Source organism: Gossypium hirsutum, chromosome D12, assembly GCF_007990345.1.
Source record: "Gossypium hirsutum isolate 1008001.06 chromosome D12, Gossypium_hirsutum_v2.1, whole genome shotgun sequence".
Lineage (NCBI taxonomy): Eukaryota > Viridiplantae > Streptophyta > Magnoliopsida > Malvales > Malvaceae > Gossypium > Gossypium hirsutum.
This window is the reverse complement of record NC_053448.1, coordinates 56,188,157-56,260,245: the sequence shown is the minus strand read 5'-3', so window position 1 is coordinate 56,260,245 and position 72,089 is coordinate 56,188,157. Positions and strand designations below refer to the sequence as shown.

Genomic DNA, 72,089 nt, shown 5'->3' with positions numbered 1-72,089 from the left:
TTCCCACATTACTCAAGTTTGTGGCTGGTATGATCAAGTACGGCGAGCGGACATGTGCTTTGTATAAGGCGAGCTTGGAAAAATTTTGAGATTCCATACTCAAAAAGCTGGATCCTGGGCCCGATTATGGTAAACTTATGGAGGAATATGACTTCAAGAAAAAGAACAAACTCCCAACACAAATCAGTTTAACACTGGAGCCTGATAAAGAAGCCAAGGCTTCTGATGTTCCACCTAAGACGAACAGCTTGAAGGACTTAGAGATGGTGCATTATGCTTATAAATACTTCCAAACATTCAAGGGACTTGTTGTTGATCTCATCTTCGGCTTTCATAAGCGCGGCGAGAGTCGTGATTTCTTCAAAATTAGGGACCCTAAAGATGCTCTAAGGGTAATTGAGGTTGAACTCAACTTCCTGTATGGAACTCTTTATACCAAGGTGGAAGTTCTACACTTGAGGATGCAGAAGATCTATGTTGGCTATATTTTGCGATTCCTAGCTCTTGCGTGTGTTTTGGCTACTTTTGGAATCTTTAATTTCAAAGTAAACAAACATGAATTCCGTGGAGTTGATATTGGAATCATCTACACCTTGCTTCTTGGTGTTATTGCCCTGGATGTAATAGACATCTTCATACTCATTTTTTCAGATCGAAGTATTGCTTCTATAAAGGACCTTGAACGTCCACCCTAGTGGGCACCCATCTACAAAGCTTTCCTTGTCCTAATGAGGCCGTGGTGGAAGACTTGTACATGTAACTGTAAATACGAGCATAGTCCCGAACATGAACTACTTGCCACTCCCCTTGTAGTTCGACGGTGGTCTGGATCCATCTCATCACACAACTTAATAAGATACTGTCTGAAAAGTAATAGGACAAGCATCCATGAATTCCCTAGTTGGTGGCAGATCATGTTTGAAAGCATACTTCGTTTCTTGAAACTCTATGAATGTTTTGATAAATGTGCTACCTGCATTTGCAACGTCATTGAAGAATGTTTAAGCCCTATTAGAAAAGGTCTGTGTAAAATTTTCTGGCCCTGTTTCGAAAAAATCTTTTCCTTTTGTGCGAAAGATTTAATGGATGAGATGGTGTATGCGTCCCTCAAGCCATTCAGCTTGGACCTATGGATATTCATCTTTGAGGAGTTAAAAACAAAATCTATGTTTGTAGATACTCCAGAAACCGCAAAGAGAATATCCTTAGCCAGAGGTGAATAGGCTTTGACGGATGCTTGTGAAGAAGCAGAACGTGGTAAGCTACTGAGGTATTTAATTGATGTTCCGTATGATGAGAGCATTCTCTTGTGGCAGATTGCCACAGATCTATGTTACCACCCTGATGATGATAAGGTTCGGAAGAATACAAATCGGCAGGACACGAAGAATCCAACAGATCGGTAGGATCATGAGAAGGAGGAATTGACATATCGGCAGTTCAGTAAAACCCTGTCGGATTACATGCTATATCTTCTCGAATTTAGGCCAACCATGATGTCTGCCGTGACGGGTATTGGGAAAATAAAATTTCGTGACATATGTGCTGAGGTTGAAAGGTTCTTTAAGTTGGTGGATTTACGTCCAAATCAGGATAAGAAGGCTTGCGAAGAATTATTGGGTGTGAAGACGAATGTTGGCTCTCTGGAAGTGAAAGGAGACCCCAAGTAAATCAATGTATTGGTGGACAGATGATGGCCTTCAGAAAGTGAAGGGAGGCCCAAGTAAATCAGTGTTGTTTGAAGCATGTATGTTGGCCAAAGAGCTAAATAAGATGAACAATAAGTGGAAAATATGAGCAAAGTGTGGGTGGAATTAGTGTCATATGCAGCAAGTCATTTCCGAGCAAGTACACATGTAGCATATGTAAGCCAAGGTGGAGAGCTTATTACCTTCTTTTGGTTGTTGATGGCTCACTTTGGTCTGGGGGAGCGTTTCCATATCAACGAAGGTCATAATGTAAGAGCGAAATTAATCATGGGAAAGTAATTAAAAAAACAACTTTTTCCATTTTCATGCTTTGTTTTATCTTTTATTGTTATTGCACAAATCCTCAGCTCGAAATAAGTGTCATGTACTGTAGTTGCTTGCTTAGTCAATTACTGTGTTGTAAGCTCTCCCCTTTACGGAGTAAAGTTTATCTTAACTGAAATAAATTAAAGAGATGAGTTGGTATTAATTCTTATTTATAATTTTCGCGTTTATCATTTATTTAAAGGTTGAGAAGAGAAAATGTTCTAATATCTCAAACAGGAGCTTAGTAGAGAACTTGGAGGGCCATCGCCTCCCTAAAATGATAAAATTTTAATTTAGGTCTTTTATAATTTATAAAATTTTAAATTAGTAATGATAAATTACACTTTAACCCTCAAAAATAATAAAAATTTGATTTAACACTTTATAAATTATAAAAATATAGGTTATTAAAATGATGAAATTATATTTTTATTATCTTAAAAATATACAATTTAATTCTACCTCAAAATTTTATTTCTAACTCTACCATTGATATCAAAGGAGACATCTTATTATATATATATATAATAAAATTATTGACTAAATTCGGTATCGATTTAATAAACACTTTCAAGTTACCAACTGAATATAATCATTAATTTTTTTAAAATAATTTCATGTACTCATATTTATTTTAATATTTAAATATTGTAACTTTTAATATTTTTTAGTAAATTTTAAAACCATAATTTGGCAAGTGTTAATTGACATAAATGCCTACCGAATATCACATCTTAATTACAGATAAGATAGTATTTAAAATATGTTAATTAGATAACTTTATTTAATAATTTATTTAAATTTAAAATTAAAATCTATTCAAAAGTGATTGCATAAATTTTAAATTGGGATAATTTTCCATTTGGTACTTATACTTTCATAAAATGTCCAATGTATTGTACTTCAAAAATATCTAATGCGGTACCTAAACTATCAATATTTATTTTATTTTGGTGCATATATTTTTATAAAATGTTCAATATGGTATCTCTACTTTGAAAATGTCTAATGTGGTACATGAACTATTAATATATGTATTATTATGGTACCTGAGTTTAACATAGTCAGTGAATTGTTAAACCAGCCAATGAAAAATAGACACAAATTATTTTTCCAAATGATCAAGTCTACATAGATAATATAATATTATAGGAAAAACTAAATGAAACAAAAATATTAAATTGAATTAAATTAAAAAGACAAATAACTAAACATGTTATTAATAAAAAGGAACTAAATATTAGACTTACATGAAAATAACTTGGAACTTTGAAACCCTAAGGCCTTCGTCTCCTTCTTTCTCCCTTTTCTTTTTCTTTTTTTCTTTCTTTTTCCTTCTTTTTAATTCTTTTATTTTATTATACATTAATATATTATTATATAATATAATATATATACTTTTAAGGTTTATTCTAGAATATATATTTAATAAATTCAAAAAAATCTACCTTATGCGGCCTCATTAAGAAACAATAGCATACTTGCTTCTTTAGTCCCTTTAATTTTTCTTTAATCAATAACTCAACTTTCACCCTTTATGCAATTTAGTCCTTATACCTAATTACTCTTAATTCACTATCAAAACATTAAAATTTTTCAACAAAACTTTAATACCACCTTAATGACACTCCGTAAATATTTATAAAAATATTTACGGCTTGGTTTATAAAAATGAGGTCCCGATACCTCATTTTCCAAAACTACTTGAACTAGAATTTTATCACTCGAATCTAATAATTCATTATAAGATATAAATTATTAATTCAAAAATCTTTTTAAATCCATATTTGACTCATAAATATTAAATAATAAAATTTATTAGCTTATTTGTCGGATTTGGTGGTCTCGAACCACTGTTTCCGGCACAATTGAAAATTGGGCTATTACAATTAATTCCATCCATTAACGATTTCCATCATTGACGACATTGATCGTTAAAATACATTGCCGAGCCAATTAAATTGTGACACGTGGTAGCTTTTGGTTTTTTTTAATATTTTTCTATAGAAAAAGATTAAAAAATTATAAAAAATAAAAATTTCAAATATTAAAAAATATTACAAATATTAAAATTGATATAAACTTATTAAAGCCATAAAAACTTATAAATATTAAAAAAATATTAAAAAATCTAATATACTATAAAAGATTATAAAATTAATAAAAAAAATATTTAGGATTTTATAAAGACATATTAAAAATATATAAAATCATAAAAAAATATTAAAGGTATTAGAATTGATATAAGCTTATAAAAATTATAAAAAAAATCATAAAAACTTAACTGGATTTGAACCGACTAGACCCAAATCAGCAAGCGTATTGGTTCGAAGGAAGTTATTAGACCGATTGACATGAGAACTGGACGGTTGAATTGATTTTTTTAAATGTTTTTAAATGTTTTATTTAATTGAACTGGATGGATCAGTTGAACTAGCAAACCGATGGCATGACTGGTTCGACCACCAGTCTGATTTTGAAAACCTTGGTCAGAATATTTCATTATGATATAAGCTAATAGTTGGATAATAAAATTTTAATTTGATATTTTTTTAAAAAAAAATCGGTTCAACCACCCGGTTCCCAAGTTAACCGGTCTAATAGCTTTCCTTGGATTGGTACCCCTGCCTATTTTGGGCTAATCAATCCAATTTAAGTATTTATGATTTTTTTAAAATTTTTATAAGTTTATATCAATTTTATTATTTTTAAGAAGTCTAATACATTCTTTAATATTATATAAGTTTTATTAATTTATAATTTTTTTACAATTTATTAGATTTTTTATTTTTATAATACTTTTAAGTTTTTATCATTTTAATAAGTTTATATCAATTTTAATATTTTTAGTATTTTTAATAATTTTGTTGACACTATTTTTTGATAAAACGGGGTCGACTTGGATTTCAAAAATGAAAACGAAAAATGGGAGTCGCCACCAATCCTTTTTTGATGAGGTGTGATCGAGTCACCTCGTAAAACGATTGTTTTTAATAAACGATTTAGATTTTATTAAAACAACGATTTTGGTCCACGAAATTCAGAAAAACAGGTTCGGGAGTCGATTACGCACGAGGAAGGGTTAGCACCCTCGATACGCCCAAAATTGGTACCTAGCCGATTACTTAATGTCTTGGTGTCGAAAATTAAAAACTCGAAAAGAATTTAAAAATACGATCCCTCTTTATATTGCGTTACTTTAAAATTACTCGAATAAATCAAAATGGAAAATGCCTCCTTATCTCGAAGTAACAAGATGTCACGTCCAGTAAGTTAGGACACAACACATCGTATTTTCGAGAGTAAGCTTGCCTTTATTTTTTGTTTAAACCTCATTTATTTTAATTTTTAAGGGATATTCGGTTATTTAGGATCAACGCTAAAAAAATCGAAGCTCAGTAAGTTAGGGCATGATTTTCTCAAATTTTCTAAATACGGAATATGGCCTTTATTTTCGAAAAATCCTCGTATCGAGAAAACAACGTGTCATATCCAATGCGTTAGGACACAACGTATTGAAATCCCGATAATGAGCTTTTATTTATGTTTTTTATTAAAGAGCATTCTCGATTATTTAGATTCAACGAAAAAAATAGAATCCAGCATGTTAGGGCCCAATTCTCTCGAAGATCCCAAGTATCGAGTATTGCCTTTATTTCCAAAATTTTCCTTTTTTATGAATTTGGGTAAAAATTAATGTAATGTTAAAAACAATATGCAGATGAAGGGTTATATCGATGGATTGATAATATACAACATGGAGAAATTGTTTACGACCAAAATATTAAATGAATGAATCACTATAGCATGTAAATACGAGTAAACGAAATAATACACATGACGGTAATAATTACACAACACATCAAATACAAATATTAATAATCAAAGCAAACGAGACAAAATAATATATAAATCAATTTAAAGAAAATAATAACTCAAAATAAATAATTTATAGAGACAATTAAAAATAAATAATAAATGATCCGAAATAACAGAATAAAAAAACTAAAATAACAATGAAGCTAATTAAAATAAAATTATATATAAACATAGAAAACAATTTTTTTTAAATATATATATATATATATAACAATTTGAAAAATATATACATAAGCTTACAATAAACAATATATAAAAGAAATTTAAATAAATCATATGTAAAACAGTTTCAAATAAATAGTAAATATAAAAACTTAAAATAAATAATGATGAAAGAGCATTTTTAATAAATAAATAAATTAAAAGGACTGATGATGAAATTGAAATGGAATTAAAAATTGAGGGTTTAATTGCAAAATTATAAACAGTTCGCAAGGGGACTGAAATAAGATGCGCTGATGACATGAGGGACCTTCAGGAAAATATTCCCCACCCCTAAACGCAGTCAGAGTTTGTGCATGGTCTAAGGACCATATTGAAATGAAGGTCAAAATTCTCGGCCCAAATTAAAAAAAAAACCAAAAGGAGCAGATTGTACTATACTACAAAAGCGGATGGGCTGAAACTGCAAATAGCCCCTCCAAGCCAAAACACGCGGATCTCCCCCCAGGCGGGTCGGGTCGCGAGCGGGTTAGCCAAAACGGTGCCGTTTTGAGACCTATGCGCACAGGCCAAAACGACTCCATTTGGCATTGCTATATAAATCAAATTTTTTTTAAAACCCCTATTTTTACTTTCCCTTTCAAAAAAAAAAACAGAGAAAACCTCTCAACCCCCTCTCTCCCTCTCTCTGCTTTCGGGCAAAGGGCCGGCCGTTGGCCACCGTGGCGGTCGCCGATCGCCGGTGACACCGCCGCCGCCCACGGTGGTCGAAAAACCCCAAATTTCTAATTTTTAGCCCTTTTTAAGCCTAGATTTTAGATCAATGAGAAAAATGCCTAAAAATAGAAAAAAAAAATGAAAAAAATTCAACCTTTGCCCTTCTCTGTCGACTTCGATGCCGAGGAAAGCGTCCGACGACGAGCCACGAAGCAGCACAGGTGAGTCTTCTTCTTTTTCCTTTCCTTTTTATTATTTAGAATGCGAAAACACAAAACAAAAATACAATAAAGATGAAAATAAAAAAGGAATAAAAAATAGAAGTTTCACCTCTGAAGTTGGTTTTTTGTTTCAGTTTTCTTTTTTATTAATGATCGTAAAGAAACCAAGAAGAGAAAATACATCGATATTTCATGGCTTTTATAGCCGATTTACAGAACTGTTAATCTCTTCTTTTTTGTCTTTTGCTATTTGTTTCCTCTATTGGTTGCATTGATTTCTCTCTGCAAGTGTCAGGTGCGCGTGGGGCGTGGCTGGCGTACGGCGGCTAGGAGCAGGCCTAAGGACGGTAGCTGGGAGCAAGGCATGCAGCTAGGGTTTCTGCCTTTCTTTTTGTTTGGGTGAAATTGTTTTAGATTTTGGACCATTTGGGCTTTAGGGTTTTGGTTTATTTGGGCATTGTAATTTGGGTATTGGGTTTATTTTTGTTTTGGGTTTGTTGGTTATTTATTTGGGCTTTGTTTTTATTTGGGTTTTATTGTCTGGGCCCGGGTAGAATTTGGGTCTTACAGCTGCCCCTCTTTTCTTGTTGTCGTGTAACGAAAACAGAGCAAAGACTTTAAAAAAGACCAATTTTGCCCAGCCTCACCGGATCTTGACTTCTTTTGGTGCTTCTCTTCTTCAAGTAGCCTCATTCTAGTCCACTGCGTCTTATTGCCTTGATCCACTTCACAACATCTTTAGAGAGATATGACTTCAATCTACTCTGCTGCAACTCCATGAGAATGAGATTTGGTTTTAGTTTGTTCCACTGCAACTTCAGGGAGGTAAGACTGGATGCGATCTGCTCTACTGCAACTTGAGAGAGATAATATCTGTGGTTTTAATCCGCTCCACTGCAACTTCAGGGAGATAAGACTTGATATGATGTGCTTCACTAATGCTTAGGGAGATAAGATCTGGTTTCTTTCGTCTACTCCACTACTGCTTAGGGAGATAAGACTTGATGTGATCTGCTCCACTACTGCTTAGTGAGATAAGATCTGGTTTCTTTCGTCTGCTCCACTACTGCTTAGGGAGATAAGACTTGATGTGATCTGCTCCACTACTGCTTAGGGAGATGAGACTTGATGCGATCTGCTCCACTACTGCTTAGGGAGATAAGATCTGTGGTTCTGTCTACTCCACTACTGCTTAGGGAGATAAGACTTGATGCGATCTGCTCTACTACTGCTTAGGGAGATAAGATCTATGATTTTAATCCACTCCACTGCAACTTCAGGGAGATAGGATTGGTTTTTTCGTCTGCTCCACTACTGCTTAGGGAGATAAGACTTGATGCGATCTGCTCCACTACTGCTTAGGGAGATAAGATCTGTGGTTTTAATCCACTCCACTGCAACTTCAGGGAGATAAGATTGGTTTTTTTCGTCTGCTCCACTACTGCTTAGGGAGATAAGACTTGATGCGATCTGCTCCACTACTGCTTAGGGAGATAAGATCTATGGTTTTAATTCGATTAATTGCAATGTCGGGGAAGCAAGATTCACTGTTGTAGCTTTAATGTGCTCCACTGTATCGCCAGGGAAGTAAGATTCGCCGTTGCGGCTTCAATATTTTAAATTGCAATGTCAGGGAAGCAAGATTCGCCGTTGTAACTTTAATCTGCCCCACTATATCACCAGGGAAGTAAGATTCACCGTGGCGGCTTCAATATTTTTAATTGCAAACAAGATTCACCGTTGTAGCTTCAATCTGATCCACTGCATCGCCAGAAAAGTAAGATTCACCGTTGCGACTTCAATCTTTTAAATTGTAATATCAGGGAAGCAAGATTCGCCGTCGTAGCTTTAATCTGCTCCACTGCACCGCCAGGGAAGTAAGATTCGCCGTTGCGACTTCAATCTTTTAAATTGCAATGTCGGGGAAGCAAGATTTGTCGTTGTAGCTTTAATCTGCTCCACTGCATCACCATGAAAGTAAGATTCACCGTTGCGGCTTTAATCTTTTAAATTGCAATGTCAGGGAAGCAAGATTCACCGTCGTAGCTTTAATCTGCTCTTCTACACCGCCAGGGAAGTAAGATTTGATATGATCTGCTCTACTGCAACTTCAGAGAGATAAGATCTGTTTTTTTCGATCTACTTCGCCACCAGTATGGGAAGACAAGATCTGCATCTTCGATCCACTTCCTACCAATATAGGAAGATAGGACCTGCTATCTTCGATCTACTTCACTGCCAATATAGGAAGACAAGATCTGCGTTCTTCGATCTACTTCGCCACTAGTATGGGAAGACAAGATCTGCATCTTTGATCCACTTCCTACCAATATAGGAAGACAGGACCTGCTATATTCGATCTACTTCACGCCAATACATGAAGACAAGATCTGCTTTAATGACTTCAATCCATCCCACTGCAACTTCAAAGGTATAAGATCTGTTTCTTTGATCTATTCTCTGGAGAACATGACCTGTAAAATGTATTTTATGGACCTATTATGCCTAGTGTTTAGGATGACATGATCAGAATGAATCAAATGCTCCTAACTAGATGTGTATGAATGATATTTGCATTGAATGATATTTGTATGAATGTAGAATGCCATGAGAATGATCCCTTTTTAATGTTTGAGTTGTCATACCTCGTTGCTCATCAAGGTTCCATCGCTGATGCCTTCTTGTTCAGTCGGTATCTTTGACAGAAAAACCAAAGAAATAGTCGCAATTTAGACTATTCTTTCCCTAATGCTTCTAACCCTTAAGTTGGTTAGTTCTAAACAATAGCTCTGTTTCAGGTCCTCGTACTATTTAGAAGTTTTCAGAGTAATATGTGGAACTCCTTCTACTTGAATATTATCAGTCCAGTAATCGTTATTTCAATGAAAAATGCTTGAAAAAGATTATCAAAATGGACAAGATGAAATTTTGTTGAGAGCAAATGCTCGAAATGAATGAATCAATCAAGATAGCAAATTTTGCTAGAATAAAAAATGAGAATAAATTAATCAAGATGGTGTATTTTGCCAAAATACAAAAATGGAAATAGGTGCCCAAGATATCGCAGCATGAGTTTCTCTGCCCCAAACACCCTGAGGTCCCTTTTGAACTTGATATGTGTTTAGAAGTCCTAGAAGACTTTGTTGATGCCCCAAGATGTAGCATCTCTCCTTCTCATTAATTCGGAAAGGACAAGACTACCGTATGCCCCACCTTCGATCAAAAGTTGAACTGCCCATTCCTGTGTTTTCAATTCAAAACCCCTTTGGTTTCAAGGTGCCCTTTGCGGGTTTTCACGTTGGCCTCTCATTTTATTTTTTCGTTCTTCTTTTCTTTTTCTTTTCTTTTCTTTTTTTATTTTTTTTTCAAGTGAAGTATTCATTGCTTGAATCAGAATTCTCAAGATTAGGCAGGTTCTTGCCATCCATCTTGGTTAATATCGACGCTTTTTCAGATAAGGCCTTCCACGTAAGGTCCTTCCCAGTTTGCCTCGACTTTCTTTTGAAGTCTTTTTGTATGGGAAGGATATTTTTCGATATCGGTCCCTCTCATGGAATTTTCTGGGGTGAACCATTTTGTTGATCTCACATCATTCACTTTTGGTACATTTGACCATGACAGATAGACTCGAAGGGAAGGAATATCAACTGAAATGGGTAAAATTGCCTCTATTCCATATACTAGACCTGTCCATGGGCCGGGCCGGGTCCACAAAAATTTTTAGTCCGTTTACTAGGCCCGGGCCCGGCCTGGCCCGAAATATAAGCCTGAGATTTTGCCTAGGCCCGGCCCGAAGAAAAAATATGAGGCCCGAGCCCGGCCCAGCCCGTTTTTAATTAAAATTAAAATTACTTTTTTAATAAAATTAAAACTAATTGTTAGTAAAATTATCAAATTATTAATTGTTAATTGTATTAATTGTTGTAATAAAATCTAACATTTGATTAGTAAATTTATCAAATTATTAATTGTTGAAATAAAATCTAACATTTGATTAGTAAATTTATCAAATTATTAATTGTATTAATTGTTGTAACAAAATCTAACATTTGATTAGTAAAACAAACTTGATGTTTTATTATTATTTTGTAACCCTAGTCAAGGAAATGAAAGTAAATAAACTTAAAATAAAAAACTATTATATTTTAAAAATAAAATATATATATTTAATATTTTTCGAGTCGGGCCGGGCCCGGGCCAAAAAAATCTTTCCCGAGGCCTGACCCATTTTTTAAACGGGCCTAAAATTTTGCCCAAGCCCATATTTCGGGCCTATATTTTTACCCAAACCCTTCCATATTTCGGGCGGGCCGTCGGGCCTGGCCGAGCCGTCCGGCCCATGGACAGGTTTACCATATAGCAATGAGAAATGATTTGCCCCGGTAGAGGTTTTTTTCTTTTATTTTTGGTTTTTTTTTATTTTTTGCCTCCACTGAATCGTTTATTTTGGGGCGACATGGTGTTAATCTTGAACAGACTGCAAAATTCTGATGTCGTGCGGTTGTTTAAATTCAATGCATTGTCTAATATGATCCTTTTTTAGCATTCCATATTGACATATGATTCTTCAAGAAATCTGTTGATTGTCAGCTTTGTGATATTGGCATATGAAACAATCTCTACCCACTTTATGAAGTAATCGACGACCACAAAGATGAATCGATAACCGCCTGAAGCTTTTGGTGAGGTCGGCCCAATGACATCCATGCCCCTCATAGAGAAAGTCCATGGAAAAGTCATAACATGAAGAGATAAAGGAAGCACATAAATCTTGTATCCATAAATTTGACCCTTGTGGCATTTCTTAGAATAATTGATGCAATCCCCTTCCATGGTGAACCAGCAATACCTAAATCTCATGATTGACTTGGCCATTGCAAAATCAATGCATGTGTTCCTCAAACACCCTTATGGACATTTTCTAATACTTTCTTAGCCTCAACAGCATCCATACGTCTTGGTAGCTCAGGCATATCTTGATCATGCGAAAACATCTTTGAATTCTCAAAGTAACTCAATGACATCTCGCTTTATCTCTATGGTGATACAAGCTCCGATTTTCACCTCTTTCTCTTCTCCTAAGCTCACAATTTCCAATTGATTTTTTTGTAAGGTAGGATCTGTTTTTCGACTTGCTCTACCATCTTTAACAAATCAGGAGATAAGCAACAGTCTCGATCATCTTCAAAGTCCTGAGGTTCCTCTAAACACATATCTTGCTCAAAAGAAAGTTCTGAGTCAATAGTAGTGTTGCTCATATCATTGATATCTAGAGACCTGTTCTAGGGATGGAGGAAGACTCAAAGAGCTAATGAATCAAAGGGGAATTATTTGTGTGGTATGAGTATGAATGAAATGGAAGGAACAAAAGAATGTTTGCCAAAACAAGACACAAAGATGTATTTCGTTGAAATAAAGAATAGTGGACATGTGCCTTTTTCACAAAATGATTTTCTATTGCTCCCAGACTTAGAGCAATAAGAGCGTTCCAAATATTATTCTGAAATGGTCCTAAAAATTATAAGAATCTCCTTCACAGTCCAGTTGTTTAGAATGCCTCTAGGGATATAGAAACAAATTCCTGATAGGTTTTTTTTAGTACCTTCTTCAAAGGCACAAACATCTTTACCTCCTGAACCATCGATATCTTCAAAGAATTCTAATTCTCTATCATCCATCTGGCTCTGTACTAGAGTTCTGAACTCAATGCACTTTTAGATTTTAGGAAAATTATTGTATGAATGAAATATAATGTTAATGAATGAAAAGATGCATGCAATGAAATGTAATGCACATGCATAAATGCAAAAAGAGACGTTGATTTTGGTTCAATTCCATTAGAACAACTTTACTAGAAAATAGATCTCTTTACATAAAGCAGATATATGTACGGCTTTCTCTCATATGCAGGTATATTCGATCCTCTTCTTCATTCGAGCGTTAAGATAAATCTCACGAACTTTTTAAAAGGGATGTCTCTTCTATCTCCTTTTGCTTGATCCGGACCGCGACTCGTTGCTCACTCATCCTCGTGATACTCGTTGGCTTCTCTTTACGAAAGTTCAGCTGCTCTCGAATAATCTTTGTCATCTTGAATCCTCGGACAACGGAGCAATAGTCATGTAGTCCTCCATTAAACTATCATCCTTCTCTTATCACGTTTTCTTCAACTATATTCGGACAACCGTATTGTCATCCACTTTATAAAAAAAAACCATTTTCTTAAGACAAGCTCTCTATTTAGCAACTGAACGTGAATCAACACCTCTTTTTTATGATGAAAATGCAATGCAATCATAACCAAAAAGACAACAGGTTAGTACAAAGCAAAAGCAATCAAGAATAAATAGAACAACTACTCGGGTGACCATTAGGGGCTTGAAGTGGTTCTTCCTAAGGTAGGCTCTTAGGTTCACTACATGTGGTTCGGCTGTAAAGCGAAGGTACCCGAACCAGCAGATTCCTCGACCCTCACCCATTATAGGCTCATACGGATCGAGTTCGATTCAGGGGAATACATTTCCCTATGGTTGCACGAAGATGAAAATCTCACGAAGACATAGGTACGGATGTATCCCGAAAGCGATCTGCTATCCTGCATGGAGGTGAAGACCTCACGAAGGAAATAGCTTCTCACTCCTACCTCAAAGGTGTGACCAACGGTCATGCAATGCGATGTGCATAAATATATCAAGACTTAAACCAACACAACAACTATAAAACGACAATGATGAAGATCGTAATAAAGACAAATGAAATGCAATGAACGGATCGTAAATTTAAATTAAATTCTCAATTTTTGACAAAAAGACAAAAAGTAATCAACACGTGGCTTGACTCACAAATTTACTCCCCAGTGGAGTCGCCAAGTTGTTGACACCATTTTTTGATAAAACGGGGTCGACTTGGATTTCAAAAATGAAAACGAAAAATGAGAGTCACCACCAATCCTTTTTTTATGAGGTGTGATCGGGTCACCTCATAAAACGGTTATTTTTAATAAACGATTTAGATTTTATTAAAACAACGATTTTGGTCCACGAAATTCAGAAAAACAGGTTCGGGAGTCGATTACGCACGAGGAAGGGTTAGCACCCTCGATACGCCCACAATTGGTACCTAGTCGATTACTTAATGTCTTGGTGCCGAAAATTAAAAACTCGAAAAGAATTTAAAAATACGATCCCTCTTTATATTGCGTTACTTTAAAATTACTCGAATAAATCAAAATAGAAAATGCCTCCTTATCTCGAAGTAACAAGATGTCACGTCCAGTAAGTTAGGACACAACACATCGTATTTTCGAGAGTAAGCTTGCCTTTATTTTTTGTTTAAACCTCATTTATTTTAATTTTTAAAGGATATTCGGTTATTTAGGATCAACGCTAGAAAAATCGAAGCTCAGTAAGTTAGGGCATGATTTTCTCGAATTTTCTAAATACGGAATATGACCTTTATTTTCGAAAAATCCTCGTATCGGGAAAACAATGTGTCATATCCAATGCATTAGGACACAACGCATTGAAATCCCGATAATGAGCTTTTATTTATGTTTTTTATTAAAGAACATTCTCGATTATTTAGATTCAACGAAAAAAATTAGAACCCAGCACGTTAGGGCCCAATTCTCTCGAAGATCCCAAGTATCGAGTATTGCCTTTATTTCCAAAATTTTTCTTTTTTACGAATTTGGGTAAAAATTAATGTAATGTTAAAAACAATATGCAGATGAAGGGTTATATCGATGGAATGATAATATACAACATGGAGAAATTGTTTACGACCAAAATATTAAACGAATGAATCACTATAGCATGTAAATACGAGTAAACGAAATAATACACATGACGGTAATAATTATACAACACATCAAATACAAATATTAATAATCAAAGCAAACGAGACAAAATAATATATAAATCAATTTAAAGAAAATAATAACTCAAAATAAATAATTTATTTAGACAATTAAAAATAAATAATAAATGATCCGAAATAACAGAATAAAAAAACTAAAATAACAATGAAGCTAATTAAAATAAAATTATATATAAACATAGAAAACAATTTTTTTAAATATATATATATAACAATTTGAAAAATATATACAAAAGCTTACAATAAACAATATATAAAAGAAATTTAAATAAATCATACGTAAAACAGTTTCAAATAAATAGTAAATATAAAAACTTAAAATAAATAATGATGAAAGAGCATTTTTTAATAAATAAATAAATTAAAAGGACTGATGATGAAATTGAAATGGAATTAAAAATTGAGGCTTTAATCGCAAAATTATAAACAATTCGCAAGGGGACTGAAATAAGATGCGTTGATGACATGAGGGACCTTCAGGGAAATATTCCCCACCCCTAAACGCAGTCAGAGTTTGCGCATGGTCTAAGGACCAAATTGAAATGAAGGTCAAAATTCTCGGCCCAAATTAAAAAAAACCAAAAGGTGCAGATTGTAATATACTACAAAAGCGGAGGGGCTCAAACTGAAAATAGCCCCTCCAAGCCAAAACACGCGGATCTCCCCCCAGGCGGGTCGGGTTGCGAGCGGGTTGGCCAAAACGGCGGCGTTTTGAGACCTATGCGCACAGGCCAAAACGACGCCGTTTGGCATTGCTATATAAATCAAAAAAAATTTTAAAACCCTTATTTTTACTTTCCCTTTCAAAAAAAAAAAAACAGAGAAAACCTCTCAACCCCCTCTCTCCCTCTCTCTGCTTTCGGGCAAAGGGCCGACCGTTGGCCACCGTGGCGGCCGTCGGTCGCCAGTGACACCGCCGCCGCCCACGGTGGCCGAAAAACCCCAAATTTCTAATTTTTAGCCCTTTTAAGCCTAGATTTTAGATCAAGGAGGAAAATGCCTAAAATAGAAAAAATTTGAAAAAGATTCAACATTTGCCCTTCTCTGTCGACTTCGACGTCAGGGAAAGCGTCCGACGACGAGCCACGAAGCGGCACAGGTGAGTCTTCTTCTTTTTCCTTTCCTTTTTATTATTTAGTATGCGAAAAAACAAAATAAAAAACCAATAAAGATGAAAATAAAAAAAGGAATAAAAAAAAGAAGTGTCACCTTTGAAGTTGGTTTTTTGTTTCAATTTTCTTTTTTATTAATGATCGTAAAAAAACCAAGAAGAGAAAATACATCGATATTTCATGGCTTTTATAGCCGATTTACAGAACTGTTAATCTCTTCTTTTTTGCCTTTTGCTATTTGTTTCCTCTATTGGTTGCATTGATTTCTCTCTGCAGGTGTCAGGTTCGCGTGGGCGTGGCTGGCGTGCGGCGGCCAGGAGCAGGCCTAAGGACGGGGCTGGGAGCAAGGCATGCTGCTAGGGTTTCTGCCTTTCTTTTTGTTTGGGTGAAATTGTTTTAGATTTTGGGCCATTTGGGCTTTAGGGTTTTAGTTTATTTGGGCATTGTAATTTGGGTAGTGGGTTTATTTTTGTTTTGGGTTTGTTGGTTATTTATTTGGGCTTTGTTTTTATTTGAGGTTTATTGTCTGGGCCCGGGTAGAATTTGGGTCTTACAAATTTTATAATTTTTTTTATTTTTTGTTTTTTAATCATTTTATGGGAAAATATTAGATTAAACCAGAAGTTGCACGTGTGACGATTTGTTTGGTCCAATTATTTTAATGGTCAACGTGGTCAATGATGAAAACCGTTAACAGAGCAGATTAATTGATTATTTTAGTTAACGATAGGAGCTTAGGGTTTAATTGATTTTTTTGTTTTGCATTTCTTTAAAGGGATTTTTTTAACATATAAGCCTTAAAATTATATTTATTAAAAATCAATGGCAAATCCTGGACTAAATTGTGGGGAGTCTAGTAAAATTTTTAAAAATTTTAGGAGTTCAATGAGAATATTTTTAAAAAAAACTAGGGGTCTGATTAAAATTATAGTAAACTATACAAAATGGTCACCCAACTATGCATGCATTCCTGTTTTGGTCACCTAACTTTAAAAATTTTAAATTTAGGCACTAATGTTTGAATTTGTTCTTGTTCTGGTCACCCGCTGTTAAATTGATAACATAAAGTATTTTCTAACTGGTATAATAACACATTTAGTCATCTATACTTAAAGATTTTTTTAAAGGTTTTTCCATTTTATGTACTGAATTGAATAATTTCAATCATAAATAAACCAATTAATAGATGTGGAATGCCTATGTTTTAAAAGCTGAAAGCTTTGATTAAGAAGTTTCAAGATCAAATTGATACAATTTTTAAATGTGAAGGGTTAAACTTATTGAATTGTTTAAAAGTAAGATCAAATTAATAGAATATGTAAGTATTGAGGACTAAATGTGCTATTATACTAGTTAGAAAAAAGGTTTTTCATTATCAGTTTAATGACGAGTGACTAAAATAGGAACGAATTCAAACATTAGTGCCTAAATTGAGAATTTTTAAAGTTGGGTGATAGAAACAGGAACGCGAGCTTAGTTGTGCGACCATTTGTATAGTTTATACTAAAATTTTTGTGAGATTAATGAGAATTTTCAAAAAAATTTAAGAGAGCTTAATTAAAATTTTCAAAAATAAGAAGAAGGTATAATGAGAATTTTTAAAATTTTGAAAGGGCTTAATTAAAATTTTCTAAAAACTTCAAGAGAGAAATATAAATTTCCAAAAAATTTGGGAGTCTAATTAAAACTTTCTAAAAATTTCAAGGTAGAAATCAAAATTTCTCAAAATTTTTGGAGACCAAGTCCCCTTACGCCCCCACAAGGATCCACCCTTGTAAAAAATAATCAACAACCGAGTTATAGGTGAAATAGTAAAGTAGTTATAGATAAGCATTCTTTAGGCTTTGAGTTTATATATATTGGTATTTTTCATGAAAATTTCACAGTACATATTCAATATTGCTCCCAAAGTTCAAACCTGAGTTCTTCTTAAGATTGTAATGTGTCTTAGCATTCTATTCGTCACTTGTTGGTTATATATATATACCTTTATTGCTGTTTTAGTTAAATATGTCATTATAAAAATAGTAAAAAGACGAGAACACCTTTATATCAATACTAAATTCTTTATTAAAAGAGGACTTTTTAAATAATTTGTTGACTGAATCAATGTCGATTTTACTCGTGACACTTGAGTATAACTATTTTAAAATTAAAGTTTTAAAACTCAATACCAAAATAGGAAAATTTTTAAGAAGTTCAGAAAACTAATAATTAAGCAAGACATGATTCATGAGGCCTTCATTACTAATCGATCCAAAACTTTATGGTAGCTATGGAAGAGGGTGGAGAATAAAGTGAGTTACTTGTGGGAAGAAGCAATAAAGTGCAAAATTAAAATGGGGAATGGAGCTTGTGTTTCACTCACTTCCATCATCAAATGAATGAATTGCCTTTTCTTGGAATAAGAATGGCTTGCATTTAAACCATGTCCATGTCGGATAAAAGTGCAAAAAGAAAAAAAAGTGTAATATTTTAACAACTCCTTACTTAAGAATCACAGCCAAGTATAAACGTGTGATGAACTTGGGTTATTCCAAAATTGGAGGAATATAAATATATCATACTTTACTGAATATGTAAGCATAAATAATGGACAAATTAGTTTCATGGTTACTTTGGTTTTTTTTTTCTTAGCTCTCTTTAAAGTTTTGTTGGTATCTATTCTATCACAAGCTTTAGCTTTAATGTCGAAGAAGATGAATGACGAAAGATTGGCTTTTGTAAGAGCTACGAAAGCACCAGTGTTTAATCTTGAAACACAACTCAACATGTTAAGAAAATTAGCTCCTCGCCATTTGTGAGGCAAGAATGAGGTGCATTCTGAATTTTACTTGTATTCTTCCGGTTTAAAGAAGATTGTATAAGTGTTGTGCTTGCCTTGTTACTTAATTAAATAAGGATTAGTTGTTGTAATTTTTATTCTCTTTTGTATTATATATATACATATATATATCAATTTAATGATATCAGTGAAATTTGCTTCATATTTGATTCTCCCAGACTGCATTGTTGCGAGAGGTGAGAGGTTGGTTCCTAATGAGCTTTTTCAGATTTCGTTGTAGTTGTCGCTTGTGCCACGGGCCTGGATTGCCTAGCAGGCACATCATTTTATTGTCTTTTAAATGTTACTTTATTGTACGGTTATTATATTTTGGCATAGAATAGGTGTAAGAATTTACTTTTTGAGGAAAAGAATATTTTAAATGTTTCTATGGGTATGCATTTCGGTTCAGAAGATTCAAATTTATAATGACTAGAACTATTCAATCTTTTTTTAACTTATAAATAGGAGGATAATGTGCTTTAAAGCATTCAAATTTACGTCTTCTTGCATTAGTAATAATGTCTATATCAATTAATCATAAAATTCAATCGGCTAGATAATTTGGATTTTATATATTAAAAGTTAAATAAACTAAATTAATCATAAAAATTGATTAAATCAAACCAACTGAATCGAAAATTTTTGATTTTTCAAATTATTACGTCAAAATCAATAGTTACTGCAGTATTGCTCAACTGAAATCTAAAGTCCTGGAAGTATGTTTAACAAAATTGTCTAACTAAAATTACTTTATCAATTAAAATTCTCCCATACTTTCTCGGACTTGAAACCAAAGATGAAATGTATATTTAGTGTTTGATAAATCAGTTGGGTTGGGGTTTTACTGAGTATTGGGTATATATATTGAGTGTTTATTGTATTTTGAATTTAGGTATGTAATTGGGTTTTGGGTCTAATAAATTTGATTTATTCAATGTAAAATATCAAAATTGAACACTAAGTATTATAACAAAGAAAATAACAGCCAAACCTCTTGTCCAGCACCAGTTGAAATGATTGAAGTCGGTGAGAAATCTTCCAATTCAGCAGCCTTTTCTCTTGCAAGAGCAACAACACTTTCAGGAAAATTGGCAAATTCTACCACATGAATACCAAAACTTTCAGGATAAACAGGTATATTTCAGAAGCTATAAATCATGAATAAAGCCTTAGTGCAACACATAAAGCAAATAACCTATCAAATAATTACAGTTCTTCACAGCTTGCAGACCTTAGCAGCAATAAGTCCACTGATTTGAGCCATATCACAAAGCAAAACAGCACCACACTTATCTGCAATCTGTCGAAACCTTCCGTAATCCCATTCCCTCGAATACGAACTACCACCACAAATCAATATCTTAGGCCTAAAATCAAGCGCCCTCTATTCCAACTTCTCATAATTTATATACCCAGTTTGTGGATTCACTTTATATGGCAAACTCTCAAAGAAAATTGAAGCAGAAGATACTTTTCTACCATGTGGGGTATAATACCCATGACTGGTATTCCCTCCTGATGGAGTATCCAATCCCATGATCCTATCTCCGGGCAATAGTAACCCAGTATAAACTGCGGCGAAGATGAAACTAACCCTAAAGAGAGCGTTGATGAAGTGTCAGCCGATTGAGATAACAAATCCATGGAACAAAAGCTTGCATTCAAACAAAACCCAAACGAAAAAAACGAATAAATGAGAGAAAAATTAAAACAGAGAAAGCCGAAGACAATGTTGAAGCAAAGATTCATACCTGAAATCGGCCCCCGATGAAACAATGTTGAGGATTTGTTATGAAAGCAGAAGAAATGAGGATAGATCTGCAATGCCGATGGAAGAAGAAGCAGAACTCTATGAGGGCAGAAAAAGGAAACGAAAATAAGAAATGGGGTAAGGATTCTCTAATCGGCGCTGGATGGGGGGAATAGCTATTACGAGACCGGGTGTATTAGGGAAGGAATAGATTTGGGACGTAATGGTAATACAACCAACCAAACAACAGATTAAATGGGGATTAAGAACCAAACATGCTGTTAGTGTTTGATAAATCAGTTGGGTTGGGGTTTTACTGAGCATTGGGAATATATATTGAGTGTTTATTTTATTTTGAATTTAGGTATGTAAATGGGTTTGGGGTCTAATAATTAATTTTTTATTTGATTTATTTAATTTAAAATATTAAAATTGAACACTGAGTGAATAAATCAATTAAACTAAACTTTGAAATCGACTAAACCTTAAAAAAAAAAAGAAGAAAATTTTCGGTTCCATTCATTTTGGGTTTGTGAAACTTTTGCACACCCCTAATTACTATTATGATATTGTCCAAGCTTTGCATTGGATTAACTTACTTGAGACCTAATTAGAATTTTTATTTCTTTTCTACAAACATTAATCTCCATTTACTAATTCAGTCTTAATTTAATTGGCATGTTATTGTTGCCAATATAGAAGGATTTGGATTCAAGTACGCTGAAAAATATTATCCTTCTATTTATGGGTTAGAGAAGGACTATGGGTAGTTTTATGCAGTGTGTCTATGACCAGAACCTATATTATAATAGACTTGAATTTAATGGAGAATTTTAACGATATTAACGATCTTTAGAAATTCAAGTCAAGATTTTAATCAGAGTAAGATATTTAGATTAACCAAAAATATTATAAAAGTTGAAAAACTAAAATTAAAATTCAAGGTTGAATTTTTTTTCAAACTTCAACATTGTATAAAGATAAAAAGTGAAATTTAAAATTTAAAGAGATATAATCCGAATCTATAATAAGATGGTATATTTACCACTTATACATAGACTCTTCAACTTAAATTGTTGCACTTTGATAATAATAGTTTAGTCTTTCTTTTTCCTTTATTCCCTTTTCCCTTTTATTTACTTGATATTCACTTATTCTTTTCTATTTCTAAAAAAAAAAAAAAGTCTCCATCCTTCTTTCTTTTATAATTATTTAATTTTATATAATTTATATTCCTACTTTTTTTTCCTTTCCACTTCTTCCTTCCTTCATTCTTTTTGTTAGTTTTGTTTTCCTAAATCATTTTTATTTGCAATATTTTGGATAAAAGTATAAACCATGTCTGTGTTAGATAAAAGTGCAAAAAGAAAAAAAGTGTTATATTTTAACAATTCCTTACTTAAGAATCACAGCCAAGTATAAACGTGTGATGACCTTGGGTTATTCCAAAATTGGAGGAAAATAAATATATCATACTTTACTGAACACATTAGTATAAACAATGGACATATTAGTTTTATGATTACTTTGGCTTTAATTTTTTAGCTTTCTCTTTAAAGTTTTGTTGGTATCTATTCTATCACAAGCTTTAGCTTTAATGTCGAGGAAGATGAATGACGAAAGATTGGATTTTGTAAGAGCTAAGAAAGCACTAGTGTTTAAAACTCTGTAGTATTTAACTCCTACTCAAACCTCTACCCAACCAAACCATAACAAGAGCCAAGTGAGAAGAGTGAAAAGAGCGTAGAAGGGGGGACATGCCTCCTTACATCCCTCTACACATCACTAAAGCAGTGAAAAGTATTTGGGATCGATGGAACATTCGAGGGGCCATTTTGTTCAGTCTCTGGTTGCAGGTCCTATTGATTATGGTGGCTCCACTCAGAAAATCTGCCAGAGGAAAATTCAATATCATCCTCATTTGGTTTGCATATTTGCTGGCTGACGCAGCTGCCAATTTTGCTGTTGGTCTCATCTCCAATAGCCAACGCAATCAATATGACATGGTCGGCCACAAGGCCAACCAGAATCCCGAGGAGAATAGTGATCTGTTAGCATTTTGGGCGCCCTTCCTTCTATTACACCTCGGAGGCCCTGATACCATCACAGCTTTTGCTCTCGAAGATAATGAGCTTTGGCTACGACACTTTCTGGGCCTTGGCTTTCAAGCAGGGGCTGTTATTTATGTCTTCATCCAGTCACTTCCCAATAAGAACCTATGGATTCCCACATTACTCATGTTTGTGGCTGGTATGATCAAGTACGGTGAGCGGACAAGTGCTTTGTATAACGCGAGCTTGGACAAATTTCGAGATTCCATGCTCAAAGAGCCAGATCCTGGGCCCAACTATGCTAAACTTATGGAGGAATATGACTTCAAGAAAAAGAATAAACTCCCAACACAAATCAGTTCGACACTGGAGCCTGATAAAGAAGCCAAGGCTTCTGATATTCCACCTAAGACGGACCGCTTGAAGGACTTGGAGGTGGTGCATTATGCTTATAAATACTTCCAAACATTCAAGGGACTTGTTGTTGATCTCATCTTCAGCTTTCGTGAGCGCGACGAGAGTCGTGATTTCTTCAAAATTAGGGACCCTGAAGATGCTCTAAGGGTAATTGAGGTTGAACTCAACTTCCTGTATGGAACTCTCTATACCAAGGTGGAAGTTCTACACTTGAAGACGAAGAAGATCTATGTTGGCTATATTTTGCGATTCCTAGCTCTTGCGTGTGTTTTGGCTACTCTTGGAATCTTTTATTTCAAAGTAAACAAACATGAATTCCGTGGAGTTGATATTGGAATCACCTACACCTTGCTTCTTGGTGCCATTGCCCTGGATGTAATAGCCATCTTTATGCTCATTTTCTCAGATCGGAGTATTGCTTCTATAAAGGACCCTGAATGTCCACCCTGGTGGGCACCCATCTATAAAGCTTTTCTTGTCCTCATGAGGCCATGGTGGAAGAATTGTACATGTAACTATAAGTACAAGCACAATTCCGAACACAAACTACTTGCCACTCCCCTTGTAGTTCGAAGGTGGTCTGGATCCATCTCGTCACACAACTTAATAAGGTACTGTCTGAAAAGCAATAGGAAAAGCATCCATGAATTCCCTAGTTGGTGGCAGATCATGTTTGAAAGCATACTTCGTTTCTTGAAACTCTATGAATGTTTTAATAAATGTGCTACCTGCATTTGCCACGTCATTGAAAAATGTTTAAACCCTATTAGAAAAGGTCTAGGTAAAATTTTTTGGCCCTGTTTCGAAAAAATCTTTTTCTTTTGTGCGAAAGATTTTATGGATGAGATGGTGTATGTGTCCCTCGAGCCATTCAGCCTGGACCTATGGAAATTCATCTTTGAGGAGCTAAAAACAAAATCTGAGTTTGCAGATACTCCAGAAACCGCAAAGAGAATATCCTCAGCCAGAGGTGAATGGGCTTTGACTGATGCTTGTGAAGAACCAGAACGTGGCAAGTTAGTGAAGTATCTAATTGATGTTCCCTATGATGAGAGCATTCTCTTGTGGCACATTGCCACAGATCTGTGCTACCACCGTGATAATGAGAAGGATCAGAAGAATAACCGGCAGGATGATGACACGGAGAATCCGACAGATCAACAAGATAATAAGCATGAGGAATTGACATATCGACAGTTCAGTAAAACCCTGTCGGATTACATGCTGTATCTTCTAGTATTTCGGCCAACCATGATGTCTGCTGTGGCGGGTATTGGGAAAATAAGATTTCGTGACACATGTGCTGAGGCTGAAAGGTTCTTTAAGATAAGGGATTTACATCGAAATCAGGACGAGAAGGCTTGCGAAGAATTACTGGGTGTGAGGACGGATGTTGGCCCTCAGGAAGTGAAGGGAGACCGAAGTAAATCAGTGTTGTTCGATGCATGTATGCTGGCCAAAGAGCTAAATAAGATGAACAATAAGTGGAAAATAATGAGCAAAGTGTGGGTGGAATTAGTGTCATATGCGGCTAGTCATTGCCGAGCAAGTACACATGCAGCAGATGTAAGCCAAGGTGGAGAGCTTATTACCTTCTTTTGGTTGTTGATGGCTCACTTTGGTCTGGGGGAGCAGTTCCAAATCAACGAAGGACATGCAAGAGCCAAATTAATCGTGGGAAAGTAATTAAAAAAACATTTTTTCCATTTTCATGCTTTGTTTTATCTTTTATTGTTACGGTACTAATCCTCAGCTAGAAATAAGTGTCATGTACTGTAGTTGCTTGCTTAGTCAATTACTGTGTTGTAAGCTCTCCCCTTTACGGAGTAAAGCTTAACTGAAATAAATTAAAGAGATGAGTTGGTATTAATTCTTATTTATAGTTTCTGTATTTATCATTTCATTTAAAGGTTGGGAAGAGAAAATGTTCTAATATCTCAAATAGTGGTCGAGCTTAGTAGAGAACTTAGAGGGCCATGGCCACCCTAAAATGGTAAATTTTTAATTTAGGTCTTTTTTAATTTATAAAATTTTAAATTAGTAATGATAAAATTACAATTTAACCCTCAAAGATGATAAAAATTTGATTTAACATTTTATAAATGATAAAGATATAAATTATTTAAATGATAAAATTACATTTTTATTATCGTAAAATATTTTTTCTAACTCAATCATTGATATCAAAGGAGACATCTTATTAGATTATATATATAATAAAATTATTGACTAAATTCAGTATCGATTTAAACACTTACGAGTTACAAACGGAATATAATCATTAATTTTTTAAGAATAATTTCATGTACTCATATTTATTTTTATATTTAAATATTGTAACTTTTAATTTTTTTTAGTAAATTTTAAAATCCAATACATGATAACTTGGCAAGTGTTAATTGACATAAATGCCTACCGAATATCACCTCTTAATTACAGATAAAATATGTTAATTAGATAACTTTATTTAATAATTTATTTTAAATTAAAATTAAAATCTATTCAAAAGTGATTTGCATAAATTTTTAATTGGGATAATTTTGCATTTTGTACTTATTCTTTTATAAAATGTCCAATGTAGTACTTGTACTTTGAAAATATCTAATGCGGTACCTGAACTATCAATATTTATTTTATTTTGGTACACATACTTTTATAAAATGTTCAATATGGTATTTTTACTTTGAAAATGTCCAATGTGGTACATGAACTATCAATATATGTATTATTATGGTACTTGGTTTTAACATCGTTAGTGAATTGTTAAACTAGCTAATGATAAATTGACACAAATATTTTTTTCAAATGATCAAGTCTACATGGATAATGTAATATTATGTGAAAAACTAAATGAAACAAAAATATAAATTGAATTAAATTAAAAAACAAATAACTAAACATATGATTAATAAAAAGAACTAAATATTAGACTTACATGATTATACTTGTATTTTCGTGGGTAATAAAAATGTTACTAAAAATCAGTTAAAAATATTATTTCAAATGGAAATTTCTTTGGAGAAGATGATCATTTACTTAAATACAGAAAATGATGTTTCAGCTTAAGTTTAATATTTTTTTATTAATCATATGTTTAGTTATTTGTTTTTTAATTTAACTTTTTGTTTTATTTAGCTTTTCACATAATATTGTATTATCTACATGGATTTGATGATTTGGAAAAGAATTCTACATGTCAAATTTTCATTGGCTAGTTTAGCAATTCACTAAGATATTAACATCAGATACCGTAATAAAACACATATTGATAGTTTAGGTATCACATTGGATATTTTCAAAGTACATGCGCCACATTCAACATTATATGAAATTGCAAGTACCATAATAAAATGCATATTATTAGTTTAGGTACAACATTGAACATTTTCAATGTACAAATACTACATTAGATATTTCATGAAAGTATAGGTACCAAATGTGACATTATCCCTTTTAAATTCAAGCAAAACAAATTAAGCGGGAAAAGCTGGCTAAGTGTATGAGCATGGATATAAAGGAATGGGTCTTTGTGAATGTCTCCAGTCCTGAACGTTTCGCTAGAAATACAAGGGATTGGGATGTATGGTTCGGTATTGTTTGCTGGTGTCTATGGTCGAGACGCAATAAGATGATCTTTGACTGTGAGAGGGGGTATGGGAGAGAAGCGTTCGGTTATGGCATGAGTTTTGCAACACCCATATCGAGAAACATTGGAAATCACACAGCCCACAAGGACTGAAGAATTGCTGTGGATAAGGTGGAATCCCCCCCCCCCCTTTGGGGTGGTTGAAGATAAACAGTGACGGAGTACGTATGACTGATTCGAGACTTTCCACTTGTGGTGGTGTAATGCGTGACCATGCTGTGAAATGGCTTGCTGGTTTTGCAAGGAAGGTTGGCACTTCGACAGACTCTAATGCTGAGCTTTGGGGGGCATACGATGGCCTTAAAATGGCTTGGGCAGTTGGTGCGCAGCAGGTCATTCTTAAGATGGAGAGCATGGCGGCAGTTAAGCTAATTGGCTAGACGTATACGAAAGTTTTTGCAAACGCTTTAATCCGAGCAATCCAGCAAATGCTGCAGTGGTCTTGGGTGGTTCGAGTAGTGCATATATACAAAGAAGGTAACTGTGTAACTGAGGCAATAACGAACGTAGTAAGATCAAGAGACTTGGGCTTCATTTCTTTCAGGAACTATCAGAGCAAGTCACTCCATTTTTGCAGGCCGATAATGCCGGTGCAGCGTTAAATAGAAAAGTTTATATATAAAAGCTAGTTTTCCTTTCATTTCCTTTTAAATACAATTTTGTTTTCAGCTGATACTATTTTTTGAACGAGAAACTAATTAATTCTTATAGCATATTAAAAAGTTAATAGTAAATTATTACAAGAATTTGTAGTATATTAATATAAAATTTAATTTACTTGGTTTCATATTTTAAAAGTTTAGTTGAAATAATAACATCGTGTATATATATATATTAATTGTTGAAAATTTTGAAACTCTTAATTTGGTGTTAGAGGGAGTGTTTACTCCCTTGATTATCAAATCTGTTTGAGACAATTTTTATATTAAAGGTGTTGACAATTTATTAAATAGATTATTTGGGCTATACTAATTATACAATTGATATCTCGCCCATTATAGAATATCATATTATTGAGTAATCTTATATTGGTGATTAGATTAGTTCGAAATTACCCAAGACAATCTCTTAAATTGTGGGCTTTGGATTGAATCCTGATTCTAGTTGCTGAGTTGTTAAAAGTTCATATTTACATTGTTTGTTGTTTATGGGGAATTGATATAGATCTTTGTATGTAAGCAAGTCTAAAAGCAAAGTGAGAGACTTGTATAGGTGAATGTATTAAGAGAGTCAATTACTTAATTTGTTCTTGTGATAATATTATTGTATGAGTGCCACCCTAACAAGATTGTGAGTCGCCTTATTTGTCTTCCGTCGAGTCCGTTGGAAGGACTAATGATGAGACTGAGATTTCAACATTAAACAATCTTGTAAGATCAAACCAAACTTGGAAGAATATATGTACGCGGATTCAATGCATTAACTACTTTCAAGTAATTAAACTCTAGAATTATATATAATCTTTTTGCAGTGATTTGAGCCAAGACAAAGCTTCCTGAATATACATAGCTTCCCTACTATAACGTGGGACTCGACTAAACACTATTATTTTTGTATATGTTTTTATTCATATTTAACATATATGTTATTGTAAAGGATGACTAGTCGAGGTAGAGGAAAAGGTAAATTTCAAGGGGTTCATGATGAATTTTTGGAAGTAATTCTATATCTAAAGGGAATTTTAAAGAAAGAGTTCCTGTTAATGAAAATAAAATTCAATAACTAAATCATACATGTGAAATTGAAGAAGATGAATATAACTTATACAACCGCACAACCGAAATCAACGCTCTCAACATAGGTATTGCTCTGTAATAGTACTTTTTTTTTCTATGGTCATTGCTTCTTTTTTGGGGGGGTAATGCTCATTTTCCTTTGATAATATTGACTTTTCTTGCTGAGTAAAAAAAAAATATTGAGATGTGAATTTTCATGTCTGTCGCGAGAACTATTGTACTTAAATATGGTAGAAAGATTATATTATCATTGGCTTGGTTTCGGTGGGTTTTAAGATCTAAAGGAAGCATATTGGTGGACTTGAAAATTAAAACTCGAAAATCAAAGTTGGTGGATACTTCCTTATGTAATGGGGCATTGCTTTTTGCTCCCTTATGCGCTCTTTGCTTGTATGGTGAAAGTCTTTTTAATGAAATTTTATCATATTTTAAAAAAAACATAATGATAAATTTGATTAAATTTGAATTTTAACCTTTTAAAAAAGAGTTAAATAATTTTTTAATAGAAACAATGAATAAAACATAAATTTTTAACATTGTTGACATGATAGTCTATATCCATATCATGCTAATATAACATTGTTTGTCTTATATGCCATGTCAACAAATAATTCAAAAATTATAAAAAATAAATCTATATATATATACATGTAGATTGTCATGTAAGTTGTTATGTTTAAAATTTTAACATTTTAGTCAGTATTCTCGTTAAAAAAATCATTTCGACTTTTTTTTTCTTTCTAAAAGTTGATGGTCAAAATTGGCTCATTTTAAAAGATTGAGGGTCAAATTTAGTTCAAACAAAGAATAAAGACCAAATTGACAAAAAAATATAAATGTTAAAAGCTAAGTTTTATATTTATTCCAAAAAAAAGTGATACCAACTAAGATTTAATATAAGCTTAAACTCACATCCTTTTAGTTTTTGCAACAATGATATTAAATAAATTAAGACTTAATTGGTAATATTTTTTTTAAAATAAGACAAGTAACTTAAAAAAAAGTAAAGAATTTTTTCCTCTCACCCTTTTTTTTTCCTTTTATATACTTCATCTTCACATATTCTTTTCTTTGTCTTGGAAAAAAAATTGTCCTCATCTCTTCTTTTATTCCCTATTTTCTCTAACCCTTAATTTTTTTAATAATTCTTTAATTTTATATAATTTTCATACCTACTTTATTTTTTCATTGAAATTATTTTTAATATTTTCCTTTACTCTTCTTCACTCAATCCTTATTTATTAGTTTCATTTTCTTAGATAATTTTTTATTTGTTGTTCACTTTTTTTCGACTTTTCATTTACTTCACTTTTGACCTTCACTACTTCTTTATTTCCTTTTTTTTTTCCTTCTAATTTTTGCCCTTGCATTTATCACTTTATTGTTCTTATTTGGTTTATGTCACATTTGGCCCTCAAATTATACTCGTTTTTCATTTTGGTTTCTAAATTTTTTTTATTTCAATTTGGTACCTAAACTATTCTTTAATTATAGTTTTTGGTCCAAAAATAATAATGTTAAAAAAGTTGGTGGCACACTCAATCAATGAGAACACCCCACATGTCTGACTTTTTCATGTCATCGATGATGTGGTCGTTGGCCGTTGTTGACAGATATTAACCAGGTTCATTCTGGACGTAGTTTAGAATATTATAAAAAGTTGTAGAAATTATTAAAAATTATAAAATATTAAAAAATCCTAAAAAATAAAAATAAGAACTTAAAATGCATGTCCAAAATGAATTTAAACATGTGGCCATCTAGTTCGGTTGAATATAGATAATTACTTGTTTAAATTCATTAGGAACATAATTCAAAATATTATAAAAAATAATTAAAAATAATAAAAGAAATTTAAAAATTATAAATAATTTTAAAAAATAAAAGTTATACAAAATACGTAGATTTTTTCATGTGCCCAATTTAAAAATTTATTAAACAATGAACACAAAGCTCATTATTTCATCAATTTCAACCATTCAAACAATTGAATATTCATCAAAATGTTTAAAAAAAAAATCGTTTAAAGATATTTTCATGTTGACTTTTCATATAAATTATGGGTTCAATTAACTAGAAGCTTAACAAATTTGCTTCGGCCCGGGGAGGGTTAGGCTTAATTTCGTTTCGAAGATGATGAATAAGGGTGCATGTGGGGTGGGAATACAAATTTGAGTCTCTATGTATATTAGTCCTTTAGTGAACATTTTTTACAACTTTTAAATAATTTTAACTTTTTAATAATTTATATATTTTTCTACGCACCTTTGTTTTAATTTATAATTTTTATACTTTCTATACGTTCATTCATATTCAAAATAAACATGAAAAATGATTGTCCGAATTTAAATTAAGTTGGACATCAATTTGTCCAAGTGAGCGTCGACCAACCGTTGGTCAGCGGTTAATAGTCATGTTATTGATGACATAAATAAAAGTTTAACATGTTATGCTCTCTCATTAATTGAGTATGCCACACTTATTTTAATATTGTTAATTTTTTAGACCCAAAATTCTAACGGAAAAATAATTTAGGTATAAAAAATGAGATAAAAAAAATTAAACATCAAAACTCGATCAAGTCACAGGAATTGCTGACTAATGATCCTAGCATTTGAGTTGTACAAAAAAAAAATCTTCTTGAAATATATTAAAAATTTTCTAATTTTTTTTATTTCTTTTCTTTATCTGATTTCTCTCTTTACTCTTCTCAATATTTTCTCTATGCAGGGGCCTTGGTCCCATGGTCAAATGAGAAAATTTCATCAATAATCCCTGTCACCTATTAATTATTTATTTTAAGTCCTTCAATCATTTAAATAAATAAAAAATTTTAATTTTGACCACTCTTAAAAATTAATTATATAATCTAAATCATTTTAGAATAAAATATTTAGCTTCCGCCCTCTCAAATTTTTAAAATTTTATCTCGACTCCTTCAAACAAAAATTTTAACTTCCTCCTTATCTCCATGATTTATTCTCTCTTTTCGCTTTGCATATTTTTTTTAATTTAAATTTTCTTTTTTTTATTCAACACGTTAAGCTTTTATTAAGTATTCTATAGTTTCTAACTTAAAATTGTAATATATTTTCTTCATGGTGCCATCTTGTAATGTACACTCATGTAACAAAGATAATTTCAACATTTGTAAGTTCGGGAAAACCCTAAAAGCTTTTCCCTTCTTTCTTTTTTCTAAGTTGTTTGTTTTTTTCTCTTTTGTTTTGTTCAGTGATCATGTTAGTCTCCGCATTGACTATTATCTGCCTTTTTGTCCCTCCTACCAACCCGTTTTTTTTCTCCTCATTCACTCAATGTGTCTTATCTCTTCTTAATTTGCAAACTTATTTTATGAGTATCTATTGATGTCTTCACAAGTTGTGATAAACAAATAATGGTGCATATTTTCGCTGAAACTCCACAACCACCATCAATTTCTATTGAAAAGTGGGTGGCTTTTCGTCAGCTTATTAATTTGTTTCAGTTTTGAGAGTATTTTCTAATAATAAATGATTTTATGAGTCGGTTTGGATTCGTGTAATCTTGTGTTTTATATGTTTCTTTTTTGTTTTCCACTACTTAATAAATCTTTACTTTTAGAAGTTTTTATCTGTTCTTGTAACACATTTTTTAGTCTTGTTTTTGCATGTAATATTGCTTTTACAAGTGATTTTAGGGATGATTTTGTCGTTGTCCTCTTTAGTTTAATGGATGCTCAATTCTTTTGCAGATTTTGCTCGCCCACTACTTTGGAACATCCGGAGCTAATTTCCTTATCATGATAGTTGCTTGCAGTCACTCTAAAAATGACATGCTTGAATTATGACTGTAATGGCCCAAATTTAAGGTTATCAGAACAGTGGTTTCGAGACCACAGATCCGATGAAGAAAAATTTATTTTTCTTATATTTTTATGGTCTACAATTTCACAAAATGATTTCTTGAAAATTTCGTTCGAAAATTTCGACGTTTGGGCACTCAATTTAGTCAAAAGGACTAAATTGTAAAAAATGAAAAAGTTGAGTTCTACATGTTAGAAGTGTCCAATTGTTATGAAATTTTAAATTGGAGGTCCTTATATGGTAATTAGACCATTGGTTAAGTTGGTAGACAAAAATGGACATGAGATAAGTGAAATAGGAAATTTTTAAGTTAGGGCAATTTGGTAATCTAGTAATAAAAAGAATTAAAAAGGAAAAAGATGACAAATATCATCATCTTCTTTATTAGGACGAAATCAGCAAGGGGGGAAGCCATAGTTAGGGTTTTCAAGCTTCCAAGCTCCATAATTAAGAAGAACGAAACTCGAGGTTAGACAAATGAAAGAATAAAGTTGAAGACTAAGTTGGTGAATTGGGCTATATTTGGCACCGAGATGAGAGGTCCCATGTAAGACCATGTCTGGGACATGGCGTTGGCACCGAGATGAGAGGTCCCCCGTAAGACCATGTCTGGGACATGGCATGGGCACCGACATGAGAACATCCCATGTAAGACCATGTCTGGGACATGGCTTTGGCATGTTATTATTAGAAGAGACCCGAGTATCCTTATTGTTCCAATGTAGCTCAACGGGCTAATAAACGAATCATGTTCAGGAAAGTTTAGTTAAAAACATAAATGGCAAGCTCAGGTAAGTTATAAGAGTTAAGAACTTGTTATATTATCAATTGATATTCAACGATGCAGCAAGAGAAGAGTAAGTTATGCACACAAGTATTCCAAGTAAATAAGCAAGAGAACTAGAATGAGATTAACTAAAAAGTAAACTAGAGATATAGACACTTGAGTTTAATTATTTGTGTTTAATGTTGTTATTTATTTGCTAGTAAACTTACTAAGCTTTATGCTTACTTCTTTTATTTCTCTTTCTCTTTTAGTATTACAAAGCTATTTCAAGGATCTTAAAGAAGTCAGAGATCGTCCACACTATTAACCACAACTGCTCGGTATTTTATGATGAAACACGTTTGAGTTATGGAATGTATAGGGATTTAGTTATTTTGCATGTTTGTAATTATGATTTTTCTAAAGAATGGTGTGTAATTATTTGATGATGAATGGCTGCTAAAATGGTTAATTATTAAAGTGTTTGTTGTTATAAAAGTCTAGGTGATAAACTATGTATGAAAATCATGAAAAGGTAAAATTTTGCAAAGAAACAGAATTCAGGCAGCAACAGTGACGTGACTTTAAAAAATCACCTAGGATAGTATAAAATGAATTAGATGGTGAATAATATATGTAATTAAATCTTGTTGAGTCTATTTTCATATAAAAATAACGGTGTAGTAAAATGAATTTTATATTTTAAGATATGTGAATTTTAGTGAGATAGAGTCAGATCTGTTTTTGGCGTACCCTGTTCTGAGTTTAGAAAATCATTAAAAATTTAAAAAAAAATAGTTATGAGTTTTATTTTACATTCTTAGATTTCTTATTGAGTCTATTTTATTTAGAAACAAGTAATAACTTCATATGAAAATCCTACAGTGAGAAAAATTATTTTTAGGGGCAAAAGGTCAGGACAGTCAGGTGGTGAAACAGGGTAGACTTTAACTAATAAACTGTACTAATTGGATAAGCCAAAAATTCTAAAAATTTTATGGTAGGAATATATATGAGTCTAGTTTCAAGGAAAATTTACGGAATTAAATTTTGACTCCCATAGCTCGAGTTATAATCAATTTAGTAACTGCTGTGCGATTGGACAGGTTTGCTGTAAATAGTGAAATTAATTTTCAAAGTAAATTTTTAAGCTCCGAATTAGTAAGATAAGCTAAGTAATGCCTCGTGCTTGACTCCAGCAACGGTCTCAAGTAAGGGGTGTTACAATGACAAAGTCGATTGTCAACATGTCATAATGTTCTATTGATACTGAAGTTGAAGCCTTTGTCGTGTTGATGGAACTTGTCCTTCACCACCAATAATAGACATTTATTGTTTTTTCTTTTACCCGAATTGTATGATACCATTCATGAAATGGATTAATGAATTTTCTCTTAAAAAAAGATAATTTTTATTTTAGGTATTTGAATTAATATAAATTTTTATGAAAATTTCATCAAATTACATCACTTAACTTTTATCAACAAATTCAATCACTTATACTAACTCCATTAAGTAATTCATGTTGAATCACCTATATATTTTTGAGCCAATTTTCCATGAGAACTAATTAATGGACTTATCATAAATAACTTAATCCGTTAATGATAAAAGTCTAGTGCTGAAGTTTGATTAAAAATAAAGGTTTGTGATCTAAATGAAAATTGATGCTAAATTAAATGACTTAAAATGTAAATTACTCTAGAATATACAATGTTTATGAAATTAATTAGTAAATTAAAAGTAAGCCATATATGATAAAAAAATAGAAAAAAAAGCTTTCAAACACGAATCCAAACATAAACATATGCTCACAAAGAAAGTAATAAAAGAAAATACAAGCAAATTGTAAAAACACGCATAGATTTTGTGGTTACTTGATTTAATCACTAGTAGTAAAAACCAAACCATTTAGAAGAGAAAAAGGGCAGTCCTATCCAGTTAAAAAGCAAAGACATTTAAACGAGGTTATGCCTCCTCGGTGCTTCTAGTTTGATCAGGTGCTCCTGATTTTGATCCTGTATTGTCCTGTGGAGTCGTGTCTTTTGGATCAACCCCTGAACCATTGGATGGTTGATATGGGGCATGATTTTTTTCTCGGATCTTGTCTTGCCGTTGCTTCAATTCACCCATAATTCGGACTACTAAAGGAAGACCTCCACATTTCTTCTTCAGTTCCTGGTTTGGTTTGCTTGGAAGAATTTCATTTGTTAGAGCATCTGGATGGTCACTGTCACCAAAAGCTGAGGACCGGTATATATACCAGCAGTCGTTGGGGTCGGAAAGGAGCTGGAGTCGGTGCAAGTTTCGTTCTCCAACTATCTCCTTTATTGCTTCCTCATTTCTACCATTCAGAATGACTGCTCCCCCATACCCCTTGGGGAATCCATGGCCGGATTTTAGGAAAGATATTAGCTTATCACAGTACTCGCCTTCCTTCTTTACATCAGATATTGGCTTTTCATAGTACTCGTCTTCCTCCTTTACATTATCAAGCACGATCAGAAACTTCTTACCTTCCAATTTTAGGTGAAGAGCATAGAGCAAACCTGGAAGTTTGTTTTCGTTGGCGATGGAGTTTTTGATTTCGTCGAGTTCAACTCCCAGATGTCCCAGCATATTTTCAACAACCTTTTCCATGGAGCCGGACATGGTTATCAGAAGCCTTGGGAAATAGTTCTGCTTCACTTGTTCTTCCTCCAGAATTAAGCGACAAAGTGTGGTTTTTCCAACACCAACCATCCCAACAACCCCCAGTAGCTTCAACTCGTCTTGTTGGCTCTTTTCATTGAGAAGCAGCATTTTTAATGTCATCTCGTCATAATCGAAACCATGAACCTTGCCCAGTTCCACCGGCTGGTAAATCTTGTTTAAGAATAGTGGTATGTCTTCTTCTTTGAGGTTGAAAGAATCTGAATGCAAATCTTCTTCGGACACCCCTTCTCCGGCCCCATCTGCAGCAGAATAGTCCATAGAACCTGAAGGATTATTAGAACGATCAAAGAACCAACACTTTTCCCTGGAAAGTACATTATATCGTGGAGGTCCCTTATCATCTTCAGGAAGTTCATCCAGAAACTCGTCGTACAAAGCCTTCTTTTCCCTGGAGCCGTCTGTGCTTGCATTTTGGTTACTACTCTGCTGACTCATGATGGATTGCTTGCTGCATGCCCAGAAATCAGATTATCGTAAGAGAGGATACATTCAGATTAATTATTTCAAGTTAAAATCATTAACACACATATACTTATTATGTGAAAACAGAAGTTTACCTGGAAAACAAAAATTCAACGATGTTTTATTGGAAAACAAAGAATGCAACAAGTACTCCCATAAAAATCAACGTATAAAATCTTTAACTTATGAAGCTAGTAAAGAATAACTTTAGAATGCAGCAGAACATAATAGGAAACTACTAATCATGAAGCTTTGGATATATATACAAGAGAAAAGTGAAAGCAAAACAAATAATAAACCCATAACCAATGGAATCTAAATGCTTTAACTATTTATTTATTCAAATAATTTTTTTGAGAATATTTAAATAAATATTTTAAATCTTAAAATAATATTAACATATATAAATGATTTATCAATACACTCTAAATCATCATCTTTTTTTTTTCTTTTTTTTCTTTTTCTATTATTCAAACACGTATACATAACTTATCTCTACAAATTAATTAAGAAAAAAATATAAATATTAATTTTTTTAACAAATAAATCTTAAACTTTTGAACCAAGTAAAGAATTACTAGATATAACAGAAAATCGAATAAAGTGAATGCCAGACACAAAATAACGAGTTCTTTTCTTTCTTTCGTTTTTATCTTTTTTTAAATGTGCTAAAAAATTGTTACTTGTTAAATTATTTGATGGAATTAAAAAAAATTGATTCAGGACTAAAAATAACACATTTTGAAAATTAGAAATAATTAAATTATAGTAAAGGGGCAAATTTTGTCAATATGCATTTTAGAGGGACGTTTAATAAAATTTGACCAAATAATGAAAATAAATACTTGGTATAATTTGTGGTTTTAGTCCTTCTATTATGCTCAAATTTGAGATTTAGTTCCTATATTTTAATTTGATTTCTCGACTTTTATAATATCATTAATTAATCCAAAGTGATAACATCTTTAACTATTCTTGTTAAATAATGACATGGATTTTCCTTTAAAATACCCCTTCCAATTGATCATGCTAACATTATTAACTTTTATTTATTTACTTATCCATCGAGTTGTACTAGGTGTTTTCTACGAAAAATCTACCATAGAATTTTAATTGAAGCATTTAGGGATAAATCCTAAAAATTTATAGTTTAATGTGCAATTATATACATGAAATTTTGATTCGGTTCAATTCTTGTAAATTATTAACACAATTATTGATATAATATCATTTTATGTTTATATATTGCGTACATAAATAATTATATTTATCCCATATAAAAATAAATTGATGTATTTATTTCTTTAAATGTGTATGATTAAATCAAAATAAAGTTTCAAGTATACATTCGAACCACAATCAGAGTTTCTCATGTATAATTGCGCCAAATTAAAGTTCATGTATAAATTTGAGATTTATCCAAGCATCTAATGGTGTTAACTATTAGAATTAAGTAATGTAATTATAAAAGTATAGGACCAATTTATGTCAAATTAAAATATATAAACTAAATCTCAAATTTAATTATAATAAAGGGACTAAAATCATAATTTGACCAAATAAAAAGGTATAAAGATATATATTTAATTTCACAAATATTCAACTCTTAAAATTTAATATTAAATAAATATCCTAAATATATAAATTTTAAAAACAATCATAAATATTGTAATAACCCATTTTGCCCGGGCCCAAACTGAGTCCATTACAATGGCCCAATATGGCCCCAAACCCTAATGAACTCTAGCCCAAAACTAAAAAAATTTCAGCAAAAAACCCCTAGCCCTAAGCCTCCAGCGCCGCATGCGCTCCACCTACGCCACTCGCCAATCGTCGGCCTCATGCGTCTGCCGCACGTCACCTCCACGCTTCTCTGACACCACCTGCAAGAAGCCAACAAGCAGAAGCAGACAAATAAAGAAAAAACAACAGAAAAGAAAACAAAAACGAATCTTGTATTTTGGCTATAAAGGCCTTAATTTGATGCTGGTAATCTTCTTCTTCCCTTTTACGAACAGTAAGAAATAAAAAGCAAAAATTAAGGTGATTTCCTGGTTTTTTTTATTTCAATCTTTCCTTTTTCTTTATTTTCATTGTTGTTTTTTTTAAACGAATATAAAAAAGAAAACAGAAAACGAAAGTTTCAAAGATGATTTTTTAGAGTCTTCTCCAATTTTTTTTTTATTTTTTTCTCTATTTATTCTGTTTTGTTTCTTTTTTAACACAAAAATAAACGAAGAAAAAGGGGTTTACCTTTGGAATCACCGAAAAACGACGAACTTTGGGCGTCCTACTACCGTGCACGGCGGCGGCGGCAGTGGTGCTCCGGTGACTGGGTCCTCGCCAGATTCCGAGGGCAGAGAGTGTTGAGAGAATCTGAGAGACTCTCTCTCTGTTTTTTGTTGAAAAATGAAAGTGAAATGTTTTTTTTTTTTTCTGTTTTTTGCTATTTATATGGGGTCCAACACGACGACGTTTTGGGCTTAAGCATCAATAGCCAAAACGACGCCGTTTTGCCTTAAGACCCGAAGACCCGACCCGCATTCATGGGATCCGCGTGTTTTCTGATGTGAGGGGATATTTTCGAAATAGGCCCCTCCTTTGCGGCGTATTCAATACGATCCTTTTTTTATTTTTATTTTTTGCTTTTGGCCACAGAGTTTGCTTTCGATTCAATTTGGTCCTTCGCCCATGCGCAGATGCTGCCCCCTAAATCGGCGCCGTTTAAAGTATGGGGAATATTTCCGTTTTGGTCCTTAGTCTTCGCGCACCTTTGATTTTGGTCCTATTTGTTTATTTTATTACGGTTTTTACTTTAAATTTTATTTTTGTCCCGATTTAATCCCTAACATGTCTAATTTTAACCCTTTAGTTTTTTTCCCTTTATATATTATCATTTTTAACAGTTTTATATTTTTATTTATTTTAACTTTTATATATTATTTATATTAAACTGTTTTATATTATTTTAGATATGATGTATTTTGAATTATTTCATATATTATTTATTATGAATGGCTATATATGTTATTTTATCTTAAATGGTCTTATAAATTATTTATATTAGATTTTTCATATATTATTCTTTTAAATTGTTTTATGTATTTTTTATTTTTAAATTGCTTTAAATTATTTATTTCAAACTGTTTTATATTTATTTACGCCAATTTTTTTTGTTTATTTTGAAACCCTTTTTTATATAGGATTTATTTTAAACTTTTTTTTTATTTTATGTACTTTAAATTGTTCTTGTATATTATTTTATATTGTTTGTCCTTGATTATTAATTTGTATTAAAAATGATGTACATTGTGTGATTATTGCCATCATGTGAACTATAACTAGCTTGTTCGTATTTCCATATTATTGTCATTAATTAACGTATCATTTTATTTATAAATTGTTATTTCATGTTCTATTATCATCCCATTTCATTTTATCACTTCAAAAGTTACACTCGATTTGTATATATCCACAATAAACCTTCCTATTTTATCACAAATAAAACAAATGCACATCATTTAAGTATTGTATTCGCTATCGTTCAAAAAGAAAGTTTTGAAATAAGGCAATATTTTGCGTTTAGAAATTTGAGAAAACGTGCCCTAACGTGCTGGGTTTCGATTTCTCGTTTGATCAAATAGCCAAATATCCTCTTAAAATTTCAAGGTATGGGTTTTGGAACCATAAGGTGATCTTGGTTTTGAGGGTTTAAAATATTGTATCCTAACGTGCTGGATGTGATATTTTTTCAGAACAAGAGAATCCTAAATTCCAACCCATGTTTTTCGAGTTCTTTTAAGTATCGTATTTTTAAAACTCTTCAAAGTTTTCAATCCTCGACACTAAGACACTAATTAATCAACCAGGTACCAATTTTTGGTCGTTACGAGGGTGTTAATCTTTCCTCGTATGTAACTAACTCCCGAACCTGTTTTTCTGAATTTCGCAGACCAAAAGTATTGTTTTAATAAATCCAAACTATTTATTAAAAACAATCGTTTTACGAGGTGACCCGATCACACCTCATCAAAAAAGATTGGTGGCAACTCCCATGTTCGTTTTTGTTTTCAAAATCCAAGTCGACCCCGTTTTATCAAAAAAATTGTGTCAACAAGTATATTACACTTTCATTTGTTTTATTAGATAATCGTGTTGGTCAGATATTTTTGAGCTAAATTATAGAGTAAATATTTGAATATTAAAATATACTTCAAGTCTTTGTACAGTTTTTATATTTCAAATTTAGTTTTCGTACTTTTATTAATCTTTCTATTTTTCAAATTTAAAAATTCAGGCTCAAGTGGTAACACCATTAAATTCTTTTGTTAAATTTGTTGGTGTTATATTTTACAATTAAAAGAATACTCACTTAGTAGCCATATAACAAAAATGACTTTGTAATAATTTTAACAGTATTTACAACTTTTAAAAGTTACATAAGCATTTTAATCAAAATAAAGTATTTGGACTAATAAATGACATTGTAAAAGTTCGAGGTACAGAATTTAATCAAAAAGTTGAAGTATAAAGATTCAATCTTAAACTTGGGTGTAGCACCGAGATTAAAATTGAAATTTGGCCGTTGTTGTATAATATTGATTTTGATGATAGCATGGGGACCAAAATTAAAATTTTACCTTTTTACCATTTTAATGTAAAAAGAAAAGGAGGAGAAAAAGGTGACCTGCGTGTTTTATACAGGTATATTAACATAGGACCAAAACTGAAATATTACCATTTTTCTTATAAAATACAGAAAATGAGTTAATTATTAATTATTTTTTGTTCAAATTATAGAGTAAATATTTGAATATTAAAATATACTTTAAATCTCTATATTTTTTTTATATTTGAAATTTAGTCTTTGTAGTTTTATTTTTAGGAATTTAGTCCCTTTATTTTTCAAATTTAAAAATGTAGATATATTTGTTAACACCATTAAATTCTTCTATTAAATTCACTGGTGGTGGGACATTTTGAAATTAAAAAAAAAAAGAAACTCACTTAGTAGCCATGTAATAAAAAATAGCATTGCAATGGACTTGAATATAACAAATAATTTTAATAATGTAATAGCTCTTAAAAGCTACATCAATGTTTCAATCAAAACAAAGTATTTGAGCTAATTAATGACATTGTAAAAAAATTGAGGTACCAACTTATGTCAAAAAATTGAAGTACAAAGATTGAATCTTAAATTTGAGTGAGATTGAATCTTAAATTTGTGTGTAGCATAGGGGTCAACATTGAAATTTGATCATTTTTATATAATATAAATTTGAATGTAGCATACGGACTAAAATTGGAAATTTACCATTTTCTTATATAAATGCAAAAAAAAAAATTGAGAGTTTGATTATTTGTTTGTGCCAAATTATAAAATAAAAATTTGAATGTTAAAATATGCTCTAAATCCTTATACACTTTGTACATTAGAAATTTAGTCTCCATATTTTTAGTTTTTGGAATTTAGTTCACTACCTTTTGAATTTAAAAATTTAAGTGTAGTCGTTATCACTTACCCCAGTTAAAATTCTTCTATTAATTTTTTTGGTGTGGAATTTTGGAATTTTTTTTAAATATTCACTTGATAGTCGTATAATAATAAAAATACGATTGAAAATACTTGTTATAATTTTTTTCTAAAAAAAAAATCTCATTTATAATCATCACGATAAAATAATTTTCTTCTATTGGAATAGTCTTCTTGAGAAAAATTGATATTAGTATTTTGATTGAAATAATTAACAATATTAACTATTCAAACTAACTAATGACATTATAAAAGTAGATGAAGTAAATTATTTTAAAAATTAAAATATATATATTAAATCTCAAGCTTCAGCATAATAGAGGCTAAAATAAAATTTGACAATTGTCTTATAATATCAAAAAAAGCTACTCAAATCTAGAAGAATGGGAAGTCATGTGTTAATATTTAAGGCTCTTAGGATAATCAAATTATATATAACCACGTAATGTTTTAATCGAAGAGTTAACGATATTAACTATTTGTACTAATTAAAAATATTATAAAAGTATAGAGAATAAATTATGTTAAAAATTAAAGTATATAGATTAAATCTCAAAAGTAGACATATCAAAGAGACCAAAATTGATATTTAACCATTTAGTATTTGTATTTTTAGAAATTTAGTCTCTCTATTTTTAAAATTTATAAATTCAGATCCAATTACTAACACCATTAAATTCGTTGGTGTAGCATTTTGAAATTTTAAAAAATACTCACTTAGTAGCCATGTAACAAAAAAAAGAAAGCATTGCAATGGACTTAAATTTAACAAATAATTTAATAATATTAATATTTCTTAAAAGTTACATCAACATTTTAATCAAAACAAAGTATTTGAGCTAATCAATGGCATTGTAAAAAATTGAGGTACTAAATTATGTCAAAAAGTTAAAGTATAAAGATTGAATCTAAAATTTTAGTGTAGCATATAGATTAAAATTGAAATTTTACCATTTTTCTACAAAATGCAAAAAAGAAGAAGAAGAAGAAGAAGAAGAAGAAGAGACTATTCCACGTGTATAGACTTTCCTTTTATATATAGAAATTTAGTGTCTCTATTTTTCAAATTTAAAATTTAAAATTTAATTGTTAACACCATTAAATTATTCTATTAAATTTGCTGGTGTAGCATTTTGAAATTAAAAAAAAAACTCACTTAGTAGTTATGTAACAAAAAAAAGTATTACAATTGACTTGAATTTAACAAATAATTTTTTATGAATAATTTAATAAATAATTTTAATACTATTAATAACTCTTAAAAATTATATTATCATTTAAATTAAAACAAAGTATTTGAGCGAATCAATGACATTGTAAAAAAATGAGGTATCAAATTTTATTAAAAAATTGAAGTATAAAGATTGAATTTTAAATTTGAGTGTATCGCAGGGATCAAAATTAAAATTTAACTATTATTATATAATCTAAAATTTGAGTTTAGCATAAGGACTGAAATTGAAATTTTATCATTTGTCTAAAAAAAAAAAAGAAGATTACTCATGAGGCCTCCCTTTTATATAATTAATTGACATAGATTTGTTTTATTTTTCAAACTTGAGTTTCTCTTATAAACTATTTGTGATTATCCGAAACATAGTATATTTTAAAAAATAAGAAATATATTAAGGTATTCTTACGCGGCGCTTTCTTTTGAATTAAACTTTTGGTAGAGATTAATTAATTTTTGTTATGAAATAAATAATAATAATAAAAGTAAAAAGAACATGAGATAGATGAGCAAAAGAGAATATATCCTTAATTTATTATTATATTTTCACTTCTAGTAGTTTTTATTATGTTACTTATCACATCAATGGTTACGTATTTACTTTTTTTAATTCTTGCGTTCAAAGCGGGAAATGCAACAGATCTAGTAGGACGGACTTTTAAACGTCCTTGTAACAACTCAATTTTTAGTAGTATTAAAAAATGCAGTTTCAGAACTTTGTTTTTGTAAATTGAGTTCACAAATATTAAATATTAATATTTACAAGTTATTATATAAAATATATTGAAGTTTGGTCGAGAAATTTTGTCAATTAAATAATTAATTAAGGCTCAGGGACTAAATTGTAAAAGTTTAATCACTATAAATTTTTAATTGACAAAAAAGACTTGAGGATTTAAATTACAATTAACCAAAAGTCTAAAATAGTAATTAAACCATTTGTAATCAAGTTTTAGTGGAAGATGATGATATGTTTATTAAGATTTTTAATGATTAATTTAGTTAAATTAAACATGATTATTAAGATTATTAAGTTTTAATTATGCTATAAATAATCAAATAAGTGAGAAGAAAGAAAGAATTGTCATCTTCCTCATCTCTTCTACCATATATAACCTAGGAAGAAAATGAAGAAAATCATTTTGAAGCCAAACCATTCAGCCATTGATTTAGCTTGATTTAGCTAGCTCATGTGCCAATTTGTAAATCTGTTAAAGTTTTAGAAATTTGTCATTGTTGATTCTTGAAGAATTAGGCTTGAAATTTATAGGTTTTAAGCTTACAATATATATATATATATATATATATATATAAAGAGACTAGATTGCATAGTTCTTTTAGCTTGTTTGTTAACTTTGTTATGTTAGGGACCAAATTGAATAAACGTAAAATTTTTCATGAAAATATGTTAGAAATAGAAAGTATAAGGTCCCTGATGAAAATAAATGAAATTGGATTTTAATCCGAAGCTAGGAATTGGAAGTTAAGACTATCCCGAGTTTAAGGACTAAATTGAATAAAATGTAAAAATTTAAAGATATTGAAAAATGAAGTTTGTATAGGTTCATACATATCATAGCATAGTATGAAGATATTTGGTATTGATTGATGATATAAAATGATTGTTTAGATCAAGAATTAAATGAAATAGAGCTAATCTAGGAAAAGCTAAAATTGTAGATTAACCCCTGAAGTATCCACTTTACATATTTTGAACAAGTTCATATGGAACTTACCACCCTATTTTATTTTATGTATGAATTATGTTTGAATTTATTTGTAAGTTAGAATTAAGTAGAATTTAGTGATTTTGGAACATATGGCTTAAAATGGACTGAATTGAAAAAGTCATGTGAATATTGGTTATTATGAAATAGTACAGGGTGCAAATATGAATGTTGATTGATTACAAGACTCGTAAATGAAATATGTAATCATGTATAGAGATTGGTAATGACATATATACGAAAATGATGTCCGTACGAACTTAGTAAAATGTTAGGATACCTATGGCATGCCATTAGGGTTATATGTGTGTTTGATTAGGGATTTTACATGTTATTAAGAAATCTAGCATTTGTTGCAGTTTTTCGAGTTATACGTATCGTAGGTTTAGCTCGAATAGGTAACCTTGATATAATGTCAGCTTGTTTGAACAACTTATTCTTGTGTATCCAAGTCTATTTTACCATAGTTCCATCGGGTGATAATCAGTTGAATGGAAATGGAAACTTAAATGTGAATTGGAAATGAGTTGGTATATGTTGATATTTGACGTGTAATAGTTATGAGATTTGCATTAATGTAGTGATAATATTTATGACATGAAAACACTACTAACAAATTTGTTTGGAAGTGTTGATATGTGAATAACTATACCATTGTGTACCAAGGGTAACCATGTTATATGCCACAATGAATAGTTTAGTTATGATTAAATAATCAAGGTATGTTTAGTGTTTCCTTTTGAACTTACTAGCATTCTTAATGCTTACTGTAGTTATTTTTTTTCTTCCCTATAGATTATCACCTTGCGGAACTTGTCGAGCTAGATCAACAGAGGAGTTCACACTATTACAAGATGGTAGATATACGTTTGTTTTGAGTGTAGACTTTGTGGTATGTTCATAAAAATTATGGTTGTGTAAATGGTCAATTTGGAGTTAATGTCTTTGTCAAAATGTGATGATGGTTGGATTTGTGTAAAAGGTTTAGTATGTGATCAAAATGATGCATGTTTTGATCTTGTATGATGTTTGTATGCATAATGATTTTAATTAGTAAGTTTTGGCATGATAAAGGTTAAAAGGATGATAATTTGAATGGTTAGGTTGCTAAATGACTTGTAAAATGGTAAAAACGATGGTCATGCTTGAAACATATGTTAAGTGTATGGTTGTTTTGGTTCTTTTCAAGGTCATATGGATACTTGATACTCAAAATGAGTAGATATGCATATGTTGATGTAAGGTAAGCAAAATTTTAACGGTTAGATAAATAAATGATGAAATTGAATTTGAAGGAATGACATGGATTGTATATTTTGTTAAATGGTTAATTTCAAATTGTTACAAGTTCATTATGATATGTTTTGTTAGGTTTGGTATGGACAAATGAATGTTTGTGACAAAATGCTTTGGTTGAAGATATGTAAATAGGTACCAATATATGCTAAGTAGCCAAAAATAGGGGCAACGTCATGGCGAGGGATCCTTGACGTCGCAACCTCGTTCGACAGTGAGTAGCGTCACGATGTGGATATGCACGTTGGTTCGAGACTTTTAAAAACTTTACGTTTTGCTCTTAGTTCATACTCGAGGCAAAGGAGCTTTCGTAAGCTTGTGTGAGATCCGTAACTGATTTTGTGACATGTTGTGAATGTATTTAATGCTCAATTATATGTTTAAATGGTCGAAAAGTGTATGATTGCTTTTAGTTGCTTTGACAATGATTGTAGCATCCTGTGACTTCGACCTAACAATCGGGTTAGACAATGAATGTTACAGTCCCAATATATTCTTTATTTAGAAAGATTCAATATTACAAAAATTTATGTTTGAGTTGATAATCAATATAATTCAAACAATGAAGACAATTTAAAGCAATCCAAACACAAATTACCGCATGTACTAAAATAAAAAACAACATGATACTAATATGTTTCTACCAAAACTCAATCCTTTAAAATGTTAAATAAGAAAAAAAATATTATTATACCACAATTTTTTTGTTCAAATACCATACATTTTTAGACAATCATTTAAAAATAATAGACTACAAAAGTTCATAGTAAACCTTCTAAACCTATCAATATTTAAAAATATAATTTAACAATTCAATTAGATTTAAAACAATTAAAATAAAAAAGTCAAAGCATAACAATATTCATAACAATTAAATAATATAAAACTCAACTTCTAATGTAAATTAGAGTCCTAATGTATATCAAAAGTATTTTAATTTTAATAGACATTCACTCAATAATATAATATTTATAACAATTTTGAATAAAAATATATATTTAATTTTTTTTGTTGATTTTAAAAATTAATAATTTTGTACTTAATTAATTGCAAAAACAAATTAAAAGAGAGAGAAAAGAAAAAGCTGAAATGGACACAAGTCTGGATCACCAGTTCAACAGTTGGCCCAACTTGAAAACTTCAAAAAAAAAAAGAAACCTCTGATGAAAACTCACAAGCACTGTCATTCGTTCTCACCCAAGCAGTGCACAGAGCAAGGAACGAAAAAGTAAATTATGAGCGAAGAAAATTTGGAAGAATGGGGTGCCACTTTCTTGGAGGAACTTATCCAATTTGAAGAACTCGCACTTTCTCGTTCTCAGGTTAACCAAAACAATCCTACTTCTTCTTCTTCCTATTTACCGTCTCTGCCATCACAGCCACCACCATCCTCACATCCTCAACCCATACATATTACGCCGCCCCCATCCATCAGTTACTCGCCTCCGAGAGAGCTTTCCCAGAGACCCACTGATTTGGGCGGCGCCTCTAATTCGAGTGGTGTTATTGCTAAATGCGCCGCGCCTACGACTCCAGCGCGGCGCGGTGGCAGTTCTTCCAAAGGCAAGGATCTCGAAATCGAGCTCCTAAAGGTTAGTGTTTCAGGCTCCTTTACTCTGAGCTCTTGTTACTGTATTTACTTTTATGAAGAAAAAATAAGAAGTCAGTTATCAGAGAATCTTAAAATGTTTCGGTGAAATTGATGGTTTTACAGATTTTGACTTGGGTATTTGGAAGAAAAGTAAAAAGCGTCATGGAAATATTTCCTATATAAGAGAATTTTTATTGAAATATTGTGAATTTTTAATGCAGAAGGAGTTGGGACGTGTTTCAAAGCAGCTTGCGGACCTGGTATGTTATTTTGTTTTGAATGACTATAATATGAATTTGCATGCCAAATAACCCCCCACCACCCCCCCCCCAAAAAAAAAAAATCTGAAAGCTATTGTTGCAAGACTGCTGAAATTAAGTATTGGTTTCTATCTATTTAGGAACATGAGTGTTCGGAACTTAAGAAGGAAAGAAACAAGGAGGATCAGCTTAAATTTCCCAATTCAAACAATGAGGCGAAAGTGGCTAATGCGAATGACATCAGCCTCAATGACAGAGAACATGGAATCCCTGTTGCAGCTCATCATGGGGTTGTACTAGAGTTTCCAAATAGAAAATCGTTTAATGATCAGATTGGCCAACGTACAGGTGAGAAGTTAATTGGAGACATAGTTGAATTTGTTTCTTCTGCCTCCCTAATTTAGTTCTTAACATATATTTTTTCATGCCTCTGTTCCTTGTCTTTTGTAGTCAAGTCAAGCTGTCAGGCAAGTGGAATTCAGACAAATTTCAGTGCTTGTCTTGATCTTTCTGAGAAGTTGGAGGGCATCTGGGGTTTGCCAAGTGAACAAAAGTTTGGAAGAAATTTGATATCCAAGTTGTTTGCAGTTTGTTCGGCAGATATTGATGTCCTGTTTGGGTTCATTAAAATGAGCTCACCTTCCAAAACAGTGGAACCACCGGCGGTTAAGAGCTCAGATGATATGTCTCTACAGACCTCCATCCATCCTTTTCTTAGTCCTGAAGCTGCAAAAATATCTCGTTTCTACTCTGCTCTAACAAAGGTCCTACTTAATCCTATTGTTTCTTATGGTTGTTTAAACATGATAGGGCTAGTACCTTGTTCTATCATCTTTAGCGCAAAAGAAGTATAGAGACATAAGCAATTAAAAACAGGATTTCTCATGAGAGATATTAGCTTTATCATGATAAGTTAACTCCTGACTATCCTTGCCTCTTTTCCCTATTTCTGCAACCAAAAAGGAAGTTACACCATGATAAGGTGGATCCTAGTTCATTAAACTTCTGCATTGTGAGGTCTGGGCACTGGGGAGGGGCCAAACATAAACAGACAGCCTTATTTTTTATTAGAAGACGGGCTATTGCTGCAGCTTGAAAGTATGTGACCTCCAGTTCTAAATGGCAACCACCTTACTTTTGTGCCAAGGCTCATTCTGAAATTCTGATCTGAAGAATGAACTATTTAACTTAATAGAGATTAGATCTATAGTAAAATAGGCATGGGATCATGACCTCATTTTGACATATTGATCTATATTTGGAGCTAATGGTGTTTTTAAGAGTTAATGGTTTCTGTACTGATTGATTTATTTCCATGTTGCAGACCAGTAGTGGAATGTTGCAGCTGCAGGCTCTATTTGAATCTTTGTTTGATCTCTGTACTGTTGAAAATGTGAGTGGCAAATTTCTTATTTGGATTTGGTATGAGTATGGCTTAAGGACTCTTTAATTTCAGTTGTTGAAGCAATGCTCTGTTAACTTTTTTCACTTAAGATATAATTAAATTGTGCATTGTTAAATATATACTAAATTGACATGAAGTATTTATGTCAAAAAGTTGGAAAATGAAAAGACATTTTAATAATTTCAACACCCATTTATTAGATGACAGTTATGAGGGTTTTTTGGACCTTAGACCTAGCCTCTGGTAATAGACCTGACCCTCTAATCAAGAGCCAATGGTTGGAGCTTATGAGGAATAAATGCTGTTTCCCGTTTCAAGTATTAGATTTTTTTTTAGATGAGTGCTTTTTATTTACTTAGCTGCTTAGGTAACATGAGAACCCAATATGGCCATTGGCTTTATTAGTTTACTAGTGAGGTCTGATACAGTGGCAGGAGAGATTGGATGACTCTATACACCATTCAACATTTTTGAAATTGCTGAAAGAAATTCTACACATTACTAACATTATAGACCAATATCAAACTACTTAAAAATTGGTATGCCCTCCCTCAACCCCCTCGCTGCCCTATATTCACCGAGCCTGAAAAGAAAAAGAAGAGAAGTTAATTGATCATGCCTTGTAAAAGTGTCTTAAGATATTTGTTACTTTTTTGTGTGTGTAAATATGTGCTTTTTGTTTGAATTATTAAGTTTGAATTATTTTATTGGCAATTCCTGAGGATCATCCTTTTTGATACAGGTGGTTATTGTCTATAGATCACTGCGTATACTACATGTCTTGTTGAGCCATCTTTTAACTTTTGAAAGAAAATCCAGAGGAAGGTATGGCTAGCACTTGTATGTTGTTTCTTATTTTCATTTTGACATGAGGTTTTTATGTGCTTTTGTTGAACCTTTGGCTGGTAGAATCCATCTCTTTCAATATGTCAGAAAATTGGGTTGGATTTATGCAGTTCTTCCCTTTTTTTTTATTATCTAATTTTCCTTTTATTATGAATGGAAACAAGAAATTTTGGTGTTCAAGATGTTTATCCTATGCCTTCCCTCAAATAACAACTTGTAGTATTGTCTATGAAACTGTGATTTGTACTTTTCCATTTATCTATTGTATGCTTTTCAATTTTTCATTTTGCTGGAAATGCTCTATGCTTTGGTAAGGTAAGACTTTCTAAGTCTTTATACATATTGCGTGCTTATGAACTTTGATTTGATTTTTCCAGTGCACTCTACTCAGGGAAAACTTCTTGGCTGAGCATCTTCACTCTGGTAGCAGCATTGATGATATATTTGGATATGAAACTCGAGATTGGGTACGCATTGGAATGGATGGGACTTACACTAGTTGGATGCCAACTGGAGTAACACCTTCTGAAGCAAAATATATCTGCGGGAAAGGACGTTGGGATACTAGCTCTGCATCATTGTTTTCCCATGTAAACTGGATTTTTCTCTTTGAATTCATGCATCTAATTGTGATGAATGGTAGTGAAGAATGTGTAAGATTGGAAGCAGTCTCAATTATGAATGTCATTCTAATGAGAAGTGATGCTTACACAGAGAGAGAAAGGTAAGTTTGTATGGTACTCCTTTTGCAAATTTCTCGGATGATATGCTACTTTTTATTTTCTAAAAGTTATTTTTCTTGAGCTAGGTTTGGCCTCAGTGAAGTGTTTGAAAGTATTTCACAACTACTGAAAATGGAAGCTGGATTGCTTGTACAGAAGGAGGCTGTGCACTCTCTTTACCTGCTTTTAAATTGTACTGTTCTTTCTGCTTCTTGTTTCCTCTTTCTTTCAATGCAAAGGAAACAATGTGCTTGAAATTTATTCTTCTACTCAGTAGTTAGTTGATCTATCATACATGTTTTATTCTGCTTTAAAATCACATGTTGCTTGAGGGATGGCAACAAATTAAATACTAAAGTCAGCATATTACAAATATCAAGACAGACTATTAGGCATTTTCAATTAGAATATTCTCTGTGAACAATTTTTTGGTACAAGAGGGGAACACCTAAGCATGAACCTAAGAACTCCATCTCAATCTCCTTCCTGTGATCATTTGAACTTTTCTATCCCTGGACTGTACGTGTTCTTTGCTGATCTTCAGGTTTTAAGGCCAGGGATAGAACAATGTCTTTAGACTCCCCCCGGGGAATACAGTGTTATTTTTCAATAAAAGCTGAACCAAACTAAATTTTATCTCTGTGCCTGTTCCCAGTGGCTTATGGTTCTTTGTTGGATGAAGGTCCTAAATTGGTGGTCACATTCTGCTCTGCTTGTACAACGGAGGCTAGTGCTGATGCTGCTAATGGTGCAGAAAACACAGCTGCTACTGAAAGATTCACTATGATTCTTGAGGGTTTGGCTGACTGTATAGCTTGCTCTGGGAACAGTTTACAAGTAGGTTACGTCAAAGAAATTTCATTCTTGATTTATTTCATGAGTTAATGCATGATTGGTACTGAAAAAAAGTTGTAAAGATTATCCTAGGTTCTCCACTAGTAGGTTACATTAAAGAATTTCATTCTTGATTTATTTCATGAGTTAATGCATTATTGGTACTGAAAAATAGATGTAAAGATTATCCAAGGTTTCCCTAGAAGACTGCTGCTCTTTTTTTTTTTTTAAGTAATGGAATATGATTGCTGAAGCTAATAACTTTTCAGGCCTTGGAACTACGCAAAAGTGCAATCACCTTGCTTGCTTTTGTGGCCTCATCTGGAAAATCTGGTTTTGAAATACTAGTGAATAACAAGCTATCTAGAGAAGCAAATTTTCTAACACTAATTATGCAACTATTGGCATCTGAGATAAACTTGGAAGCCTCAGTCAATACAGACTCTGATGAAACCTTCAGGACAAGGTAAGCTATGGCTCTGTACGTGTGTATGCCTGTTTGTTTCATTGTTCTGTGATGCTTGGGTTAGCATGAAATTGTCTGCATTCAATGATCTGTCTGCATGATTATTCCCCAACTGTGAGTCACATTATTTGCTCTTTGCCCTCAATGCTTGCAATCCTTTTTCAATCATACCGAAAACATTGCTGACAATCTTTGATGTTCTACTTTATTTGTCTTAAACATTGACTGCTCATGTAATATTTCCATTTCTGCAGGACATTATTGATACGGGAAGTGCTGATATTACTCAATAGACTCGTGTCAAACCCGATACACTCTGCCACTGTATTGCGATTGTTAACCAACAGCAGGGATATGGTCAGTTTAACAGTTGCTATTGCAAACAGATTGTCCCGGAAAGAACAGATTCAAAGGCTGTCTGAAAGCATAACCAAGCAGATGAGAGAATCTGAAATTGTTGACTTGGGACGAATGTTCAAGAGAAGGGTTTCTACTTATCTTGGAGAGTGACTTGCTGTGAGTGAAACATATCACATTTACATTTTCTGATGCATAGCTTCTCCTGATTACGGCTTTTTCTTGGAGAAAGAAACCGAGATTCTGGTGCAGGGTGGAAAGCAAGGCGACGGTAAAGATGTCGAATCTAAATGATCTTATCTGGGAAATTTTGGCTATATATTTTGTAGTTAAAGCCAAAGCAATTTTGAAACACAGCTGATTCCTAACTCTACGCAATCTGCTTATACTACGTTGTGGTCATCGTCAATTTTTTCAATCTTGAAATAGAGTGTCATTGCATTATACGTACTTAGCCAAAACAATAAACAAACAAACTTGATTACCATATGTCTAAAAATGTCAGCAAAGGAAGATTATACCCATCAAATTCAGATTAATAAACAGGAATATTTGAGTAGTATCATTTAAAACGACTTTGAAGCGATTCAGTGCTAATGGACCTCCCATTCTCGGCTGAACCCTCTAGAGAATAGACCTCCCATTCTCCATTCCTCCAGTAAGTATAATAAACTTCTGGAATGTTTGCATCAGGACCAAGGGTCATAATCAATTCCTCGGGCATATCGAAAAACTCGAGTACTTTTAACTTGGTCAGATGTTGAATCCCTAATGGCACCCTCTCCAGCAATTTACAACGTTGGATGCTCAGCTTTTCAAGACAAGGCATTGCTCCATCTTCTACTTGTATGCATCTCAGCCCTTCAAATTTGTCTATACCCAGAAGTTTAAGCTCCTTGAAACCGCCAGCCTTAAAATGTAAAGTGTCTCCTTCCACAGCTTGCAGCAATTCAAGATGTACAAGGTTGGGCAAGTTTTGAAGAGATTCAAGTGCATCATTTGGCAGCCTACTCCATTTTAGATATATCACTGCCAGGCTTTCGAGACAAGGTATCCACTCTGGTAACTTCTCTAATCGCCCATACAGGTATAACCTTTGAAGTAGTTGAGGAGGAGAAGAAAGACATTGCAGATCAATGACCTCTTCCTTAACCGATGAAACAATTGACAATGCATGAAGGTTGATCAGCTTTTCGATGGACGAGCACAAAATCTTTCCATCTTCTTTTCTCATGTTTGTAATGCCTAGTCTTCGAAGTTGCACCAGTTTTCCCAGCTCCATGATAAGTGCGTTATCATGGTTTACATCCATAAAACAAAGCTTTTGAAGGGATTGTAGAGCTCCTATACCTGACAAGGCCTGAAAACCGTATTTGGAGTGAAAACGTGAATACGAGGTGAACTCATAATGGTATACCAGAAGATGATGAAGTTTTCGGAGCTTTAGGATCTCAACTGGCAATTCCGAAACTTGGGAGTGTTTAAGGTCCAATGTCTCCAAGTCCTGAAGCTTCTTTATAGAGCTCGGAATTGTCGTGATTTTGGTATCTCTCAAGCTAAGATACCTTAACAGTCTCAAGTTGCTAATTTCCTCTGGAAAATTCTCTATAGGCGCAGCTCGCAAATCCAACACCTTAAGCAGCCTGCAACTATTAGGAATCAATGTATCTGTTGGTGAAGAGGAGAGCGGATCACCCGTATCAAACACAAAAAAAGACCGTAGATGAGAAGCATTCATATTCCGTTGTGCATTTGCCAATGCGTTATGTATTGCGAGGCGCCGAACCTTTTCAGGCCATGTTGCATTTTGTTCTTTAGCAACTGCAACGAAGTTCTGGTCCCTAGCATTTGAAATGATGATTTCTCGCAGAAGGTCATGAATGCGGCATGCTTTGACCCTTCCATCGTTCGTCATCCCGGCTATCTGGATCATGCTTCTATTGAGGAGTTCATTAAGGTAGTCCTCTGCAACTTCTTCTTGTGTCTTTCCTTCTTTGGCTTCGACAAACCCTTCAGCAATCCACAGTCGAATCAGTCTCATATTCTCAATCAGATGGTTCCCAGGGAAGAGGCTTAAATACAAGAAACAAGATTTCAAGTGGTATGGCAAATCATTGAAGCTCAGCAAAAGCACTTCTTTGAAGTTGATGAGCCTGCTGTTGTCCTCAATTTCAGCACCAAGGCTACGATAAACCGTCTCCCATTCCGCAACTGTACGCCTTTTCGTAGCCAAAACACCACTAATGGCCACAATTGCAAGGGGCAGCCCCTCACACTTGTCCAAAATACGTCTAGAATGTCTCTCCAATTCAGCAGGACATGAGTTCTTTTGGAAACATTTCTTACAGAAAAGAGTCCATGACTCGTCCGGAGACAAGGGCTCTAAGTTGAATATCTTATCTTCAGATTCTATGCACGACGTCGAAGCTACCTCAGAGTTACGCGTTGTAAGCAACACACAGCTACCACGGCCATTGTTAGCTAATGCGTGATCGAGCATTTCCCATTCATTCATATGCCAAACATCATCTAAAACAATCAAGTACCTCCTTTGCTGAAGGAAACCCTTGATTATCATTTTCAGGAGAAACGAATCCATGTCATCGACACCTTGAGGAACTGGCTTCCTGATCGAATCAAACAGTTGCCGTACCATGTTTCTTAGGAGCTCCTCTATCTTGAGAGGATGAGAAATGGTGATCCAAACATGTACGGCGAAATGTTTCTTCACTTTGGTGTTGTCATAAACTTGCTTGGCCAAGGTGGTTTTTCCGGAGCCACCCATTCCGACCACAGAAACCACCTTGCGGCCGGAGTTTCCCTCGACCAACCATTGCACGAGCTGCTCTTTGGAGTTGTCAATACCAACTAAGTCAACGCTATCGAGAAGGAGGGCATCCCCTCTTCTGTCTATCCATGGATTCACTGTGGCAATGGAGCTTGGACCTTGCTCACTAGTCCCATTGTTGTCAAAGTTCGGACGCCTGGCAGATACGTTGCTGATTCTGGATTTGATGCCGTTTATCTTGGAAGCAATCCGATGTTGGGCTTTCAAGTTTTTCGTAAAGCAGCAAACTTGCTGTAGAAAAGCATCAAGCCCATGCCTATGGTCATTGACAACGTCAAGCTTGTATTCATCCAGGGTATCTTCAGCGTCGTAAGCAATCTCTCTCACTTGCTGAACCCATACCTTGAGTTCTTGGTTACTCTCCCCCACCGAGTCAGCCACTCTCAGGACAGCTTTCAAGCTCTGCAACTCGTCCTTGATGTACTGTAAATCTTCAGGGATCCCTTGTAAAAGCTCCACCTCATTTTGCAGAAAAGTTGTGAGCTTTTCAAGAAGAAATGATACTGCAATTTCAGCCATCCTTAATTTTCTAATACAATAGTTTTACGAGTTCAAAGTTTATAGTAGTTTGGGCATATACGCGTTTCTTTTTTGCATTCAAAAGCTATATCATCTTTTGTGTCGACTTTTCCACTGATGGAAAAAAAATCGTGATACTTATTCAAACAAATTGGCATATGCTTCCGATTCCAGACGCCATAGCCACTTTCATGGCAAACACTTCAGAAATAGTTACGCAGTAACCCAAATCTGTAATTTCTGCGCAATTCAACACGGATAGGTAGACTTGGTAAAATGGAACACATAGGTTCGGCGACTAGCACAACCAGCTGAAACATCGATATCCATAGACCCAATCCTTGATGCTTGTTCACTCCTAGGCCAATGGGACAGCTACATCCTTTAAATCGACCCAAAGCTCCAATCTGGTTATAACTCTGCTTATGGGAGGATACTAAAATTTTCCTTCTTTGATTATCTTGTGTATTTTTTGTAAAATATTTTCTTGAATTATTATTTTATTCACTGTGATTCAAAATTATGGTAAGATCGGTTTGATTTTTTTTAAACCAATAGGAGTATCCTGTTTTTCTATTTTCCGAATCAAAATCGAACTAATATACCTAAGAAATTTTAATAATAATAATATTAGAAAAAAGGTAAAAGTATAATAAAAGCTATATTTAGAAATTAGAATTTTGTTTAGTTTTAATGATTTTATTTATTGGGTTTATATGTTAAAAAAATTTATAATTTTTATTCTAATTTTAAAAGGTTTTTATTTTTATTTTTCAATGTTCAAAAAATAAACTAAAATCGAATTGAATAGATGTGATGTGTATGTGATTAAATAACATCAACTAACCAAAATCGAACCGAACTATAAAAAAACTCGAACCAAATTAAATTATCGATTCAATTCAATTAATTGATTTCATCGGTTTTTTTTATCAGCCCTATTCAAAATGTGGATTATATACCGATACATATCCCTATGATTTATATTAAAAAAATTAATGAATTTAAAAAAAAATCATATTCGGAATACGATTAGTAAGCTTGTGGACGTGGCTTTGGTCGGAATGATCGAAGTGCATGTATAAGATTTATTAGCAGCTTTGCTTAGCTTGGCGTACAAGAATATAGTTAGTAAAACCTCCTTAGCCACACAATTATACAAATAGAAAAAGTCAAATACTATTGTCTGAGTCTCACAGTCGAGTCGTTAAAGAGTGCAGCGACAGTTTTCCACAATACTAAACTGTTTCTCATCTCTTTTGCAGATTTCGCAGAATCTTCCATTTTTTTTTCGTACAACAAAGATTTTCAATAATTTTAATTAAATACCTATCTGCAAAATCTGTAATTTATTTAACCAATGATTTATAAATAAATAAATAAATAAAATAGGGTGGAAAATCATAGAATAAAAAGGTGATGTACCGATTCTACATAATTTGGTGCAGCCCCACATACAAGAATCAGTTTTCGTCATAGGAATTGTCAAATATGATTTTTTTAGCATTTGGAGCATCAGCAGCAATTTCCTTGAAGTGAATAAAACATAAAAGTAATGCTTGGTAAACTTGACTTGAACCCCAGGTGTTGTGTCATGCGTGTGTGTTTTTTCTGCTTGGACCATAGCAACACCATAAACAATCACATATCCCACTGCTGTTGTCAACATTCATTCAGTTCCAGAATAAAGATTAGAGCAATGATGTTCATTAATTAATTTGCAAGAGCATACCATCAAACGACAGCTTCCTTTATTGAATAATGAGAGTGCCTCGTTACGTTCATATTGTGCTTTGAAACATCATTCCAACCGGCATATAATTGGGGCCAATTAAGATGAGAAATCAATTTGAAAGAAGAACCAGTGAATAATTCCAAACAGTAATGACTAGAAAGGAGCAGGCACTTACCACAAAAGATACCTCCTTAAGCTGACACACTTCATTATTCATCATATCCTTCAAACGACCAGGTCTTCTAATGACTATATCCTGAGTTTAACTGATTCACCAACCTCACGAGCTCCAAGAAAATTTGAACCAAATCCAGGAAAGGATGTCATATGCTAAAAAGACATCTAAATAGAAGAAACTATGTAAGTACAGCCCACACAAAGTTTCTACATATACTATAAACAAATTGCTAATGCAAGAGCAAGTCAAACGAATGCATACATATTCAGCCAACTCTCTTGTAGGGAAGGGGAAAGTACAAAGCAAAGTGGATTCTTCTCCTTCGATGATTTACCATTTCGTTTGGTCAATAGGTCATGTCTGATCACAAAGACCAATGCCCCAACACAACACAAATAAATTTAGATTCAGCATAAGACAACGATTATGTAAGAATTAAAGGACTAGTTAAGTACAAAAATGTAAATACCTGAGCCAGTTTTTGCAATTCAAATAAAATCACGAACTTCCAATAGAAAGGGTGATAAATCATAAAAATAACATATTTTAATCTCATTTTTAATGCGTTTTTATGATTAATTATGTAAATTAGTGAATTTGATGCTCCTAATCCTTTAAATTCATGTTTCTATACTTAAGAGAGCATTTGGGAGCAAAAGGAGCGAAAAACGAGCTAAAATCAGACAAATAGAGTTGTTTCCAGGATCCACACGGCATGGGCATTTCCACATAGGTTGGCCACACGCCCGTGTGAGCCACGCGGGCTGGCCACACGCCCATATTCCAGCCCGTGTCGACATCGCACCCTACTTCCCAAATACTCAGAAAAACCCAATTTTTAGGCTTTCTGAGCATTCTAAAGTCTATAAATACCAATTAAAAAAATACCTAAGGGGGCACTCAGAGAAGATCGAAGAAAAGACTTGAAGAACGCCATCGGAATCAACTCGGAAGCGGATCTCCTTCAAGATTGAAGATCTCCATTTAATTTCCTTCGAAGTTTTATTGAGTTTCTTTATGTCTTGTTGTTATCCTAACTTTAAGATGTTTCTGTTCAGAATTATGAACTAAATTCCCTAGATACCTAGAGAGGATGAAACCTATGATGAATCTTATTATTTAATTTCTGTTTTTATGCGATAAATACTTGAGTCTTGTTCTCTGTTTTAATATTTTTAGGATGTTAATTCATGTTAATGTGCTTATTTCAGTGGAGCAAAAGTCTCTGTTTAAGAGTAGATCTAACATAATTGAGTGGAGTTGCATGCAATCCTAGAAACAGGACAACATAAATCTATCGGATTAGAGTCAAATCTAATATGGGAATCCATAGATCGAGTTAATGCGACGATAGGGGTTTTAATTAGAAAGAGATTTCAATTAATCAACCTAGAGTTAGTTGTTCTTACTCTCGAAAGAGATATTGGTATAATTTAGGGATTTCTACGGATCAAGACACAAGTGAATAAATAGTTTTATTTAGATTCATAATAATAGGTGAAGTCTAGGTGGATTCTTTCCTGGGTATTGTCTAGCTCATTGGTTATCTTCGATTATTTTCCTATTTCATTATTTGTTGCGTTCTTAGTTAGATTAGTTTAATAATTCTAGATTAAAAACAATCACTCCAATTTGTCGACTAAATAATAGAAAAACGGTAATTACTAATATTTTTAATCCTCGTGGATATGATATTCCCTACTCACCATAACTATACTATTGTTCGATAGGTGTGCTTACCTTAGTCATATTTATAGTTAGTTTAGTGACCATCAAGTTTTTGGCGCCGTTACCAGGGACTAAAATATTAGGAGCACTCGATTTTTATTAATTTAACCATTTTTTATTTTTGTTATATTTTTATTTTTAGTTTAATTTTTGAAAGTACAGCTCGCAGAAATCGTAGAGAAGTAAGGAATAGTTGATAGAGTGTAGTAGACGAACAAGATGACGTTATTATTATTGAGGGGATGGGTGGTAATCAGAATAATCAGCTACCTACCGCAGTTGCTGCAAATCCAGATCCTATTCCTCGTACTATGTACGATTATGCCAAGCCCACTCTAACTAGGGTTGAATCGAGTATTGTGAGACCCACAATTACTGCGAATAATTTCGAACTAAAGCTGAACACTATTCAGAAGGTACAACAATTTGTTTAGTTTGATGGTTTGCAAGACGAAGATCCAAATCTCATTTGGCTAATTTTCTGGAAGTCTGTCATACTTTCAAGATAAATGGTGTTTCTGACGACGCCATTCGCCTACGGTTATTCCCTTTCTCGTTGAGGAATAAAGCTGAATAGTGGTTAAATTTTTTTACCACAAGGTTCTATCACTACATGGGATCAAATGACCGAGAAATTCCTACTGAAGTATTTCCCATCGGCTAAGACAACCAAGTTGAGGAATAATATATTTTCCTTCGTTCAAATCAACTTAGAAACCATATATGATGCATGAGAGAGGTATAAGGATTTATTGAGAAGGTTCCCTCACCATGTGTTACCTTTATGACTATAGGTTCAAACCTTCTACAACGGTTTGAATCCCTCAACTAGACAGTTGATCGATGCAGCAGTCAGTGGTACATTAAATAATAAAACACCCGAAACAGCTTATGAGGTTATAGAAGAGATTTCACTGAATAATTATCAGTGGCAAGTCATGAGGATGAAGCCGAATAGAGCAGCCAGTGTTTTCAATCTAGATGCGATCACCATGTTATCGAATCAGGTAGAACAATTAAATAAGAAAATTGATTATTTTATGTTTCTACGCAGGTACATCCGATGATGCAATGCGATACAAATAGAGGTGGAATGAACAATCCCGAATGTTTACCCTTCGCTCCTAGTACAGAGAACGAACAAATCAATTATATGGGTAATAATTCTATGCCTCAAAATAACCTTTATATAGTAATTATTATAATGCAGGTTGAAGGAACCATCCCAATTTCTTTTGGGATGGTCAAGGAAATCAAAGAGCACAACCCCCTCCAGGCTTCTAACAATAACCTTACTAACAAGAGAAGAAGCCGAACCTTGAGGAGATGTTGACGAAGTTTATCTCAGTGTCAGAAACCCGCTTTCAAAATACTGAAACAATACTTAAAAATCAACAAGCGTCAATCCAAGGGCTTGAAAACCAAATAGGTCAGCTTGCTAAGCTAATCTCAGAAAGACCACAAGGTAGCTTGCCTAGCAATACCGAAACTAACCCAAGAGAGCAACTTCATGCAATTACTGTTCGAGATAAAGAAGGGTTAGTTGAATCTGAATCTGAACCGAGGTAAGAAAGTGTGGTAAGTAATGGTAAGGTTGAGGTAAGCCAAAATGAGCAAAAACCAGTTGGTAAGGAATATAAACCTTGACTGTCATATCCTAATGCGATGAATAGAGACCACACGAATGAACAATTTGGTAAATTTCTTAAACTTTTGAAAAAAATACATATTAACGTACCGTTTATTGAAGCTCTTTCGCAGATGCCCAATTCCGTTAAATTTTTAAAGAAGCTTTTGGTGAAAAAGAGGAAGTTAGATGTTTCGTCGCATGTGGAGCTAAATGCAGTTTGCTCAGCCATTTTGCAAAACAAACTACCTAACAAATTGAAAGATCCAAGTAGTTTTACTATTCCTTGTTTAATTGGTAGTTTGAATATTAATAATGCTTTGGCTGATTTAGGGGCGAGTATTAATGTCATGCCCTATAAAATGTTTAAACAATTAAGTCTTGGGAAACCTAAACAAACTAGGATGAGTATTTGATTAGCAGATAGAACCATTAGATTTTTTAGGGGTATTATTGAAGATATTTTTGTAAAAATTGATAAATTCATATTCCCAGTTGATTTTGTTGTTTTAGACATGGATGAGGGTAATGAAGTACCTTTAATTTTAGGAAGATCCTTTTTAGCAACTGTTAGAACTATTATTGATGTTGGTACGTGTGAGTTATTACTTCGTGTAGGTGACGAAACGATTACTCCCCAAGCTCGTGATTCTGTTAAGACATCTAATGATCGAGATGATTTTACAAGTTTTGTTAATATGAGTAGCTATGTGACTCAAACTTATTTATAGGAAACCCCTTGGAAAAACGTGATGGAGCCACGTTCTTGTCCATGTGACAGAAACAGAATGACTCATGATGAACAAATGTTGCAAATCGATGAATTAGATGAATGGTGAACACATGTTAAGGAGAAACCAAAAAAGCACGATGAAGAGTTAAGGGGACACCATATAAATATGTGGATGGAATGAAACAATTTAAGGTTAGAGACAAGGTACTTCTGAATAAAACGGATCCTCGAATTGCTACTTCGGAGCTTGATGCAAACGAATCAAATCCCTTTACAGTACTGAATGTCTTTCTATACGGTACAATTGAGGTAACTCATTTTGAATTTGACACATTTAAGGTAAATAGTACTCGACTTAAACCTCATGTTGATAATAGAATTGATAACGAGAAAGAGGAATTTCGACTCCGGGAACCACCGTAACAATGCAAATGCGAGGTAAGTTGAGCTTAAACTTTAAATAAGAGCTTCTCGGGAGGCAACCTGAGTGTTAACACTACTAATTCTTTTAATTTTATTTCATGTTATTTTTAAAATTAATTAATTTTCAAAATTTTTAAAAATTAAAAAAAAATGTTTTTGATCCACACGACCTAGACACACGGATGTGTCCCAGGCCGTGTGTACTATAAGGGGTTCGATAGTGAGTTACACAGCCTGGACACACGGGCATGTCCTTGGCCGTGTGGATACTGGGACTTAAATTTTCAAAAATTCGACGGTTACACGGCTTAAAATGACATACACGACTTGGCGACATGGCCATGTGACCTACACGGCCTAGACACATGGGCGTGTCCTAGGCCATGTGAAACCTGGAGCTAATTTTTTCAAAGTCAGAGAGTTACACGAGCAGGAGACACGGCCTTGTGAGAGATACGGCCAAGCCACACGGGCGTGTGGGATCTCATATGGGAGTGAGAGAAGCGAAGGAAAACACACATTGCCGTGTGAAAACTGGGTTAATTTTTAATTGCACACGGGCTGAAAATACTCCACATGGTCGTTTCACACAGCCATGTGGCGCAAACCCTAGAATTCTTTTCTCAATTTGTCTTTTTCTTCTTCCCCAACGAAGCTACCCCTTTTATTTTATTTTATTATTTTTTATATTATTTATTTTTATTTTCCTAATTTTTTATTTTATTTATTTATTATTCTTATACTTAGATTTTAAATTTATTTTAATTTTTCTGCTATTTTTATTATTTTTAGTATTTTTTACTATTATTATTACAATTACCTTTAAGTTTATTCTTTTTCTTTTTCTTTTTTTCGTTTTATTTTTTATTTATCTTTCTTTTTAATTTTGTTTTAGTTGCTTTATTTTTTTATTTTCTTAAACTTATTTTAATTGTTATTTTTTTAAATATATTTTTATGGTTGTTTCTGATCGAGTTATAACCCATTAATCTTTACTATTTGTGTTTATTTTCTTATTAATTTGTTTAGAATCATGCATTACAACTAGATTTATCTACAATTATGCTTTTCACCATTCTGACAATTTCATCCAATATTCAGGGCAGTTTCAGTTTTCTCCCTCTCTTATGATATTCTGTTTATACTGTTATTATTTATGTTTGTATATTGAGGACAATGTACATCTTAAGTGTGAGGAGGTTATTTATATAATTATTAGAAAATCTCTGAATTACGTCTTGTGTTTAAGTAATTTTCTGATACTTCTATTAGAACGAATTTTTATCGATTTGTGATTTTTATTGATGTGTTTTGGATTAAATTCATAGATATTTGTGCATTGGTTGTTTTAAACTTTAAGACATGAAAGAATCAATCATGATAAGTTTATTTTCAAAATTAAAAATTTTAGGTTGTTTTCCTGAATTTAGGTATTACCTTGAAGTTTGAGGTTTGCAAGATTGACATAAAAAATCATGATTTTTTGTGAGATTTTGAGCCTTTAGAGCATACATTTTTCTTGTTCATTTTATTATTGTTATGAGTGTGTCAATTTGATTTGTTATTTTAGAACTTGCGTCGATTATACAAGTCAAGACCAAACATTTTGATTTGATGTATTGTGATGATAAAGGCACTTAGGTTTTAACCCACTTATCCCATAAAAAGCTTACCTACATAATTAACCCTTAGTGAACCCTGTTGAGCCTAACACACCGTTTTTTGATTTACCCATTAATGTTAACCCATAACTCATTTTTTTATGAAACATTTTCCCGTTTTATTGACTCAATTTTTTGTCGAGATTTGATTTGGTTAGTTGCCTAATTATGCTCTTTTGTTTGATTTGTTGGATTATTTCTTATTGTTCAAAACAAAAGAAAAAAAATCGACAAAAAATATAATAAAAAATATTGATCATTATTTAGTTCTATATTGATTGAACTTGAACAGTTAAATTCATATTTTGAGAAGAAGCTCGTTTTTATTTTTGAATAGTTTTTGATTGATGTAATTGTTTTTTTTAATTTAGCATTTGTTTATTTTTCTAGTTTGGTAATTATCAATTCGATCTCGATTTTAACCAACTTTTTCAGCCTTTCTCCACACCCTTAACCTAAGCCCCATCACAACCTCTTAAAGACATTTTGATTTGTGTATCATATCATTTTATAGTGGTGGAGATTTGATTTTCATGCAAGCCTATGGTAATGACTTTTCATGTTTGACTATTGAGTGCTTATTATTGAACCTTAAACACTTTGAGTGATTTGAGTGAATCTTTAGTGAGGATGTCAATTCTTATCGATTTTTAATTAAAGGTAATTACTTAGATAAGGGGAAATACCTATGTTTTCATGCTTTAAAAATATACGACTTGGATTGTTTGAATATTTAGTGCTCTTTTAGTTGAATTATCAATATATGATTATTTGTGAATTATGTCGAAACATTATTGATGAGAATTATAAGTTGAGAAATATTAATTTTAATTGTGTGTTGAGGATTTTGCTTGAGGACAAGCAAACGCTTAAGTGTGGAGATAGTTGATAAGCTGTAAAAGTAACATATTTTAATCCCATTCTTAATGCGTTTTTGAATGATTAATTATGCAAATTAGTGAATTTAATGCTTCTAATCCTTTAACTTCATGTTTCTATACTTAAGAGAGCATTTTGGGAGCAAAAGGAGCGAAAAATAAGCTAAAATCAGACAAATAAAGTTGTTTCCAAGATACACACGGGCTGGCCACATGCCCATGTGCCAGCCCGTGTCAATATCGCACCCTACTTCCCAAATACGAGGAAAAACCCAATTTTAGGTTTTCTGAGCATTCTAAAGTCTATAAATACCAATTAGAAAAAGACCTAAGAGGCACTCAAAGAAGATCGAAGAAAATACTCGAAGAACGCCATCAGAATCAACTCAGAAGTGGATCTCCTTCAAGATTAAAGATCTCCATTTAATTTCCTTCGAAGTTTTATTGAGTTTCTTTATGTCTTGTTGTTATCCTAACTTTGAGATGTTTCTATTCAGGATTATAAATTAAATTCCCTAGATACCTAGGGAGGATAAAACCTATGATGAATCTTATTATTTAATTTCTATTTTTAGTGATAAATACTTTATTCTTGTTCTCAATTATGTATGGTTATTTCGTGTTTTAATATTTTTAGGATATTAATTCATGTTTAATGTGATTATTTCAGTGGTGCAAAAGTCCCTGTTTAAGAGTAGATATAACATAATTGAGTGGAGTTGCATTCAATCCTAGAAATAGGACGACATAAATCTACCAGATTAGAGTCAAATCTAATATGGGAATCCATAGATCGAGTTAATGCGATGATAGGGGTTTTAATTAGAAAGAGATTTCAATTAATCAACCTAAAGTCAGTTGTTCTTACTCTCGAAAGAGATATTGACACAATTTAGGGAATTCTACGGATAAAAACACAAGTGAATAAATAGTTTAATTCAGATTCATAATAATAGGTGAAGTCTAGGTGGATTCTTTCCTGGGTATTGTCTATCTCATTGGTTATCTTCGATTATTTTCCCATTTCATTCTCTGTTGCGTTCTTAGTTAGATTAGTTTAGTAATTTTAGATTAAAAACAATCACTCTAATTTGTCGGCTAAATAATAGAAAAATGGTAATTACTAGTACTTTTAGTCCTTGTGGATACGATATTCCCTACTCACCATAACTGTACTATTGTTCGATAGGTGCGCTTGCCTTATTCGTATTTATAGTTAGTTTAGTGACCATCAAAGGGCCAGGCATGAATGGGAGATGGGCTACTAAAATCCTTGTAGCACTTCAGAACATTCTCTGGTACATTAGAGTTAGCAAACGATTTCATTGGCACATATTTTGCTTCTTCGGCGCTCTTTCCACTCACTCCCACCCTCCCATCAAATGGAACTAAATCTTGTTTTTCTTTTATAGTTTCACACAATTCCCCATTTTCTTCCTCTTTCTTCTGCATTTTGTTCTCTTCTCAATTCCCTTCTTGGAATTCAAGTTCTTTGCTTTGTCATTCTTGCTCTCACTGAGAGTAATTTCTTCAGTTTCTTGGTGATTGAGCTTCACATTTTCTTCATCTTGGTATTATAATGTTGGTAATTTGTTCTTCTTCTTCTTGGTCTTGATTGATTGATTGCTCATGTTTGATGGAGTCATTTTTTGAAGCAGAGCTACGAAGAGAACCCGACCCCAAACAGTTTGTTGAGTGTGGGAAGTTAGAGTTTTAAATAGTTGGAAAGCGTTCGATTTTAAAAGTCATTTTTGTAAATTTTATATCTCAATTTTTTTTCAATTTTTTAAACTAATTTAGGCACTCAATTTTTTAAAAAAAAAAATCTAATTTGGTTGTCAACATTTAAAATAAAATAAAATAATTATTTTTTAACAGAAATACTAATTAAAATGTTAATTTTTTAATATGATATCTCAAATGACAACCACATATCTTTCATGCTAATTTTTCATTTTTTATAAACTTTTAATTTTAAATATTTTATTTTTGATATATTTAAAATTATTTTGTTGATATAATGTATAAGACAAATAACATCATGCTAACATGAAAGTACACAAGAATTGTCTTGTAAGTTGTCACACCAACATCATTAACAAAATAAACCTTTTGATCAGTAATTTCATTATAAAAACAAGATTTAATTTTTTTAAAGAATAAAGTTTAAATTTAATTTTAAAAAATAAAAATTAAAGTAACAATAAATGCCGACATTGACACCTAAATTTACCATTATGCCATTTTAAAACTTCACCTCCCACCGCTATTCAACTTGGCCCTTGGGTTTTTTTTTTTTTTTGCGCAAACCAGTTGTTTACTTCGTATTCAATTTTTCCTACACACTGTGCGAGTGAATATAGTCATGCAGATTAAAAATGTTTGATTATATCATTTGGTAAAGAGCAATTGATGATTCATTTCAAGTCAATAAGACAAAAGTAAAAATCCCAAGCATCACCAAAATTTTTCACATTTGATGTAGGGGTAATTTTGCTGGACTCGAAATTCAAAGTTCAATATTTAATTTTAAACTCGATTGAATATTTATTTTTAAGTTTAAGTTTGATTAGAGATATAAATTAAGTTTATTTATCAATTTTCATACTCAAGTTTAAATTTGAACTCGAATGCTCATACATATTTGAGTTCAAGCTTGATTTAATAATTAAACTTAAGATTAATAATATATATTAACGGAAATAATATAATTTAATAATATAAAAATATTTAAATATATATTAAAAATGAAAAGCTCAATAAAACTTGCAAGCCATTCAAGTTGGATATTATTAAGCTCAAATTCGTTTTAACTGATATCTTGAGTTACTCAAACTTACCTTGATAATTATTGAATCGAATCTAAGCAGCTTATGAGCACAGATGTCTCATTTACATTCATCATTCATTACACCTCTATATTGATGATGTCGAATTTAGTGGTAAGAGATCTAATCTTTTAGTACAAAAGCAAAGTCAATATATAGGGGTATCATAGAACTTAGATCTCTTGTTGTATTGAGTTCAAAAATAATAGATTCATCTCACCGAATTAGACTCTATAAACTTATGGAAATCAAATTGCGTAAATAAACTTTTTATTGTTTATCGCAGCGTTATAAAAAATACCCGCTTTGGCCCTCACTTTCATTCATACTCTATTTCTTAGCTTTTTAACAATTAGTTTAGTTGAACATGACCTAAATTTTATCGAATTTACTACTAGGCCTCTGTAATAGCTCGATTTTCAGTGATGTTGGAAATAGTGGTTCGAGACCACCAAATCCAAAAAATGAGCTCATAAATTTTATTATTTAATATTTAGGAGCCAAATGAGGTTTTTAAAAGATTTTTAAATTAGTAAGTTTGTGGTTATAAGGATTTATTAGATTAATTTATTTAGAAAAAGAGGTATCGAGACCTCTGTAACACCCCTAACCCGAATTCGTCGCCAGAATAGGGTTACAGAGCATTACCGAAATTTACAAATTAATTTTCAGACATTTCATTTCATCTAGCATTCATATTTGAAACCAACCAAAATCAAAACATTAATGAGCCAACGTTGGCCAAACTAACTTATACATGCCATTATAACCAGAATCAAATCATCCAAAATTACCGATAGAACCAATAGATAGTGTGATATATCTCTGACAAGCTTCCAACCCAATTGAGCTTTCGATATCTGTAGGGTAAAGAAAACAAATACGTAAGCAATAGATGCTTAGTAAGCTCGTGTAGTCTTTAATCATATTAGTTCATTTAAAATATGAAATCTATACATATCAAGAATAATCCAATATTAATACCATAGTACTCATGAAGCTATATTCATCAACTCACAAGGTGAATAAATTCACAGTATCACTTCCATATTATCCCAAACTTAGTAGGACTTTATATAACTTTAACTCTTCATAATTTCTTTATTTTCATTTGCATTTCTTTAATTTTCACACTTATTCCATATGCATGACATACAAGTCATAAACATATCATTCAATCATAGTCACAAGCTAGTGCATTTAACTAAAGCCTTTTCCGAATTGATCACATGATAAGTCATTTCATAAGAAATTGCATAATTTAAACCATACCACTTTTTCATGAACACTAGCATATTTTCCTTCAAATACTTATCAATTCAATGCTTCCATTAAATAATCATATTACTATTCAACCAATAGCTTGGCACTTGCCTAAGCATCAAGCAACAACACTGGTTAGTGTACTTGCACACATTACATATAAACTCATCATGCATAATTTTCTTGTATCAACATATTAAAGATAATCATACATTTACATGTCATGATACATATCATTCTCTTATCATTTCTTCATAGGTATATATCATTCATTTTATTATTTCAATATTTCATGTACCATCATTTTCATGAATTTCGCGTACATATCGGTAATAGTTCATTTCAAACTCATGTTATCTCACTTCAGAACTTTACCCGTTATATCATTTAAATATCAATGATTACATTTATTTTAGATCAATACCAATAATAATCTATAAATCTTTCAATTCAACCACATAAGTCTTTTACCGTTTCTTTCTATATCAAAGAACAACTTACGGATATGAGTACATCGTTTTCAGAAGCCCGAAGGCTAAACTTAAGCTCATGAGAGCTAAACATATAGTAAACACGAAAGTCCGCAACAAATGTTGAACCTCGGTTTACTTGGGTGATTTGCCGTCAAATCATCCTTTACTCTTGTAATGCCATAACCCAGTTATTGTCTTATCCGTCAATTCATCCTTTGGCACAAAACGATTGTACTCAATCCCGCATTCAATCCAAACTGGGTATTAAATTTGATAATATATTTCCAATAATAATTAAATTCCATGTTTTCTATTACCCTTATTATTTTCCATATTTATCCCGTTGAATTTCTCGAAAATTCGATGGATTTTCAGAGGTACACTTTTAGTGTATAAATCTGGGTTCGTCAATTCATATTCATGTGCGCACATTTCCATTTCAGAGAGCACACTCCTGCGAACCTTATCCTTACAGCGGGATTACCAGTCCAGGCTAAATCCCCTGTAACATAAACTCATAGTGTAGTAGCCCGAATTTGGGCCTAGCCGAAATAGTGGTTTCGGGACCACAAATGTAATATTTTGAAAATTTCTACAGTAAGATATTATCCTTGGTATAGTAAAATAAGGAAATGAAGTGATAAAAAGGGGAATTTTGAATTATGGCAACATTGGGAAGTATATTATGACATAATAATTCAAGAAAGGATTAAATCGCAAAAGTGAAAAAAGTATTATTGTTCAGGAGTAAATACTTAAAATTTGAGGGATTAAAGTGTAAATATGAAAAAGTTGAAGGACCAAAGGTGTAAATATTTGAAGGGTGTATAATCTAGAAACTAAGGAAAATGGATGAATTAGGACCAAATTGAATAGGTGAAGAATTATGAGGGACTAAATTGTAATTTTACCAAATTGAGTGATGACTCAAGGATGAAATTTTAAAAGATCATAAAGGGCAAAATGGTCATTTAGAAGAGAGAGAAATCTAGAAGATAATGATGATGTTGGAGATATTTTAGATTAATTAAATAAATAAATATTAGTTTAATTTGATTTTTAAATGATATTTTATTATTTTATTATTTAGTATATATATGTGGAAAGAAAGATGAAAATCCACCATCCCACCAATTTTTCCATGCATTAACGTGAGAAGAAGAGAGAAAGAAAGAAAGTTTTGCTTTCTTTACAATTTGGTCCTTTCACCAAAAATTCACCATTTTCATTTAGAAATCAAAGGAATTTCCATAGCCATCAAGAGAGAAAGATAACAAGGAGACTATGGGGAGTTATAATATCAAGTTGGATTCAAGAAATAGAAGCTGGAGGAGAGAGAAAATCAAGTTAAAGGTTGAAAGCAATAGGACAAGGTAAGAACATCAAGATTTCAACATATTTTTAAGTGTGATATTATTGAAAAAGCATGGAAATGATGTTATAGTAGAGTTTTCTTATGTAAGGTCTTATGTTTTTGATATATTAGTGAAGAAAAATAAGAGAGAGTGATGGAAAATATTATAGAGAAAGGGAATAAGAGTGCTATAAACTTAGTAATCAATATTTTGCATTAAAACAGTTTTGGACAACAGCAGTAGGTTAACTTTGAAAAATCACCATAAATTGTGGAAATTTAAATAAAGGATGAATAAAACATGAAATTAAATCTTATTGAGTCTAGCCTCTCATACAAGAAACGGTGTAAGCAAAAGAATTGTAAATCATGAGATATAATAAATTTTGTGAGACAAGGTCAGAATAAATTTGGGTTCCCCTATTCTGACTTTGGAAAATCATAAAAAATTGAATAAAAATAATTATGGGCTTAAATTTATATTTTTAAAATAATAAATTAGTCTATTTTCAATAGAAATAAACGGGAACATCATCCAAATTCTGTACAAAGAGATAATTAATTTTTAGTAAAGAGGGGTTGGAACTGTCAAACAGTGAAACAGGAGAAATTTTAAAGAATAAACTGCACTTATTGGCTAAACCAAAAATTCTGAAAATTTTATGGTAAGAAGATATGTGAGTCTAGTTTTAGAGAAAATTTTCGGATCTCAATTCGGGGTTCTGTATCTTTAGATATAAATAATTTAGTGACTATGACTCAAATGTACAGCTTTGAATAAATTTACAAGTAAATAGTGAAATCATAGATAATGTTACTTATAAGCATGTTATATAAATTAAGGATGAGGAATGGAGAGGAGGTGGAGGTAAATTTGGAAAAAATATAAATGATTTGTGTATAATTGGTAATATGCTCGATTATAATTGATAGACGATGAAATAGAAATGATGCATATATTTGTGCAGTATTGGTCATGGTTTAAGCTCATGTGGGAAAATAAAGTTTCATAGTACGTGTGTATGGTATATTTGGCATATGATTTGGCATAGAGTAATGTCATGAATGGATATAGAATTAACACATGTTGGTGAGTTTGATACATGAATAAATATTGTGCTCATCCATGCTTATAATGCTTATGCTATAAATTTTTTTGGCTAAGATATTTGGTATACATGCTTAGGTTTTGGCTAAGTTGTGGCTGGATTATGCCACGTTAAACCTAAAAGTTATGCATTGAAATAGTAAGTGCCTAAATGGAAATATGCTTGTGACCAGGAAAGTGGTGGTAAGGTTTAAATTATGAAATCTCTAGTAAAATGGTTTATTATGTTATTATTTCCAAAAAGAATTATGTTTCAATGCACTAGC

General features: G+C 32.4%; 4 protein-coding genes, 1 non-coding gene and 1 pseudogene across 6 annotated transcripts; 3 read left to right on the top strand and 3 right to left on the bottom strand.

Annotated features, from left to right (window-relative positions):
* Nucleotides 1-1,988, top strand: part of LOC107944144 (uncharacterized) — a 2,454-nt pseudogene extending 466 nt beyond the window's left edge.
* A 20,207-nt stretch (nucleotides 1,989-22,195) lies between these two features.
* On the top strand, nucleotides 22,196-24,899 carry LOC107946657 (uncharacterized). Its single transcript, XM_016881072.2, has one exon. The coding sequence runs from the start codon at nucleotides 22,319-22,321 to the stop codon at nucleotides 24,713-24,715; it is 2,397 nt and encodes a 798-aa protein (XP_016736561.1). The 5' UTR covers nucleotides 22,196-22,318; the 3' UTR covers nucleotides 24,716-24,899.
* A 9,916-nt stretch (nucleotides 24,900-34,815) lies between these two features.
* LOC121224292 (probable disease resistance protein At4g19060) lies at nucleotides 34,816-36,429 on the bottom strand. The gene is made up of 2 exons (XM_041107291.1): nucleotides 36,292-36,429; nucleotides 34,816-36,182 (listed from the first exon to the last, which is right to left on the bottom strand). Exon 2 carries the CDS (start codon nucleotides 36,167-36,169, stop codon nucleotides 34,988-34,990), a length of 1,182 nt encoding a protein of 393 aa, XP_040963225.1. The 5' UTR covers nucleotides 36,170-36,182; nucleotides 36,292-36,429; the 3' UTR covers nucleotides 34,816-34,987.
* Nucleotides 36,430-47,077: 10,648 nt separating this feature from the next.
* Nucleotides 47,078-52,911, top strand: LOC107946656 (protein SENSITIVE TO UV 2). Of its 2 annotated transcripts, XM_041107289.1 has the most exons (11): nucleotides 47,078-47,578; nucleotides 47,799-47,837; nucleotides 47,978-48,185; nucleotides 48,288-48,601; nucleotides 49,162-49,230; nucleotides 49,985-50,067; nucleotides 50,480-50,812; nucleotides 50,897-51,003; nucleotides 51,493-51,647; nucleotides 51,914-52,110; nucleotides 52,365-52,911. In XM_041107289.1, the coding sequence occupies exons 1-11, from the start codon at nucleotides 47,222-47,224 to the stop codon at nucleotides 52,618-52,620; spliced, it is 2,118 nt and encodes a 705-aa protein (XP_040963223.1). In that variant the 5' UTR covers nucleotides 47,078-47,221; the 3' UTR covers nucleotides 52,621-52,911. The 2 variants fall into 2 exon arrangements, with proteins under 2 accessions (XP_040963223.1, XP_040963224.1); XM_041107290.1 differs by lacking the exon at nucleotides 51,914-52,110 and having other exon boundaries at nucleotides 47,114-47,578.
* Nucleotides 52,912-52,958: 47 nt separating this feature from the next.
* Nucleotides 52,959-56,247, bottom strand: LOC107946655 (disease resistance protein RPM1). The gene has a single exon (XM_041107288.1). It carries the CDS (start codon nucleotides 55,832-55,834, stop codon nucleotides 53,030-53,032), a length of 2,805 nt encoding a protein of 934 aa, XP_040963222.1. The 5' UTR covers nucleotides 55,835-56,247; the 3' UTR covers nucleotides 52,959-53,029.
* A 3,899-nt stretch (nucleotides 56,248-60,146) lies between these two features.
* Nucleotides 60,147-60,253, bottom strand: LOC121224801 (small nucleolar RNA R71). Its single transcript, XR_005922545.1, has one exon. It is a non-coding gene; the product is annotated as a small nucleolar RNA R71 (small nucleolar RNA).
* Between the last annotated feature and the right edge of the window lie 11,836 nt (nucleotides 60,254-72,089).

Excerpts from the sequence above, each read along its gene's own strand:
- LOC107946656 (XM_041107289.1), top strand. The coding sequence starts at position 47,222 with ATGAGCGAAGAAAATTTGGAAGAATGGGGTGCCACTTTCTTGGAGGAA. Across the intron at positions 50,068-50,479 it reads GAAAGAAAATCCAGAGGAAG|GGAAAACTTCTTGGCTGAGC; the intron begins GTATGGCTAGCA and ends CACTCTACTCAG. Across the intron at positions 52,111-52,364 it reads GATGAAACCTTCAGGACAAG|GACATTATTGATACGGGAAG; the intron begins GTAAGCTATGGC and ends CCATTTCTGCAG.
- LOC121224292 (XM_041107291.1), bottom strand. The coding sequence starts at position 36,169 with ATGAGTCAGCAGAGTAGTAACCAAAATGCAAGCACAGACGGCTCCAGG.
- LOC107946655 (XM_041107288.1), bottom strand. The coding sequence starts at position 55,834 with ATGGCTGAAATTGCAGTATCATTTCTTCTTGAAAAGCTCACAACTTTT.
- LOC107946657 (XM_016881072.2), top strand. The coding sequence starts at position 22,319 with ATGCCTCCTTACATCCCTCTACACATCACTAAAGCAGTGAAAAGTATT.